The sequence below is a fragment of the Salmo trutta genome, chromosome 40 (assembly GCF_901001165.1).
Source record: "Salmo trutta chromosome 40, fSalTru1.1, whole genome shotgun sequence".
NCBI classification, from domain to species: domain Eukaryota; kingdom Metazoa; phylum Chordata; class Actinopteri; order Salmoniformes; family Salmonidae; genus Salmo; species Salmo trutta.
The window spans coordinates 65,681-137,769 of record NC_042996.1 but is presented as its reverse complement, the minus strand read 5'-3'; the positions used below and the strand labels follow the sequence as shown (position 1 = coordinate 137,769).

General features: G+C 43.0%; 4 protein-coding genes and 1 pseudogene across 6 annotated transcripts in view; all 5 read right to left on the bottom strand.

Moving 5' to 3' along the window:
- The window catches only part of LOC115180388 (zinc finger protein OZF-like), a 10,258-nt gene extending 2,598 nt beyond the window's left edge, over positions 1–7,660 (bottom strand). For both annotated transcript variants that reach the window (XM_029742441.1, XM_029742442.1), the window contains exons 1-2: positions 7,413–7,660; positions 1–330 (exon numbers count right to left, since the gene is read on the bottom strand). The exon at positions 1–330 is cut by the window's left edge. In XM_029742441.1, coding sequence (XP_029598301.1) covers positions 1–330; positions 7,413–7,578 — 496 coding nt within the window. In that variant the 5' untranslated portion in view covers positions 7,579–7,660. The remainder of the gene's footprint in view (positions 331–7,412) is intronic.
- A 7,752-nt stretch (positions 7,661–15,412) lies between these two features.
- Positions 15,413–23,956, bottom strand: LOC115180348 (gastrula zinc finger protein XlCGF57.1-like). Of its 2 annotated transcripts, XM_029742368.1 has the most exons (3): positions 22,609–23,956; positions 16,161–17,420; positions 15,413–15,992 (listed from the first exon to the last, which is right to left on the bottom strand). In XM_029742368.1, the coding sequence occupies exons 1-3, from the start codon at positions 22,772–22,774 to the stop codon at positions 15,883–15,885; spliced, it is 1,536 nt and encodes a 511-aa protein (XP_029598228.1). In that variant the 5' UTR covers positions 22,775–23,956; the 3' UTR covers positions 15,413–15,882. The 2 variants fall into 2 exon arrangements, with proteins under 2 accessions (XP_029598228.1, XP_029598227.1); XM_029742367.1 differs by having other exon boundaries at positions 15,413–17,420.
- Positions 23,957–28,496: 4,540 nt separating this feature from the next.
- LOC115180472 (zinc finger protein 771-like) lies at positions 28,497–31,681 on the bottom strand. The gene is made up of 2 exons (XM_029742574.1): positions 31,291–31,681; positions 28,497–30,132 (listed from the first exon to the last, which is right to left on the bottom strand). Exons 1-2 carry the CDS (start codon positions 31,454–31,456, stop codon positions 28,928–28,930), a joined length of 1,371 nt encoding a protein of 456 aa, XP_029598434.1. The 5' UTR covers positions 31,457–31,681; the 3' UTR covers positions 28,497–28,927.
- A 5,217-nt stretch (positions 31,682–36,898) lies between these two features.
- LOC115180102 (prolactin-like) lies at positions 36,899–48,656 on the bottom strand (annotated as a pseudogene).
- An 877-nt stretch (positions 48,657–49,533) lies between these two features.
- Positions 49,534–61,429, bottom strand: LOC115180378 (prolactin-like; the record flags this gene model as incomplete). Its single annotated transcript, XM_029742428.1, has 4 exons — positions 49,534–49,801; positions 52,246–52,425; positions 53,446–53,553; positions 61,232–61,429. Coding segments are annotated over 4 exons (687 nt in total), but the record flags the coding sequence as incomplete, so codon positions are not given.
- Between the last annotated feature and the right edge of the window lie 10,660 nt (positions 61,430–72,089).

Sequence of the window (72,089 nt, the reverse complement as noted above, 5' to 3'; positions counted from 1 at the left end):
CCTTAAGGTGGGTCACAGTAACAAAAGGTGTGAGATCCACTTGTTTAGGGTCACTCTCTCTGTTCTCCACAGCCTGGGTTTGGGGAGAAGTGAAGGGCTGAAGTGGGTCCTCCTGATCACATTCACTTTTCACACAGGAAGGAGTGAATTTGATATCAGCCTCCAGACCTTGAAGCTGCTCTTCCTCCTGACTGGTCCCGAGTTCCTCCTGTTCCTCTTTAATCTGTGGAAGCTCTGGGTTCTCCTGCCCCAGACTGGGGCTCCACTCCTGCTCACAGTGCTGCTGCTCAGGGAGAAGCTCCTCTTCAGAGACAGAGAGCTGCAGGGAGTCTGGAGGAAAGGAGAGAGGAGCAGAGGTTATCTATAGAGCATTTAGACAGTCGTCACTAGCTGGCACAGCCACAGTCATAAACCCTGCCCATTTCTAAAATGCATCTTCTTAAAGCAGAACTGAACTCAAGAATCAATTTCTCTCGTTGGAAATGGCATTTGTGACATCGATATGTCAGAAAAATGTATTCCAGTGTCAAAATGGTTGGTACATTTTGGTCATAAAATATCTTCCAAAACGGAGTTGTGAGATTTGGGTTTAGATTTCCACAATACCCTTTGAGTCGTGATGGGGACAACTGTAGCATTTTAGCTAACCCTAACCCAATTATCTTAACCTTTGTTGTTAGTTCTCCTAACCCCCAATGTAAATTCTCCCCATAATTCTCTTTTGTTGGTATGATGCAACAAGCAACCTGGTCTCAGAGAAAGACGTATAATACTATAGCTCCTCAAATACTAATGATAAGTTAGCACAACTAATTCGTATGCTATTGTACGACCAGGTAAGACGTATGATACTATAAGGTTATGTAATTCATATGATATTGTACGAAGGCTATGACATTTATAATGTAACCGAATGCAATACATCATGCTAATGTTGGGAACAGATTTACATACCAAATGACACTGGTGCTTCGAGGCTTGTGTAACATTTTCAAAGCAGTCTGATCCTTTACAAAAGTACAGCTGATGCTTGTATAAAATGTAAATTACCCCGTAATCAATGATGTCCGAAGCTTTATTTGATCACATGCTTTTTAGAAAAGTATGTTGCAAAATGTGAGATTACACCGTTTTTTGTTTTTTTTCAAAGTTACAATTGAACAGTAGTTCAGCAGGTAGTGTTGGGAACCATGGAACCCACGATAAGACAGGGTCTGCTGCACCACAGAGTTTTGATATCATTTTTTTTCAAATCAATTATCTGAAGTAGGGATGCATGATATATCGTAAGCATATCAGAATCGGCTGATATTAGCTAAAAATGACAACATCGGCATCGACCCGATGTCTAGTTTAAGGCCGATGTGCAAAACCGATGTCAAAGCTGACGTGCATACCTATATAACGTAGGTAGATGACGTAATGACGCCACGAAAAATACATCGCTACACGTGCACCACAGCATTCCTAACCTAGCCCACAATGTCTACTGTGTGGATCTATTTGAAGTTTCAAAGGAAGATCGCAAAAAAGCCATATGCAACGTTTGTGCTGCTATTATTTCCTGAGAGGAGAAAGTGAAATCTTTCAATACCACAAACCTAATTGCTAATTTGAAAGTGCATCACCCCCAGACGTTCAGCAACTTCTTAAAACAAAAGCTGAAAAAAAACACACTTCCAACAACTAAACAAGTTGAAGTCCAGCAGTCATTTGAAAGAGAAAGACAATTTCAACGAGACGTCGCAAAAGGTTAAATCCATTAACCTCTCTAGGGTAGGTGGCACCAAATCGTCCCACCTACGTAACAGCCAGTGGAATCCTGTGGCGCGATATTCAAATACCTTAGAAATGCTATTACTTCAATTTCTCAAACATATGACTATTTTACAGCATTTTAAAAGACAAGACTCTCGTTAATCTAACCACACTGTCCGATTTCAAAAAGGCTTTACAACGAAAGCAAAACATTAGATTATGTCAGCAGAGTACCCAGCCAGAAATAATCAGACACCCATTTTTCAAGCTAGCATATAATGTCACAAAAACCCAGAAGACAGCTAAATGCAGCACTAACCTTTGATGATCTTCATCAGATGACACACCTAGGACATTATGTTATACAATACATGCATGTTTTGTTCAATCAAGTTCATATTTATTTCAAAAACCAGTTTTTTACATTAGCATGTGACGTTCAGAACTAGCATACCCCTGCAAACTTCCGGCGAATTTACTAACAATTGACTAAATTACTCACGATAAACGTTCACAAAAAGCATAACAATTATTTTAAGAATTATAGATACAGAACTCCTCTATGCACTCGATATGTCCAATTTTAAAATAGCTTTTTGGTGAAAGCACATTTTGCAATATTCTAAGTAGATAGCCCGGCATCACAGGGCTAGCTATTTAGACACCCAGCAAGTTTAGCCTTCACCAAACTCCGATTTACTATTAGAAAAGTTTGATTACCTTTGGTGTTCTTCGTCAGAATGCACTCCCAGGACTTCTACTTCAATAACAAATGTTGGTTTGGTCCAAAATAATCCAAAGTTATGTTCCAACAGCAGCGTTTTGTTCGTGCGTTCAAGACACTATCCGAATGGTAAATAAGGGTCACGCGCACGGCGCATTTCGTGACAAAAAAAAAATCGAAATATTTCATTACCGTACTTCGAAGCATGTCAACCGCTGTTTAAAATCAATTTTTATGCCATTTTTCTTGTAAAAAAGCGATAATATTCCGACCGGGAATCTGCAATTAGGTAAACAGACGAAAGAAAATAAAGCATGGGGTCGACTCGGGCACGCGCCTAAGCCTATTGTCCTCTGATCGGCCACTTGGCAAAGGCGATAATGTGTTTCAGCCAGAGGCTGCCTCGATATCGTTCAGCTTTTTCCCGGGCTCTGAGAGCCTATGGGAGCCGTAGGAAGTGTCACGTTATAGCAAAGATCCTCAGTCTTCAATAAACAGAGCCAAGATGAAACACAACTTGTCAGACAGGCCACTTCCTGCATGGAATCTTCTCAGGTTTTGGCCTGCCATATGAGTTCTGTTATACTCACAGACACCATTCAAACAGTTTTAGAAACTTTAGGGTGTTTTCTATCCAAAGCCAATAATTATATGCATATTCTAGTTACTGGGCAGGAGTAGTAACCAGATTAAATCGGGTACGTTTTTTATCCGGCCGTGTCAATACTGCCCCCTAGCCCTAACAGGTTAAAGTCAAGATAACGGAGTTCATTGCCCTTGGCAATCAACCGTTCTCTGTCGTGGATGACGAGGGCTTTTGCCGACTGGTCGAGCACCGGTACACACTACCAAGTAGGCGACATTGTTTATGTTTCCCTTACAGAGTTACACAGTAATGTTGAAACACACATCCATGGGTGTCACTGCTTCACAATGACATTTGGACCAGCGATGTAAGCCCCATTAGCATGCCACAGTGGGTCGACGAGGATTTCGTACTGAGGAAAGCCGTATTGCATGCTCAAGAATGTGCTGGTTTTCATACCACTGCTGCCATTTCAATGGCATTTGAGAACATGTTTGAAACATGAACACTCTCCTAGCACCATTCGAACAACTGACTGGAGAAATAAGCTCATCAACTTCGTCTGCAGCAGACGTGATACCCTCTGTCAAGGCATTGAAGCGCCTGCTCAACAAAACTGCCCACACAGACCGTGGGGTTAAAACTTACAAAAGTACTCAAGGCTGTGAACAAGTGATTCTGTGGCATTCTCTCTGAGCCTCTTTACTGCCACCGTGCTCGATACTAGGTACTGTTAGGGTTAAACTGGCTATTTTGTTTGCATAACCTATATAATATACCGGGAAAGCTATGCTACAATATTAAGTATATAAACTACGGATAAGTCAACTGCTGAAGACAAGAACTACAACCGGCGACAGGAAGTGCGTCACGAGGCTGGGACCAGCCTGCACGCCGACGATAGGATGAGCAAGTTTAAACCACGCTCCTCCTCCCTCTGACAGGCCAGCATTGAGCGGGAACTATCTCTGTCAGAGTATATAAGAGAGAACAATAGGATGTGACGTTCTCTTCTCTGTCTGCCCTGCGTGGTGTCACAGCGAGACCGTATATATATACGAACAACTTATTTACCAGACACGTGTTTGCAATAATTAAAGAACAAAGAAAACTTGAGTTACTCTTTGCCAAATAATTTGTTCTAATACCAGATTTGAATTTACGCGACTTTACAGTACAAGGACCGCTACTATGATGCAGAACAGAAAAACGGGGTTTACGTGAAATGTTACATACACAGCTGGACAAGATGGAAACGGACACAGTGACAGTGCGCACCGAGGAAGAGAAGCCACGGACAGATAGAGCTGAAACTTCACTGCTTGACATGTATGATGAAATCCTGGTTGAGAATGAACCGATAACGGGGACATATGTAAATGGTAACTGGTAATGGGGACATACGTAAATGGTAACGGGGACATACGTAAATGGTAACTGGTAACGGGGACATACGTAAATGGTAACTGGTAACGGGGACATACGTAAATGGTAACGGGGACATACGTAAATGGTAACTGGGACATACGTAAATGGTAACTGGTAACGGGGACATACGTAACTGGTAACGGGGACATACGTAAATGGTAACTGGTAACGGGGACATACGTAAATGGTAACTGGTAACGGGGACATACGTAAATGGTAACTGGTAACGGGGACATACGTAAATGGTAACTGGTAACGGGGACATACGTAAATGGTAACGGGGACATACGTAAATGGTAACGGGGACATACCTAAATGGTAACGGGGACATACGTAAATGGTAACTGGTAACGGGGACATACGTAAATGGTAACTGGTAACGGGGACATATGTAAATGGTAACTGGGACATACGTAAATGGTAACTGGTAACGGGGACATATGTAAATGGTAACTGGGACATACGTAAATGGTAACGGGGACATACGTAAATGCCAATAAAATAACTGTTTGGTCAGTGTGTGTGTTTCAACTATTTAACTGTACTAGAATGCTTAAAAGCCATATATCGGTTATCAGGTTGGATATTGGATATAGGCCCAAAACGTCGTATCGGTGCAGCTCTAATCTGAACATCAAATGCTGCTGCTTATTGCTGATCAGCACGTCACTAATGTGCATTGTTTAAAGTCTGTGGCTGCGGATCAGATGTTTTATGGACCTTTTTCCCCCCAAACTAAAAGGTCCAGAAGCTTCTGTGGATCACGTTCTGCGCATGTGTTCATCTACCTCACGCAGTCTCTGCTCTACTCGTAAAGAACAGGTTACTCTGGCGAATGGTGCTAATTTAATAAAGTTATATCAAAGCTGAATCAATGTCTGCTAGATATTATAGATGATAGTATTCTACATAACAGAACAGAAGACAGCATAACGTTACTGTAAGACAGAAACATCCCCGCATTTCTCTCTAATGTGGCCAAGACTCAACAAGGTGCCAATAGGCAAAATACACAGGTAGGCTATGCTACAGTTTGATAGCACCATCTGCTCTAAACTTCACTGTGCATCATTCAAAACAACACTGTAGGCTACTCCAAACACTGTATAACTCAAGAAGATCTAAACGTATATTCCCATGAAACAGATTAACATCAAATTAGGGCCGGGATGATACCAGTATCACGATACTCGTTAGTATCATGGCAAGCAAACAAAACATGAAAAGGTTTGAACTTCTTTAGGAAAACAGCCCTAATGTTGAAAACAAACATCATTATGTTGTCATTCAGAGTCACATTTATTTCCCAGGCTATAGTACACAATATTTTACAAACAGCAGGTTTTTAAAGAACCAAAGAGTTTGATCAGCTTGGTGTTTTCATTGGAAAGAATATTGTGATATTGGTATTGTCCCGGCCCTAGATCAAATGGTTGGTATGCAGATGCTGCATGGACGTTACACCAGTAAACATTTCAAATGTGTCATTCACGACTGACAGTGAGAAATGTGAAGGGAAGTAGACCACAAAAATGTGTTTGTAAAGAAACACAAGCGCAGAACGTTTTCAACACGTGGGACCTTAAATTTGTGAAAAAAATGCAGGTGAAAAGTTGAATCCGCAGCCACACTTTTGTTTTAAACGCTACAAGTAATGAACCGGTTCTCCGCTACAGAGCTATAAAATGAACTGGAGACAGTGTCGAAGAATGACGACCGTTGTTTCTAACATAATCCACTCACATTTCTTGGACGCTGACATCTTTCTAGATCTGGTTTAACTGGGAAGACTACAACTACACCTGCGTACTAGCACCGTGCACACTGGACAGACCGCAGTATCGTACGAACATGCTCCACCACCGGGAACTCTGCCAGAACACGTGGACAGTTAAAGGTCCTGAACAGTCAAAAATCATGTTTTTCATGAAACTTGAAGGAAACCAGATCAAAGTGTGATGACAAAATACGACAAATGACTGTTGCTTCTTCATTGATAAAGTTTGATCACAAAGTTACTGTCCCCCATGTCAAAAACTTAGATTCATTAATAAGGGGATAAGGTTATTATTAAAGGAATCACCTTAATTTTAATCAAATCAAATTTTATTAGTAATGTAGGTGGAGTTATTAAAGCGACTGTTAAGTTTGCTGAAAATAAACACAGTTGACAGTGAGAGGTCATCTCTTTTTTTAAATGAGTTTATAATGTTAATATCTTCAAATGTAATTGTTAGAAAATAATTCAATGTATGTTTTGGGCACAAAGGTGGCAGTGGGGTTATGGTATGAGTAGGCATAAGCTACAGACAACAAACACAATTGCATTTTATCAACGGCAATTTGAATGCACAGAGACACCGTGATGAAATCCTGAGGCCCATTGTCATGCCATACATGAGCTGCCATCACCTCCTGTTTCAGCATGATAATGCACAGCCCCATGTTGCATGGATCTGTACACAATTCCTGGAAGCTGAAAATTTCCCAGTTCTTCCAGGGTCTGCATACTCACCAGACATGTCACACATTGAGCATGTTTGGGACGCTCAGGATCGACATGTAGGACAGTTCCAGACAATATCCAGAAACTTCGCACAGCCACTGAAGAGGAGTGGGACAAACTTCAACACGCCACAATCAACAGCCTGATCAACTCTATGTGAAGGAGATGTCCCACTGCATGAGACAAATGGTGGTCACACCAGATAGTGTCTGGTTTTCTGATCAACCCCCCTACCTTTGAAGGTTTCTGTGACCAAGATGCATATCTCTATTCCCAGTAATGTGAAATCCATGGATTAGGGCCTAATGATTTTATTTCAATTTCCCTATATGAACTGTAACTGTTTGAAATTTTGCATGTTGCGTTTATATTTTTGTTCAGTGACACTATTTGTAGATCTACATACGAACCTATCCTACATAGTTGTATTTCCGGTGTGATCCGCAGCAGTCTCCGTAGTCGATCATTCTCCTCGTGGTACTCTGCTACCGTTTCTTCAACTGCCCTGAAAATCTCCACAGCTGCCGCAGTTAAACGCTCATTTAAAAACACACGAAACGACTGTAGTTTAGACATGTTTCAGTGGACTGAGAGTTGGGTATTGCGCTAGTATGGCTTCGTCCTCAATGGAAAAGTTGTGGTCAGTTTTACTTCCGTCTTGTTTTGTTCTGTTTTTATCAGCGGGTAACGAGCCCAGAAACAAATCACAGCGTCCCCATGGTGATGGGGTTTTACTACACGCTACAGACTAATGATACTGGGAATAGATACTGAAGCTCAGGGATTCTTGAAAGACGGGACAAACTCTACTTTCTTCACACAAATATTTTTCTTCATATAAAACATTTGAAATATACATTTTGATGGACCAAATAACCTCCTAATTCTTACATTTATTTCTGAAAATGCAACCAACTACATTTATGGCAACCTCACTAGACACAATAAAGGGCATTTCATTTTTACATAGTCCAACAAGTGTTTGCAGGCCTTGATTATTTCATTCTAACATTAAATTATTCAAATACGTAATACAAATCTCCAAATATTTAGTTTTATATTATAGCGTTATATCAGAGATGGGCAACTTGTGACCCGGCCTGTTGAAGGCCCTCTGATCAATTTATGTAAAAAGTAAATCATTATTTTTGTTTAATCAGTTGGGGTCTCCACCTATTGTTGAGAGTTATAATATCAAATGTAATGTAGTAAAATACACAAGGTGCAATATTGAAATGTGGTTGTGTATCAGCAGTTATTCTCTTGTTATTGCAGCCACTTACAGTCACTCAATTAGCCCATGTCAGCTAATATTTTTAGACAAGGAAATGAGTTTAGCAGCCAGCTATCTAAACTTAGTAATCATGGTCAAATAACCGGATGGCGGGACCTCTTTGATTTGGTCTCACTCAGATTATATATTAAAAACTGCAAACATTTCCCTTCACCCTATGGCAAAATGGGTAGAATTGCAGCAAACTTCCTCTAAAACGGCAACATTTTCTCTATGCCTCTTGGCTCATAGAATTGCACGAAATTAGCTCTAAAACTTAATGAGTTCATACCTCTTGTGGCCCCCACCGCCATCAAAGTTGTCCATCCCTGCACTATATAATGCTCTAGGGCTAATTTTGTTTGCATTTTAGCATATCTTTCTAGATTTGGAGCATAAAACAACATTTATAAAGTTAAACATTATCCCTTTGATCACTGGAGGCTGCTGGGGTGAACACGGCTCAAAATAATACATATATTTTTTAATTTAATCTTTATTTAACTTGGCAAGTCAGTTAAGAACAAATTCTCAAGTCAGTTCTTATTTATAATGACAGCCAACCCCAACCAAACCTGGATGATGCTGAGACAATTGTGCACTGTCCTATGGTACTCCCATTCATGGCTGGATGTGATGCAGCCTGGATTTGAACCAGGGACTACAGTGATGACTCTTGCACTGAGATGCAGTGCCTTAGACCACTGCACCACTTGGGAGCCCAACATAAATAATGTCTACAATGGAGTCAACAGAATGGCATCAAACACAAAGATGTGTTTCCATGTGGTTGATACCACTCCATTGACTCCATTCCAGACATTATTATGAGCCGTCCTCCCCTCAGCAGCCTCCACTGCCTTAGATCTAGCACCCCAAAATACATCAATAGTTTAAGCATTTGTTTCAGAACAGTGATTCAAATACATTTTCTCAATATTGACCAAAAGAAAAATCTATCTTAAGTTGACCACAAATACTAAAAACAGACTTATTTGTGCCACAAAAAATAAGTCCATACAAATATTTGTACAATACAGAAAATTCTTCATTTGAAAATCAAGAATAAAAACAGATCTTTCAACACTCTGACAGAGTTGACGTCAGACAAAATCTGATGTTTTACAGAGTTGACAAAAATGTTGATTCTTCATTCAAGTGGTATGTAAAGTAGCAATTTTCTTTTTCCTCAGTTGCTTCAACATGTTTAAACCAAATATAATATCCTCTCAGGGAGATGGAGTTTATGGTCACAACCATAAACTATGGTGATTTCAATATTGTTTGGTTAAATCTATCAAAAGTTTATAACATAACACACTGGTCTTGTTGCACTACATGTCATGAGGAGATGAAGAAGGGGTCCTTGCTCATTCCTGATTCATTTATTACATTTTAGACAATTCTGAATCTCCGGATACAATTTATTTTCAGATAAATATTATTTAAAGTCAGACAGGATTATTGCAAGGATCTACATATTACACTTTTTCATTTAACATTTATTATTCAAATTTTAAAAACACAATCAGGGTTTGAAATTGGGATCCTTTGCTCCAGACAAGGGCAAAGAGCAGACATGGAAATGAATAATATTACAAATATTATAAAATTCCCCTACATTGTTTAACTCAAATAATGTAATTAAATCTATTTTTTTTTCAACTACAAAAATAAAGTTTCCTGCTGGACAAGAATTGTTCCGACTTTCAAGAATCCCTGAGCTGTCCACCTTGGTTTTGGCTAGATTTATCACGCATCTGTGCGTTCCAAAGGGGATTTATTCACTTTACCTTCCAAAAGGAACCCAACTTTGCCCCCAAGACCGTCACACTCACGGACAGGACGGGCTAGCGTGCAAGTGAGCGAGAGAGAGACTGAGCGAGAGAGAGAATACTGTTACCAGAACACTGACTTCCGTTTCACTCTACAGGATACTAGGAGATCTAGTAGAGAGAGAAACAGGAGAGTGTTGTGACTATCTCTCTATAATGTCCTGTTGTGCTGTTGTGCGAATGTCTGACAACATATTGTCATCATTACTTTACCTACAACTTCACATTTCAGTCACTAGATGGAAGCACTTCACTGTGTTCCACTCAGACAGAATTCATATGTCTTGGAAACAGGGCTTTACACTGTTGAGTCCAACTGTTGACACTCAAACAGTTTGTGTCATGAGGAAATGTACTAACTACGACTGTGATATGTGGTTGTCTCACCTAGCCATCTTAAGATGAATGCACTAATTGTTGCTCTGGATAAGAGTGTCTAGTAAATGACAAAAATGTATATACACAGCTGGCTGGACACATACACACAAACACAGTCCGTCCTCATGCATGTATACCTACAGTGTGCCCATCCTGAGAGTTCTAGGCCTGTAACCTACTGCTATTCTAGCCAGTGGTCCTGTGGTGACCAAACACTGGGGTTTGTCACTGGGGTGACTGGGGAACAAATGGCATGCTTAAAGGTAACCTTTATCCATTAAACCAATGAAAACAAAGTTGAGTCATGTCTTGTCGGTCTGGCTGAGAGTGAGAGACACACAGACAGGGAAGGAAAGAGAAGAATGAAATATACAATAGACATTCTCACTTCTCATGTTGTTGTAGCCTACTGGAAGGATCCTTGTTAGTGTAATAGATCCACCTCATTGGCCAGCTAGCCGATTTCCTTTTGCTGTAGTAGGATGTCATGCAGACACCTCTTAATCAGAGGGACACTGAGGAGCAAACATGTGTTTAGTTGTATTTCAACATTCATTAGTCTAGAAGCCTGTATGTATAGAATGAAAGATGTCCTCCTTTTGGGAACATTTAAGCAGATACCCAGTCTACACCTCTTTCTATTGTAGTAGACTAATGCATACAGTTAAAGTCCCACTCCTCCACATTGTTGTCACGACTTCTGCCGAAGTCGATGCCTCTCCTTGTTCGGGCGGTGTTCGGTAGTCGACGTCGCCGGTGTTCTAAGCCATTGCCGATCCATTTTTCATTTTCCATTTGTTTTGTCTCGTTTTCCCACACACCTGGTTCTCATTTCCCTCATTATGTGTTGTGTATTTAACCCTCTGTTTCCCCCATGTCTTTGTGTGGTATTGTTTATTCTGTGTTTATGTATGAGCACATTAGACTGGTTGCGCTGGGTTACGTTCCACCCGTATTTTGTATTTCGTGTTCGTTTGTGCCGTGTGCTTTAGGTTCGCCAAATAAAAGGCTCCGTATTACTACCAACTATCTGCTCTCCTGCGCTTGACTTCCAACAGCCCTTCACACATACCTTGACAATTATGGTCAATATGGATAACACACACCTGTTTACTTTGACTCTCCTGGTGTTGTGAACCTAATCCTGATTTACAGTCACCTCTGACCCCACAGTACACAACATCTATAACATCTTCCCTCATTCCCATGGTCAGTCCAGTCCAGGTCAGCCATGTCTGGTTCAGTTTAGCATGGTCCTGTTTGGCTGTAATACAGTGTGTGTGTTTTAATGTGTTGAGGAATTGGTAAGAGTCAGGGGCATCATGCACCCATTATTTTAGACGGGGCACGCAGTACGTGAGGTTCGAAGGGGCGTGGTTCAGAGAATGTAGCGTGTTTCAAACACCTGAAACTGCTTTTTCCTGCAAGCTAGAGTTGTCGTGTCTTTGGCTATGCCGGATTAAGTGATATGACATGTTATTCTATGAAATAATTTCTCTGTAATTAATATTACCTGATTAAGCTAATCATGTAAATGTAATTAACTATAAAGTCGGGGCACCACGAAATAATGTTTATAGAGCTGTTATCTTCCGAATAAACTCTTAAAGACCTGGTAATCTTTTACCTCAATAGCAGTCAATATTTAATCGTCGCCTTATTCAGTCTCATCTGAAAGTTGTAAATTCTTGGTTATCTTCACGAACCCTGGCTAACAAGTTGAATCAGCAATACAAAATTTGGTTTAATTATTTATTTACAAAATACCTAAATAATCACACAGAATTACATCTACACAGAATGGATCATACATTGATTACAAATTATGTCATATGTCACAGATATGACGGCTGGTTACACAAAGAAAGGGGGTTGGGTTTTGAATGAAAGAGCGGGAAGACTGAGGAACAAAAAGATTTTGTGTCTATCGAGCCGTAGGCAACTATGCTATCGTAAATACAGTATCTTATGCATTCTAAATAACCGCCCAATTGAAAAAGGAAAATGCAATAAAATATTTACTCTGAGCTGCGCTTCGGTAGATTGGTCGTAGATAGAAGGCTGGGTTGTCCAGCATGGATCTCTTGTCCTCTGAAGAATGTCTAGTGGTGAACTGGAGCGTGGTAGAATGGATACTCTGTCCGTCCTCTCCTAGCCCACGTTTACAGTGGAATGACGTGTCTCCTGTCTCTGGGCGAAGAACAGCAGGAGATTTTGTGAGTGGTCAGGCTGGGAACAGTGAAACTGGAGATGCGTGTCCATGAGAATTCTCAATTTGTTCCTTTCAGCCTTTGAATGAATACAACGTCGCCCGGTTGGAATATTATCGCTATTTTACAAGAAAAATAGCATAAAAATTGATTTTAAACAGCGTTTGACATGCTTCGAAGTACGGTATGGGAATATTTTGATTTTTTTTGTCACGAAATGCGCTCGCCCTTCACGAAATGCGCTCACCCTTCAGATAGTGTCCTGAACGCACAAACAAAACGGAGGTTTTTGAATATAACTATGGGTTATTTGGAACCAAAACAACATTTGTTGTTGAAGTAGATGTCCTGGGAGTGCATTCTGACGAAGAACAGCAAAGGTAATCCAATTTTTCTTATAGTAAATCTGAGTTTGGTGAGGGCCAAACTTGGTGGGTGTCAAATTAGCTAGCTGTGATGGCCGGGCTATCTACTCAGAATATTGCAAAATGTGCTTTCGCCGAAAAGCTATTTTAAAATCTGACACCGCGATTGCATAAAGGAGTTCTGTATCTATAATTCTTAAAATAATTGTTATGTATTTTGTGAACGTCAATCATGAGTAATTTAGTAAATTCACCGGAAGTTTGCGGTGGGTATGCTAGTTCTGAACATCACATGCTAATGTAAAAAGCTGGTTTTTGATATAAATATGAACTTGATTGAACAAAACATGCATGTATTGTATAACATAATGTCCTAGGAGTGTCATCTGATGAAGATCATCAAAGGTTAGTGCTGCATTTAGCTGTGGTTTCGGGTTTTGTGACATATATGCTTGCTTTGAATATGGCTGTGTGATTATTTTTGGCAGGGTACTCTCCTGACATAATCTAATGTTTTGCTTTCGCTGTAAAGCCTTTTTGAAATCAGACAATGTGGTTAGATTCACGAGAGTCTTGTCTTTAAAATGGTGTAAAATAGTCATATGTTTGAGAAATTGAAGTTATAGCATTTTTGAGGTATTTGTATTTCGCGCCACGCGATTCCACTGGCTGTTGACTAGGTGGGACGTTTCCCAGGGAAGTTAAGAACAAATCTTAGCCATGGTATATTGGCCATATACAGTGAGGGAAAAAAGTATTTGATCCCCTGCTGATTGTGTACGTTTGCCCACTGACAAAGAAATGATCAGTCTATAATTTTAATGGTAGGTTTATTTGAACAGTGAGAGACAGAATAACATCAAAAAAATCAAGAAAAACACATGTCAAAAATGTTAGAAATTGATTTGCATTTTCATGAGGGAAATAAGTATTTGACCCCTCTGCAAAACATGACTTAGTACTTGGTGGCAAAACCCTTGTTGGAAATCACACAGGTCAGACGTTTCTTGTAGTTGGCCACCAGGTACTTTTTTCCCTCACTGTAACACTTCCCCTCGGGTTTTATTGCTTAAATAACCCAATAATTAAAGCTATTTTAGTAATTTCTAAAGTCTAGCAACCTTGCTAGCCGCCATGCTGAACAAAAATATAAACGCAACATGCAACAATTTCAACAATTTTACTGAGTGACAGTTCATATAAGGAATTCAATCAATAGAAATAAATTCATTAGGCCATATACTATGGATTTCACATGACTGGCCATGGGTGGGCCTTTGAGGGCATAGGCCAACCCCCTTGGCAGACAGGCCCACCCACTGGGGAGCCAGTCCCAGCCAATTAGTAGTTTTTCCACACAAAAGTGCTTTATCACAGACAGAAATACTCCTCAGCAGCCCCCCCCCATCTTATTATTATGTTATCTGGTGGTTATTATGTTATCCGGTGGTTATTATGTTATCCGGTGGTTATTATGTTTTCTGGTGGTTATTATGTGATCAGGTCAGAAGCAACTTTTTTAATGAATAACATGACTTCCCTGTAAACAATAATGAGTTGTTTGGATCTCCTGGGACGTCACAAAATGGTTGCCTAAAGTAGTCAGGATGTTCTGTCATGGTCCCCTTGAGGTGTTTGTCTAGTTCCCGGTTGGTCCCGAGGACGTTTATATGACTTTCTTGGGATGCTGTGCCATGGTCCCTGAAGGTTCTTGGAACGTTAGGTCATGGTCCCCTGGAGGTTTTTGTCTAGTTCCTGGGGACGTCGCCTGATGTGCAGAAAGAAACACCCCCCCAGGGCACGCGCACCCTAGTTGTATTACACATCACCCCTTGTTAATGTTGCCAAACCATCAAGGTCCTGACTGGGTGAACCACTGATCCAGTCACAGCTCTCTGTCTTTTGGCAACACTAGGGACAGACACCCCCCCACACAAACAGTGCTTTTAACAGTGTTTTACACCCACATATTTGAGAATGTCCTCTTGGACGGCTTCCACCCGGTTACCTGACCCTGAACCTTAGAGGCTGCTGCCCTATATACATAGACTTGAATTCACTGGCCATTTTCATAATGGAACACGAGTTACTTTAATAATGTTTACATATTTTTGCTTTACTCATCTCATATGTATATAAAGTACTCTATTCTACTGTATTTTTGTCCATGCCACATTGCTCATCTTTATATATTCCTAAATTCCATTATTTTACTTTTAAGTTTGTGTGTATTATTGTGAATTGTTAGATACTACTGCACTGTTGGAGCTAGAAACACAAGCATTTCGCTACACCTGCAATAACATCTGCTAAACACGTGTATGTGACCAATAACATCTGCAATACATGTGTATGTGACCAATACAATTGTATTTTATTTGGGACCATGTATTCTGTTAAGGTTAGTGATACACAGTTTAGCAAAAATGGTGTAAAAAAAAAAAAAAAAGGTCATCAATGACAATATGATTACATTTGACATGATCACTCAGTGGACTTTTCAATATGACCCAACCTGGGATTTAAACTCACAACCTCTGGATTTGGGGTATGCAGAACTTTCTGCTGCGCCACAAAATCTGTAGAATTTCATAAGTCCTCTACACATTTATTACCCATAATACATCTCTGCACTTAACAAAATAGTGCCATCTGCACTGCTATTTTAGTCATCAGTTAATCTGACTAATCTCTCATTGACTCAATTTACTTATTCCAGCTATTTGGGTCTATGAGCGTGTACTCAGAATATTGTCCACATCCTAACTTTTTATTTTCATCTTCTGACTAAATAGATCTTTGTCCTAATTTTCTTTCTTTCAGTTTTCATCCTGTTTTCCTCCTTTGTGGATTTTTTTTACATGCGTCAGTAAATTAGACTTCTGATTGAATCTTTTCCCACAGTCATCACAGCTAAATGGTTTCTCTCCTGTGTGAGTCAGTGTATGTTTCTTTAGGGACCCCTTGTGACTGAAGCTTTTCCCACAGTCATCACAGCTAAATGGTTTCTCTCCTGTATGAGTCACCATGTGTATGGTTAAGTGTTCCTTGCGATTGAATCTTTTCCCACAGTCACCACAGCTAAATGGTTTCTTTCCTGTGTGAGTTAGTGTATGCTTCTTTAGGGACCCCTTGTGACTGAAGCTTTTCCCACAGTCATCACAGCTAAATGGTTTCTCTCCTGTATGAGTCACCATGTGTATGGTTAAGTGTTCCTTGCGATTGAATCTTTTCCCACAGTCACCACAGCTAAATGGTTTCTTTCCTGTGTGAGTTAGTGTATGCTTCTTTAGGGACCCCTTGTGACTGAAGCTTTTCCCACAATCGTCACAGATATATGGTTTCTCTCCTGTATGAGTCACCATGTGTATGGTTAAGTGTTCTTTGCGATTGAATCTTTTCCCACAGTCACCACAGCTAAATAATTTCTCTCCTGTGTGAGTCAGTGTATGCTTCTTTAGGGACCCTTTCTGACCGAAGCTTTTCCCACAAGCATCACAGCTAAATGGTTTCTCTCCTGTGTGACTAACCATGTGCACTGTTAAGTGTTCCTTACGATTGAACATTTTCCCACAGTCGCCACACTTAAATTGTTTCTCCCCTGTGTGAATCCTTATGTGCTTGGACAGATCTCCTTTGAGTTTGAAGGTCTTGCCACAAACAGGGCAGGTGCAGAGTTTTCCACTTTGACAGAAGCGGACATGGGCCTTCAGTTTACAGGTGGAGTTGAAGCGTTTTCTGCAGAAGCGACATTCACTGAGTCTCTTCTTGTAGAGAGTCAAATGCCTCTGGAGGTCAACTTTCAGAGCAAACATTTCACCACAGTCACGGCAGCGGTGAGTTTTTCTAAGCGTGGTGCTGGGTTTAAAACGGTGTTGTCCCATTGATGGGTTTGGATTCAATGATGAGCTGGGATCCAATGGCGGGTTGCTGTTAAGTCCTACTGAGTCGCTGCTTACGGCTGAGCTTTGGCTGGAGGCACCGTTGTGATTATCTGGACGGTCACAGGGAATGTGGAGACCCTTAAGGTGGGTCACAGTAACAAAAGGTGTGAGATCCACTTGTTTAGTTTCACTCTCTCTGTTCTCCACAGTCTGGGTTTGGGGAGAAGTGAAGGGCTGAAGTGGGTCCTCCTGATCACATTCACTTTTCACACAGGAAGGAGTGAATTTGAAATCAGCCTCCAGCCCTTGAAGCTGCTCTTCCTCCTGACTGGTCCTGAGTTCCTCCTGTTCCTCTTTAATCTGTGGAAGCTCTGGGTTCTCCTGCCCCAGACTGGGGCTCCACTCCTGCTCACAGTGCTGCTGCTCAGGGGTAACCTCCTCTTCAGAGACAGAGAGAGAGAGCTGCAGGGAATCTGGAGGAAAGGAGAGATGAGCAGAGGTTATCTTTTCAAACTTCCTGGTTGTTAGCCATGAGAGAAAAAGTACATTTTCATAATGACAGTTCAGGACCTTTAAACAAACCAACTACACTTCCCCCTGGCCGGCTGGCTCATGGCATCAGATCATGAAAATAAACTCGGCAAAAAAAGAATATCTTCACAGATCTTAATTGTAAAGTGTTTAACCTGTTTGGTATAGGGGGCAGTATTGAGAATTTTGGAAAAAATATGTTCCCATTTTTAACGGCCTCCTACACCAACTCAGAAGCTAGAATATGCATATTATTGTTCAGGTTTGGATAGAAAACACTCTGAATTTTCTAAAACTGTTTGAATGGTGTCTGTGAGTATAACAGAACTCCTATGGCAGGCAAAAACCTGACAAGGTTTCAAGCAGGAAGTACCCTGTCTGACAAGGAGTCGTGCGTCTTACCTCTTTTTATTGAAAAGTAAGGATCTTAGCTGTAACGTGACAATTCCCAGGGCTCCAATAGGCTCTCAGAGCCCGCGAAATAACTGAAGGTTTACGAGGGAACCTCAGGTTGAAATATATTATCGCCTTTTGTAAGTGGATGCTCGGAGGACCTTTCAATGATGCGCGTGCATGAGTCGCTTCTGAGGAGAAATTTTATTCGGCTGTTTAGGCTCAATGCATACTCCCGGTCGGAATATTAACACTTCTCTATGACATAAATGGCATAAAAATTGGTTTTAAACAGCGGTTGACATGCTTCGAAGTACGGTAATGGAATATTTAGACATTTTTGACACGCCAATGCGCCATGCGCGACACCGCGAAAAAGCATTCTAGAACTCACGAACAAAACGTCGCTGTTGGAACATAACGATGGATTATTTGGGACCAAACCAACATTTGTTATTGAAGTAGAAGTCCTGGCAGTGTATTCTGATGAAGAACAAGCAAGGTAAGAACATTTTTCTTATAGGAAATGTGATTTTGGTGGAGGCTGAACTGGGTGGGTATCTAAATAGCTAGCCCTGTAACGCCGGGCTATGTACTTACATTATTGCAAAATGTGCTTCATCCGAAAAGCTATTTTAAAATCGGACATATCGAGTGCATAGAGGGGTAATGTATCTATAATTCTTAAAATAATTGTTATGCTTTTTGTGAACGTTTATCGTGAGTAATTTAGCAAACTGTTAGTAAATTCACCGGAAGTTTGCGGTGGTTATGCTTTTTCTGAACGTCACATGCTAATGTAAAAAGCTGGTTTTTGATATAAATATGAACTTGATTGAACAGACATGCATGTATTGTATAACACAATGTCCTAGGTGTGTCATCTGATGAAGATTATAAAAGGTTAGTGCTGCATTTAGCTGTGGTTTGGGTTTATGTGACATGATATGCTAGCTTGAAAAATGGCTGTGTGATTATTTCTGGCTGGGTACTCTGCTAACATAATCTAATGTTTTGCTTTTGTTGTAAAGCCTTTTTGAAATCGGACAGTGGGGTTAGATTAACGAGATTCTTGTCTTTAAATAGCTGTGAAATAGTCATATGTTTGAGAAATTGAAGTTATAGCATTTCTAACGATTCAAAAATCGCGCCACTGGATTTCAGTAGCTGTTACGTAGGTGGGACGAGTTCGTCCCACATGTACTAGAGAGGTTAAACACTGTTTCCCATGCTTGTTCAATGAACCATAAACAATGAATGAATATGCACCTGTGGAAAGGTCTTTAACCTCTATGGGCTATGTGGGACGCAGGCGTCCCACCCCTGGTACACCCTATCAACAACGCCAAATTTGAAAACAATTAAATGTCATAATTCAAATTTCTCAAACATACAACTATCTTACACCCTTTGAAAGATAAACATCTCCTTAATCTAACCACGTTGTCCGATTTCAGAAAGGCTTTACGGCAAAAGCATAAAGTTAGATTATGTTAGGACAGTACATTGAAAATAGCTGTGTGTAATGTTTTGTCAATGCAAAGACACGCGTCACCAAAAGCAGAAAACCAGCTAAAATGATGCACTAACCTTTGACAATCTCCATCAGATGACACTCCTAGGACATTATGTTAGACAATACATGCATTTTTTGTTCTATCAAGTTCATATTTATATCCAAAAACAGCGTTTTACTATGGTGTTGATGTTGAGGAAATCTTTTCCCTCCAATACCGCCAGTCAAATCAGCACAACAAATTAAATAATTACTGTTCGAAAACATTGGTAAAATATTATATTGTCATTCAAAGAATTATAGATTTACATCTCTTGAACGCAACCGGCTTGCCAGATTTAAAAATAACCTTACTGGGAATCACACTTTGCAATAATCTGAGCACTGCGCCCAGAAAAATACGCTTTGCGATACAGACTAACCGCCATGTTGGAGAGATCTAAAATCGAAAATACTATGTAAATAATCCATTACCTTTGATTCTCTTAATCAGATGTCACTTCCAGGAATCCCAGGTCCATAACAAATGTAGTTTTGTTCGAAAAAAGCTCATAATTTATGTCCAAAAAGCTCCGTGTTGTTAGCACATGATCTATGCCCGCCGGACTTGTCTTCATGAACGAGGGGAAAAAAAATATTTACGTTCGTTCAAACATGTCAAACGTTGTATAGCATAAATCATTAGTGCCTTTTTCAACCAGAACATGAATAATATTCAAGGCGGACGATTGCATTCTCTTTTAAAACGTATTGCAACGAGAGTACCCAACATGAACTCGCGCGCCAGAGTCTAATCGGCCACCACCGTTCCAAGGCTCTTGTTCGGTCAGATCTCACAGTAGCAGATTCAAAACACTTTGTAAAGACTGGTGACATCTAGTGGAAGCCATAGGAAGTGCTCAACGATTAATAAGCCCCTGTGTGTTTCAATGGCATAGGCTTAAAGGTAATTCAACACATCAGGTATCCACTTCCTGTCAGAATTTGTCTCAGGGTTTTGACTGCCATATGAGTTCTGTTATACTTACAGACACCATTCAAACAGTTTTAGATACTTACAGAGTGTTTTCTATCCAAACCTGAACAATAATATGCATATTCTAGCTTCTGAGTTGGTGTAGGAGGCAGTTAAAAATGGGCACATATTTTTTTCAAAATTCTCAATACTGCCCCCTAGCCCCAACAGGTTTTAAGACACTAGCAGCTTACAGACGGTAGGCAATTAAGGTCACAGTTATGAAAACTTAGGACACTAAAGAGGCCTTTCTACTGACTCTGAAAAACACCAAAAGAAAGATGCCCAGCGTCCTTGCTCATATATGTGAACATGCCTTAGGCATGCTGCAAGGAGGCATGCAGAGGTGGCCAGGGTAATAAATTGCAATGTCCGTACTGTGAGACGCCTAAGACAGCGCTACAGGGAGACAGGACAGATGGCTGATCGTCCTCGCAGTGGCAGACCACGTGTAAAAACACCTGCACAGGATCGGTACATCCGAACATCACACCTGCAGGACAGGTACAGGATGGCAACAACAACAACTGCCCGAGTTACACCAGGAACACACAATCCCTCCATCAGTGCTCAGACTGTCCTCAATAGGCTGAGAGAGGCTGGACTGAGGGCTTGTAGGCCTGTTGTAAGGCAGGTCCTCACCAGACATCACCGACAACAACGTCAAACTATGGGCACAAACCCACCTTCGCTGGACCAGACAGGACTGGCAAAAAGTGCTCTTCACTTACGAGTCGCGGTTTTCTCTCACCAGGGGTGATGGTCGGATTGGAGCTTATCGCTGAAGGAATGAGCGTTACACCGAGGCCTGTACTCTGGAGCGGGATCGATTCGGAGGTGGAGGGTCCGTCATGGTCTGGGGCGGTGTGTCACAGCATCATCAGACCGAGCTTGTTGTCATTGCAGGCAATCTCAACGCTGTGCGTTACAGGGAAGACATCCTCCTCCCTCATGTGGTACCCTTCCTGCAGGCTCATCCTGACATGACCCTCCAGCATGACAATGCCACCAGTCATACTGCTCATTCTGTGAGTGATTTCCTGCAAGACAGGAATGTCAGTGTTCTGCCATGGGCAGCAAAGAGCCTGGATCTCAATCCCGTTGAGCACGTCTGGGACCTGTTGGATCGGAGGGTGAGGGCTAGGGCCATTCCCTCCAGAAATGTCCGGGAACTTGCAGATGCCTTGGTGGAAGAGTGGGGTAACATCTCACAGCAAGAACTGGCAAATCTGGTGCAGTCCATGAGGAAGAGATGCACTGCAGTACTTAATGCAGCTGGTGGCCACACCAGATACTGACTGTTACTTTTCATTTTGACCCCCCTTTGTTCAGGGACACATTATTCCATTTCTGTTAGTCACGAGTCTGTGGAACTTGTTCAGTTTATGTCTCAGTTGTTGCATCTTGTTACGTTCATACAAATATTTACATGTTAAGTTTGCTGAAAATATACACAGTTGACAGTGAGAGGACGTTTCTTTTTTTGCTGAGTTTATAATGTTAATATATTCAGATGTAATTGTTAGAAAATAATTCAATGTATGTTTTGGGCACAAAGGTGGCAGTGGGGTTATGGTATGAGTAGGCATAAGCTACAGACAACAAACACAATTGCATTTTATCAACGGCAATTTGAATGCACAGAGACACCGTGATGAAATCCTGAGGCCCATTGTCATGCCATACATGAGCTGCCATCACCTCCTGTTTCAGCATGACAATGCACAGCCCCATGTTGCATGGATCTGTACACAATTCCTGGAAGCTGAAAATTTCCCAGTTCTTCCAGGGTCTGCATACTCACCAGACATGTCACCCATTGAGCATGTTTGGGACGCTCAGGATCGACATGTAGGACAGTTCCAGACAATATCCAGCAACTTCGCACAGCCATTGAAGAGGAGTGGGACAACCTTCAACACGCCACAATCAACAGCCTGATCAACTCTATGTGAAGGAGATGTCCCACTGCATGAGACAAATGGTGGTCACACCAGATAGTGACTGGTTTTCTGATCCACCCCCCTACCTTTGAAGGTTTCTGTGACCAAGATGCATATCTCTATTCCCAGTAATGTGAAATCCATGGATTAGGGCCTAATGATTTTATTTCAATTTCCCTATATGAACTGTAACTGTTTGAAATTGTTGCATGTTGCGTTTATATTTTTGTTCAGTGTAGCTATCAGTAGATCGAGATACGAACCTATTCTACATAGTTGTATCTCCGGTGTGATCCGCAGCAGTCTCCGTAGTCGATCATTCTCCTCGTGGTACTCTGCTACCGTTTCTTCAACTGCCCCGAAAATCTCCACAGCTGCCGCCGTTAAACGCTCATGTAAAAACACACGAAACGACTGTAGTTTAGACATGGTTTAGTTGACTGAATGTTGGGTATTCTGCTAGTATGTATACATCCACATGGAAAGAATGGTGGACACAAACAAAAACAAACTCGCTGTCAGAATTACTTCCCTTTTGTTCTGTTTTTATCAGCAGGTAACGAGCCCATTATCAAATCACAGCGCCCCCATGGAAATTGGGTTTTACTACGCTCTACAGACCAATTATAATTTATCTCAAGGATTCTTGAAAGACGGGACAAAGTTTTTTCCACAAATAGTTTTCTTAATATTAACCAAATAATCTCCTAATTCTTAAATATTTTCTGAAAATGCAACTAACTGGATTGATGTCAACTCCTTCAGACACCATAAAAGGCATTTCATTTTTACACGTATTGTCCAAGAAGGGTTTAAAAGTCATCATTGTTTCATTCTAACATTAAATTATGTAATACAAATCCCAACGTTTTATTTTATTTTATAGCGCTATATCAGGGATGGTTAACTGGTGACCCCGCCTGCGGCATCCATTTTGAAAGCTCTCAGATCAATTTCCGTAAAAAGTTTTTTTTTTGTTTAATCAGTTGGGGTTTTCACTAATTGTTGAGAGTTATAATATCTAATGTAATGAAACACACAAGGTGCAATATTGAAATGTGGTTGTGTATCAGCAGTTTTTCTCTTGTTATTGCAGCCACTGACAATCACTCAATTAGCCCATGTCAGCTAACATCTTTCAGACTGGTAAATTAGTTTAGGGCCCAGCTATCTAAATTTAGTAATCATGGTCGAATTACTGGACAGCGGGCCCCCATTGAATTTGTCTTACTCAGATGATATGTTAAAAACTGCAAACATTTCTCTTCACCCTATGGCAAAATGTGTATAATTGCAGGAAATGTATTAACTTTTTACAGAAATTGATCTGAGGGCCTTAAAAAGGCCTGGTCACCAGTTGCCCATCCCTGATGTAAGTTAGCACTATAAATAAAACAAAAAGTTTGGAGATTTGTATTACATATTTGAGTAATCTAATGTTATCATTGGTCTGTAACTTGAAGTAAAACCCCATCCACATGGGGCCGCTGTGATCTGTTTATGGTCTTGCCACCCGCTGACAAAAACAGAACAAACCAATAAGGAAGTAAAACTAAGGGAGGCTTTGTTTTGTTTGTGGGTGCGGTAGAGCAATGAACGAAGACTCGTTGGGAACAGCGTTTTCAAAGTGACGTTGTGTGAACAGTTAGAATTAGCGGAACAACAAACAATCAAGCTTTACTGGGTGTGGCGGCGGTTCAGCACAGCTGTGCTGTGACTGAGTTAGAGATGGTAGGAGATAGTGATGGAGAAGAAAGTGAAGCAAGTATGGAGCATAGTGGTACAAATAAGGAGGGAGTAAGAAAGAGGAAAAAGAAAGCGGGAGAGAAAGGGAGTAACGTTATGGGTTTGAAGGGGAGCGAGAGGTCTATGGAGGTAGAGAGGAGGCAGAAAAGGAAGTTTGAGGAGAGCAACAGTTTTTAACGCTAGAGGCAGTTCGGAGGTAGAAAGTGCCCCAACATAAGACGCGAGGGGGGCATGGAGGTGAGGAGGAAAAGTGATTCTGAAGTTCAGGGAGGAGGGGGGAATAGGGGCGATGAGTCCGATAAGGTTGATGGCTGTGATTGTTAAGAGAATTATGTTCTCAATGTTAACTTCAATTAAAATACTCAGTCTGCAACCCGGAATTGGTAAGATTCAGGTTGAATGAAACAGACAGAGTCCCAGCTTACAAGAGGCAGAATGTTTATTCACGAAAACGTTCTGAAGTCCATTGTACAGAGACATCATTTTTATAGGTCACTCCTTACTTACGCACACACATTCACACAAACATTAAGGCCCCAGATCTCTTAACACTGTAGATCATTACCCAGCCGACAGTTTCATTCCTCTGAGATTAGGGAAACCTTGAGGGGATCTTCCTCTCATATCTTAAACCCTTAGAGTTCAAGCTAGGTCAGGTCAACCACAGTTTAACAGTTCTTGGTGTTTACTTAAACACAGACACACATTCTTCTCTTTCCCAGTCCAACCTCGTTAGATATATGCTTAAGATTTTAGTTACTCATTCTACATGCTATATAGACCATATCCCTAATAGTTAAGTTTCAGGGTAGAATTATTTAATCATTACATTCAAACATATAAATCCCTTAACAGTGATAAAAGAGCTGACTGGGGAAGTTGTCAATGGTAAAGTGTGGGAGTTTGCTGGACATCGTTCGTCAGGACTTCCAACAGCCGAAGCTAAGTAGTAACATTAACATGATGCCTTCTAATTGCAGTCGTTGTACTTATAATATACAGGAGAACGATCGCCTTACGGCGAGGATAGCTGTGCTGCAAGCCCAGCTTCAGACGCAATCGTTAGGCAAGGGTAATTTCAGTGTAGGAAAGGATGAAACAGCGTCTGTGCCACCAGTAAGTACAGATAGTAACGTTAGTATAAATCCCCTCGCACGGTCCCCGCAGCCAGACAACTTTCTCATGGCTTCTGGAGGGAAACGCTGTAGGAATGCTCAACCGGTGTCGCTTATTCAGCCGACAGAAACTTTCAACCGGTTCTCCCTATTAAGCGAGTCGGAGTCGGAGGCCGAGCCTTCTCTGGTCTCTCCTCCTCTCGTTACGGGGTCTGAGACGCCGAAGCTTCCCACCATTAGCTCTGACAAATTGAAAACCCTAGTCATTGGCGACTCCATTACCCGCAATATTAGACTTAAAACGAATCATCCAACGATCAAACACTTTACCAGGGGGCAGGGCTACCGACGTTAAGGCTAATCTAAAGATGGTGCTGGCTAAAGCTAAAACTGGCGACTGTAGAGAGAATAGAGATATTGTTATCCAGGTCGGCACCAATGATGTTAGGATGAAACAGTCAGAGGTCACCAAGCGCAACATAGCTTCAGCGTGTAAATAAGCTAGAAAGATGTGTCGGCATCGAGTAATTGTCTCTGGCTTCCTCCCAGTTAGGGGGAGGGATGAGTTCTACAGCAGAGAGTCTCTGGCCTCCTCCCAGTTAGGGGGAGTGATGACCTCTACAGCAGAGTCTCACAACTCAATCGCTGGTTGAAAACTGTTTTCTGCCCCTCCCAAAAGATAGAATTTGTAGATAATTGGCCCTCTTTCTGGGACTCACCCACGAACAGGACCAAGCCTGGCCTGTTGAGGAGTGACGGACTCCATCCTAGCTGGAGGGGTGCTCTCATCTTATCTACGAACATAGACAGGGCTCTAACTCCCCTAGCTCCACAATGAAATAGGGTGCAGGCCAGGCAGCAGGCTGTTAGCCAGCCTGCCAGCTTAGTGGAGTCTGCCACTAGCACAGTCAGTGTAGTCAGCTCAGCTATCCCCATTGAGACCATGTCTGTGCCTCGACCTAGGTTGGGCAAACTAAACATGGCGGTGTTCGCCTTAACATTCTCACTAGAATAAAGACCTCCTCCATTCCTGCCATTATTGAAAGAGATCGTGATACCTCACATCTCAAAATAGGGCTACTTAATGTTAGATCCCTCACTTCAAAGGCAATGAACTAATCACTGATCATAATCTTCATGTGATTGGTCTGATTGAAACATGGCTTAAGCCTGATGAATTTACTGTGTTAAATGAGGCCTCACCTCCTGGTTACACTAGTGACCATATCCCCCGTGCATCCCGGAGGTGTTGCTAACATTTACGATAGCAAATTTCAATTTACAAAAAAAACCAGACGTTTTCGTCTTTTGAGCTTCTAGTCATGAAATCTACGCAGCCTACTCAATCACTTTTTATAGCTACTGTTTACAGGCCTCCTGGGCCATATACAGTGTTCCTCACTGAGTTCCCTGAATTCCTATCGGACATTGCAGTCACAGCAGATAATATTCTAATTTTTGGTGACTTTAATATTCACATGGAAAAGTCCACAGACCCACTCCAAAAGGCTTTCGGAGCCATCATCGACTCAATGGGTTTTGTCCAACATGTCTCTGGACCTACTCACTGCCACAGTCATACTCTGGGCCTAGTTTTGTCCCGTGGAATAAATGTGGTGGATCTTAATGTTTTTCCTCATAATCCTGGACTATCGGACCACCATTTTATTACGTTTGCAATCGCAACAAATAATCTGCTCAGACCCCAACCAAGGAGCATTAAAAGTCGTGCTATAAATTCTCAGACAACCCAAAGATTCCTTGATGCCCTTCCAGACTCCCTCTGCCTACCCAAGGACGTCAGAGGACAAAAATCAGTTAACCACCTAACCGAGGAACTCAATTTAACCTTGCGCAATACCCTAGATGCAGTTGCACCCCTAAAAACTAAAAACATTTCTCATAAGAAACTAGCTCCCTGGTATACAGAAAAAACACGAGCTCTGAAGCAAGCTTCCAGAAAATTGGAACGGAAATGGCGCCACACCAAACTGGAAGTCTTCCGACTAGCTTGGAAAGACAGTACCGTGCAGTATCGAAGAGCCCTCACTGCTGCTCGATCATCCTATTTTTCCAACTTAATTGAGGAAAATAAGAACAATCCGAAATGTATTTTTATACTGTCGCAAAGCTAACTAAAAAGCAGCATTCCCCAAGAGAGGGTGGCTTTCACTTCAGCAGTCATAAACTCATGAACTTCTTTGAGGAAGAGATCATGATCATTAGAAAACAAATTATGGACTCCTCTTTAAATCTGCGTATTCCTCCAAATTGCCGTTGTCCTGAGTCTGCACAACTCTGCCAGGACCTAGGATCAAGGGAGACACTAAAGTGTTTTAGTATTATATCTCTTGACACAATGATGAAAATAATCATGGCCTCTAAACCTTCAAGCTGCATACTGGACCCTATTCCAACTAAACTACTGAAAGAGCTGCTTCCTGTGCTTGGCCTTCCTATGTTGAACATAATAAACGGCTCTCTATCCACCGGATGTGTACCAAACTCACTAAAAGTGGCAGTAATAAAGCCTCTCTTGAAAAAGCCAAATCTTGACCCAGAAAATATAAAACTATCGGCCTATATCGAATCTTCCATTCCTCTCAAAAAAAATTTAAAAAGCTGTTGCGCAGCAACTCACTGCCTTCCTGAAGACAAACAATGTATACGAAACGCTTCAGTCTGGTTTTAGACCCCATCATAGCACTGAGACTGCACTTGTGAAGGTGGTAAATTACCTTTTAATGGCGTCAGACCAAGGCTCTGCATCTGTCCTCGTGCTCCTAGATCTTAGTGCTGCTTTTGATACCATCACCATTCTTTTGGAGAGATTGGAAACCCAAATTGGTCTACATGGACAAGTTCTGGCCTGGTGTAGATCTTATCTGTCGGAAAGATATCAGTTTGTCTCTGTGGATGGTTTGTCCTCTGACAAATCAACTGTAAATTTCGGTGTTCCTCAAGGTTCCGTTTTAGGACCACTATTGTTTTCACTATATATTTTACCTCTTGGGGATGTCATTCGAAAACATAATGTTAAATTTCACTGCTATGCGGATGACACACAGCTGTACATTTCAATGAAACATGGTGAAGCCCCAAAATTGCGCTAGAAGCCTGTGTTTCAGACATAAGGAAGTGGATGGCTGCAAACTTTCTACTTTTAAACTCAGACAAAACAGAGATGCTTGTTCTAGGTCCCAAGAAACAAAGAGATCTTCTGTTGAATCTGACAATTAATCTTGCTCATATTTATCAAGGATGTCAATCATTTCAGACTCCACTGTATATGCCATTTAGCAGAAGCTTTTATCCAAAGGGCATACATTTAACAAACGGGTTAGCAGTGCCACTGTTAGAGGATGGCAGTTGTCACATGACCTGAAAAGGTAGTCTTTTCCTCTAAAGCCTTGGAGAGTGTTGAGACTAGAAACCTCATTCTGTGACCTCTATCTCCCTCCAGACAGTTGTAAAGTAGCTCGGCCCTCCATGTAGACCAGAGAGTAGCAGAGAGCACTGTGGAGAGAAACAGCAGGTTATCAATAGAATAGATCAGAGACCAGAGGAACTTTAATCCTGAAGCATGGAGAGCAGATCCCTAGGAGAGGTATCATCGTATCGTCCTCCAACAACCAATAGATGTGAGTCTATGAGCGTGTACTCAGAGTATTGTCCACATCCTGCCTTTTTATTCTCATCTTCTGACTGAATAGTTCTTCTTTCAAATGTCATCCTGTTTTCCTCCTTTGTGGATGTTTTTAACATGTGTCAGTAAGTTAGACTTGTGATTGAAGCTTTTCCCACAGTCACCACAGCTAAATGGTTTATCTTCTGTGTGAGTCAGTTCATGCTTCTTTAGGTTCCCCTTCAAATTGAAGCTTTTCCCACAGTCACCACAGATAAAAAGTTTCTCTCCTGTGTGAGTCCGTATATGCCTACTTAGGTCCCCTTTCTGATAGAAGCTTTTCCCACAGTCTCCACAGATAAATGGTTTCTCTCCTGTGTGAGTCAGTCTATGCTTCCGTAGGGTCCCCTTCTGACTGAATTTTTTCCCACAGTCAGCACAGCTAAATGCTTTCTCCCCTGTGTGAATAGGAATATGATCAGTAAGGTTCCCCTTGCGATTGAAGCGCTTCCCACAGTAACCACAACTAAATGATTTCTCCCCTGTGTGAATCCTCATGTGCTTGGACAGATCTGCTTTGAGTTTGAAGGTCTTGCTACAAACAGGGCTGGTGCAGGGTTTCCTACCGTGACAGAGTCGGGCATGGGCCTTCTGTTTACAGGTGGAGTTGTAGCGTTTTTTGCAGAAGCGGCATTCACTGGGTCTCTGCATGGCAAGAGTCACATGCCTCTTCAGGTCAGCTTTCAGAGCAAACATTTCACCACAGTCACGGCAGTGGTGAGTTTTTCTAAGGGTGGTGCTGGGTTTGGAACAGTGTTCACCTATTGATGGGTTTGGATCCAATGATGGGCTGGGAACCAATGGTGGGCTGCTGTCAAGTCCTACTGGGTCACTGCTTACAGCTGACCTGTGGCTGGAGGCATTGTTCTGATTATCTGGAGGGTCACAGGGAATGTGGAGACCCTTAAGGTGGGTCACAGTAATAAAAGGTGTGAGATCCACTTGTTTAGGGTCACTCTCTCTGTTCTCCACAGTCTGGGTTTGGGGAGAAGTGAAGGGCTGAAGTCGGTCCTCCTGATCACATTCACTTTTCACACAGGAAGGAGTGAATTTGAACTCTATGATATCAGCCTCCAGCCCTTGAGGCTGCTCTTCCTCCTGACTGGTCCTGAGTTCCTCCTGTTCCTCTTTAATCTGTGGAAGCTCTGGGTTCTCCTGCCCCAGACTGGGGCTCCACTCCTGCTCACAGTGCTGCTGCTCATGGAGAAGCTCCTCTTCAGAGACAGAGAGCTGCAGGGAGTCTGGAGGAAAGGAGACAGGAGCAGAGGTTATCTATAGAGCCTTTAGACATCAGGGTTGGGGTCAATTAGAAGTTAAAGCTAGAATCATTAGTTGCTACATAACTGTTTTGACTTATAAATGATTGTTGAAGAATAGAATGTATAAATGCCTCCTGAGCTCAGTTCAACTGTCGTCCCCCATCAGAACACATAGTTGTAGTTTTTGTGGCTATATTTACATTGTTTACAAACATTGGAGTTAAACAAGCTTATATTTTAATGTTGATATCATAGATGGTCAGTCCTTGCATCCATATCTCAGTCTATGAATTTGAGAGTGGTTACATTTCTCCAGGCTCATTCCTCACCTTTTTACAAAAATAGAGGCAGGGTGACCCCACTTTATTATTGTTTCAATTAAGGCCTCTGGGGAAGTAGATTCAAGTAAACAAAAATTCCAATTAAATAATTGATCAACTAGAATCTACTTTCAATTACTTATAAATAAACGTTAGATAATAAGATATTTATTTCTAATGTAAAAAATAATACAAGTTCAATTATAAATTCGAATGACTTACTGGTTTTAATGAGAATATGTTTTAGCACTGGTATTAGAAAAAGATTGTTAGGTAGGAAGATATGTAGAAACTGATTCTCCAATAGAAATCCCAGATCACGCCTGTAGGGCAACGTTAGCTAGCTAATCTAATTCGCAGAAACGCTTCATCGGGTTCAAGCGAATTTAACACACCCCCAGGTGAGAATGTCAACGTTCGTCTCCCGCCGAACTGCGCATGTGCAAACTCTTACGCACTCCTTAGATAAAGTCGTTTTTGACGAAAATCAAAACGTGTCAGTTTGTCACTTTCATAAGGTTGTAGTAATGAACATGTTCACCTACTTAAACATTCGTTTGAATCTAGGTTGTGCCTTTAGAAATCGAGAAGATGAACAACTAAGGAGGAATATTTCACTTCTCTCATTGACTTCTCAAACCCCGGTCTGGTCTGCCGAGTGTTGCTTCGCAAACGTTCTCGGAAGTCTGACGACGTTGGGCCTCAGGGTTTAAAACTGTGGTAACAGTTAATAGAGCATATTGAAATGGTTATCACTGAACTCCTAAACAGTTTATTTATTGAGCAGATCTGCTAGCTATCAGTAGATCTATATACGAACCGATTCTGCATCGTTTTATCTCCGGTGTGATCCGCAGCAGTCTCCGTAGCCGATCATTCTCCTCCTGGTACTCCACTACCGTTTGCTCAACTGCCCCGAAAATCTCCACAGCTGCCGCGGTTAAACGCTCATTTAAGAACACACGAAACGACTGTAGTTTAGACATGTTTCAGGGACTCAGAGTTGGGTATTCAGCTAGTATGTATACATCCACGAGGAAAGAATGGTGGGCAAGAACAAAACAACCCGCTCGAAGTTTTACTTCCGCGTTGTCTTTTCCTGTTTTTGTCAGCGGGTGGCGAGCCCATAAAAACACAACAGCATCACCTTGTGGATGGGTTCTTTACTACAAACCAATGATAATCAGTGGAGGCTGGTGGGAGGAGGTACGGTATCAAACACATCCGTCCATTCCATTCCAGCCATTACAATCACCCTGTCCTCCTATAGCTCCTCCCACCAGCTTCATTTTACATTTACATTTTAGCAGACGCTCTTATCCAGAGCGACTTACAGTAGTGAATGCATACATTTCATACATTTTTTCCGTACTGGGGAATCGAACCCACAACCCTGGCGTTGCAAACACCATGCTCTACCAACTGAGCCACATGGGACTTCCACTGATGGAAATATATAACTACAGCCGTGGCCAAAAGTTTTGAGAATGACACAAATATTAATTTTCACAAAGTCTGCTGCTTCAGTGTCTTTAGATATTTTTGTCAGATGTTACTATCGAATACTGAAGTATAATTACAAGCATTTCATAAGTGTCAAAGGCTTTTATTGACAATTACATGAAGTTGATGCAGAGAGTCAATATTTGCAGTGTTGACCCTTCTTTTTCAAGACCTCTGCAATCCGCCCTGGCATGCTGTCAATTAACTTCTGGGCCACATCCTGACTGATGGCAGCCCATTCTTGCATAATCATTGCTTGGAGTTTTTCAGAATTTGTGGGTTTTTGTTTTTCCACCAGCCTCTTGAGAATTGACCACAAGTTCTCAATGGGATTAAGGTCTGGGGAGTTTCCTGGCCATGGACCCAAAATATCGATGTTTTGTTCCCCGAGCCACTTAGTTATCACTTTTGCCTTATGGCAAGGTGCTCCATCATGCAGGAAAGGCATTGTTTGTCACCAAACTGTTCCTGGATGGTTGGGAGAAGTTGCTCTCGGCAGATGTGTTGGTACCATTCTTTATTCATGGCTGTGTTCTTAGGCAAAATTGTGAATGAGCCCACTCCCTTGGCCGAGAAGCAACCCCACACATGAATGGTCTCAGGATGCTTTACTGTTGGCATGACACAGGACTGATGGTAGCGCTCACCTTGTCTTCTCCGGACAAGCTTTTTTCCGGATGCCCCAAACAATTGGAAAGGGGATTCATCAGAGATAATGACTTTACCCTAGTCCTCAGCAGTCCAATCCCTGTACCTTTTGCAGAATATCAGTCTGTCCCTGTCATTTTTCCTGGAGAGAAGTGGCTTTTTTGCTGCCCTTCTTGACACCAGGCCATCCTCCAAAAGTCTTCGCATCACTGTGCGTGCAGATGCACTCACACCTGCCTGCTGCCATTCCTGAGCAAGCTCTGTACTGGTGGTGCCCCAATCCCGCATCTGAATCAACTTTAGGAGACGGTCCTGGCACTTGCTGGACTTTCTTGAGCGCCCTGAAGCCTTCTTCACAACAATTGAACCGCTCTCCTTGATGTTCTTGATGATCCAATAAATGGTTGATTTAGGTGCAATCTTGCCTGTGAATCTTGCCTATCCTTGCCTGTGAAGCCCTTTTTGTGCAAAGCAATGATGATGGCACGTGTTTCCTTGCAGGTAACCATGGTTTACAGAGGAAGAACAATGATTCCAAGCACCACCCTCCTTTTGAAGCTTCCAGTCTGTTATTCAAACTCAATCAGCATGACAGAGTGATCTCCAGCCTTGTCCTCGTCAACACTCACACCTGTGTTAACGAGAGAATCACTGACATGATGTTAGCTGGTCCTTTTGTGGCAGGGCTGAAATGCAGTGGAAATGTTTTTTGGGGATTCAGTTCATTTGCATGGCAAAGAGGGACTTTGCAATTAATTGCAATTCATCTGATCACTCTTCATAACATTCTGGAGTATATGCAAATTGCCATCATACAAACTGAGGCAGCAGACTTTGTGAAAATTAATATTTGTGTAATTCTCAAAACTTTTGGCCACGACTGTATGTGGGGAAACATGAAACGGTTATATTAAGTAATAGGGTAATCTAGGATGATAATTTCTTGCATGAACTAAATGAACAGATCTGCTATGTCTTGGAACTGATGGACCAGCATGCACTAAACCAGAGACTGCAGTTATCAAGAGCAATTATAAAGAATGCTTTTGAAATGAGGCTGAAAAACACTATTTTCTGGAAAATATGCATTTGATCATTACATCACCACTTAAATCAAACTTTACTTACAAAGAATGTAAAAATAAATCTAAAATGATAATGTACCTGAAACCTGACTGGTGGTATTTAGAATAGCTGTGACTTCCATGGACGGCCCAGGTTTTTGTTTTTTGCTTTCAAATAAGCTCTATACAGCCAGGTTTGGGGCGTTCCTTACTAATTAGTGACCTTAATGCATCGCTCAAGTACAAGTGAGGAGCGGCCCTCCATGGAATGAGTTTGGCATGTGCCATAGAAGGATAGGTGTTTGTGTCTGTGTAACAACAAGCTCTCACAGTTGCAGGTCAGAATTAGACGTTCATCCATGTGTCTCAAGTGTGAAATTTAGAAGTGTTTAAGGTTAAGTTTAGGCATAAACTCTGAATTCTTAAGGTTAGACATTAAGTCTGAATGGTTAAGGTAAGGGTTAAGGTTTGGGATAGTTTTGTTTTAAGCTTATCAAAAACGACTTTCTATCGCTGTATTCGAACATGCAACAGCAATAGCGGAGTCGTGCAGAGGCCAAACTGATCTCCGTACGGCATCGCCGTGCACCGCCACAAATTTTGTAACAATGCGGAGGGCTCCGTATGACTCCACATTGACATGATTGGTTGACGGTAGGTGGACGCGGGAGGTCCTGTATAAACACAAACTCACTTCCTAGACAACAGCTCTGTTCTGCTAAGTGAAGAGCAAGAAGTATGAATGCCCTGACTTCTGCATAGGCCATATCACAGTAAATGCTGTATGGCCACTGCAGAGGTCAGATTGACCATGCAGAGCCTTTTACCCTAAGCACTCTGTTACCTTGTGCCAGATATCATGCATTTCAATGGGAATGTCCACAACGGAGTGAAAACGCAATGCCCCCTTGTGGTTGAAGGCTCCATTGCGAGACGGACAGCGCATACTTTGAAATTTTCAAAACTTTGCGTTTGCGTTGTCTTCAGTCCAGCTAGAGTCCGTTGAGGAGTTAGTTACCAAACCACAGAAGAAGATGGCTTTATGGGATAGCTAGCAACTTGTAAACAATTACCCATTCCTATAAGTGAGTACTATTTGAATAGTAATGTTAAATAATACACGTCGGCAGTTAATTATATTATATGCCTTTTGCCTCTTGTTAATGTGATGGTAATTGTTTTTGATGAAAATTATTAGGTGGAGATTGCTAGCTACAATGGTATATTCAACCTAGACTTTAGCTAGCTAGCTCTTCTGCAGTGCATGACTTGCTATAAAGTCAAAAACAAGTTGAGGAAAAAGTAACAAAAAAATATGTTTTATTTTTCACCTGAAACAATATATTGATACCGTCTTGAAAATGTCATATTTTGCAGTCTCCCAAAATAAATGTGATCTATGACTAGAGACAGGCTCTGCCCCATCATTTTAATTTTATTAACAACAAATCAATACAAAAAAGTACATGGGGGAACACAAGTGTGTATATATAAAGAACATCCAAAGGACATTTGGGCTAGGGGCGGGGCTAGGGGCGGGGCTAGGGGGTACAATATCACATTACACAAGGGACATACACACAGTTGGAATATTAACAGCTTTTTTGGGGGGAGAATATTAAATTGTCTTAAAATATAGTTCAATTTATTTTTGTAAGGTAAGAAAATGTGTTTTGTTTGTAAATTTACATTTGTGAATATGAAATTTGGCCAAAAGAATAATTAAATTAATTACATAAAATTGTTTCAACTTATTTCTATCGAAGGTAAAGAATCCAAGCAGTACATCTCTCCACAATAGTGTTAAATGTTCATAAATGTGTTTAATTATAAATCTACTGATGTCTTGCCACAGTTTTCTTACATGAATACAATGCCAAAAAAGATGCAACACTGTTTCTGGGTGGTAATTACAAAAGGTACAATTTGAATGAGTATTTTTCTTAAACTTCTTCATGTAGTGGTTGGCAGGATAATATTTATGAATCATTTTAAAATAAACTTCATTTTGTTAATAATTAGGTATGTGTGGCAACATCTAAATGTTTTTTTTCTCCAGATAATCAATGAAACCGTTCCAATAAGCCATGACATAAAGTATAGATACAACATCCAGCTGAAACAAGGCTCTTATACTGTAGCTCTATTGTTGTGGAATGGACCAAGAGAAAATACAATCTTTCCTACTGATGAGTCAACAGGGTCAATGGAAGGTAGGCTCTGAGGGTCTTGACACGTTCCTGAATAATAAAGCAACACCTGAGGGAATGGTATCTAAAACAATTGCAAAATATTATGGTGTCACAGGGATCTTGTAAAGTGATAAGAATTCCTTATAATTAAGTGAAAGACCCTCTGCATTTACAAGTTGACTCACCAATAGGATATTATTTTGGAACCAATATTCTAAAAACAGAGTATTTTTTATACAATATGTTCTGATTATTCCATATATAATATCTGTGTGGATAAAAATTATGCTCATAAATCAAGGACCATGACAAGAAAACCTGCTGATGAAAAGCAGAGTTTCACTGGAACTTTGTCAATATTATAATTGCAAACCAACATGAAGTTAAGGCCACTGAAAGCAGAGAAGACATGATGAGGAATAAAGTTCCACATACAAGTGGGTCTTCTTAGGAACTGTTTCATCCAATTGATCTTAAAAGTATTATTTAAAGTAGTACAGTCCAGAGAATTCCAGCCCACCATACTCAGGAGTGTTCATTACAACAGTTTTCCTAATGTAATGGCTACGGTTTCTCCACAGAAAGTTTAAAAGCATCTGGTCTCTGCTTATTTTACCATCAAGGTATAAAGATAGAGCGACATATGTTAGCCTAGAGATACCCTCAGCCTTGGTTATTAGGACTCTTCCTTTTAAAGATGTCATTACCATCACAATAAACTTAAATGGAAGGCAACAGTCATATAATTGTCTATTATTTAACATTACTATTAAAATAGTACTCACTTAAAGAAATGGGAATTAAGTTTACAAGTTGCTAGCTGCCTTATTCTTCTTTGGTATTATGACGGTCCGCAAACATATATTATAGGTGTATGCTGGCACCTACTGTATTGGCTGTGTATCAGCCTACTATTCTGTAGGATGAAATCATAACCCTTTGTGAAAAAATTGCCCTACCAACTAACCCTGCAACAATTAAAAACCTCACTACTATTCCACTACTTTGGCCCTATCTGATCCTACTCCAGGCCAGGAGCCTGAGAGGACGGGACACGATCATTAAAAACATCTTGTAACTCTTCTGCAGTAAAATCTTGTACACCCAAGTACTTCTCTGCAGCTGCCACCACAACATCTATCCTCTGCGATGTACGTTACATTCCTGTAGTACAATTGACGACCATGGCCACGAATGCCAAAAAAACAATCTTATTGAAGCACATGTTATTCCTATCACGCTCTATTGGGCTTGCCCTACTCACAGGGATCCTCTTAGGATCCCTCACCCTGGACCCATCTTCCTCTACTACTGCCTCACCATACAACACCTTCTGCACTACTCTGATCCTGGCAACCTCAGCCTGCTTTTCTCTCACCGGACACCTCTGTACTCCAGCACCATGGGTACCCCTACAGTTTATGCAACGATTTCCACCGATACTACACATTCCTTTGTCTCATGTCCTCCTGCACACTTCTCATGTCTAGGAATCTCGCTCCTACACACTGCTGCCACATGACCATAAGCTTGACAACTAAAACCCGGAATGGATTTGGGACAAAAGCTCTCACAGGGTAACTGACACATCCTAACTTGACTTTATCTGGTAAAGACTGCATCAAAGCTCAATAGTACAGACAGTGTCTTCTCAGTTTCACCACTGTCCACTGGGTCTACTTCGCACCAAATGGCGGGCATCACAGACACCGGGCATTTTCAACTTGCAGGCAATCTCAACGCTGTGCGTTACAAGGAAGACATCCTCCTCCCTCATGTGGTACCCTTCTTGCAGGCTCATCCTGACATCACCCTCCAGCATGACAATGCCACCAGCCATACTGCTCGTTCTGTGCGTGATTTCCTGCAAAACAGGAATGTCAGTGTTCTGCCATGGCCAGCGAAGAGCCCGGATCTCAATCCCATTGAGCCCGTCTGGGAAGTGTTGGATCGGAGGGTGAGAGCTTGGGCCATTCCCCCCAGAAATGTCCGGGAACTTGCAGGTGCCTTGGTGTAAGAATGGGCTAATCAATCAATCAATCAAATGTATTTATAAAGCCCTTCTTACATCAGCTGATGTCACAAAGTGCTCTACAGAAACCCAGCCTAAAACCCCAAACAGCAAGCAATTCAGATGTAGAAGCATGGTGGCTAGGAAAAACTCCCTAGAAAGGCCAGAACCTAGGAAGAAACCTAGAGAGGAACCAGGCTATGAGGGGTGGCCAGTCCTCTTCTGGCTGTGCCGGGTGAAGATTATAACAGAACATGGCCAAGATGTTAAAATTTTCATAGATGACCAGCAGGGTCAAATAATAATAATCACAGTGGTAGTAGAGGGTGCAACAGGTCAGCACCTCAGGAGTAAGTGTCAGTTGGCTTCAGAGTATCTCTGCCGCTCCTGCTGTCTCTAGAGAGTCGAAAACAGCAGGTCTGGGACAGGTAGCACGTCCCAGACCTGTCCGGTGAACAGGTCAGGGTTCCGTAGCCGCAGGCAGAACAGTTGAAACTGCAGCAGCAGCACGACCAGGTGGACTGGGGACAGCAAGGAGTCATATGGCCAGGTAGTCCTGAGGCATGGTCCTAGGGCTCAGGTCCTCCGAGAGAAAGAAAGGAAGAAAGAAAGAAAGAAAGAGAAAGAAACAAAGAAAGAGAGAATTAGAGAGAGCATACTTAAATTCACACAAGACACCAGATAAGGCAGTAGAAATACTTCAGATATAACACACTGACCTAAGCCACCCGACACAAACTATTGCGGCATAAATACTGTAGGCTGAGACAGGAGGGGTCGGGAGACACTGTGTCGGGAGACACCACCAACTTACTATCCTGAGACAAGGCTGAGTATATCCCACAAAGATCTCCCCCACGGCACAAACCAAGGGGGGGCGCCAACCCGGACAGGAAGATCACATCAGTGACTCAACCCACTCAATTGAGTGGGATGGCATGGAAGAGCACCAGTAAGCAAGTGACTCAGCCCCTGAAATAGGGTTTGAGGCAAAGAATCCCAGTGGAGAGAGGGGAACCGGCCAGGCAGAGACAGCAAGGGCAGTTTGTTGCTCCAGTGACCTTCCGTTCACCTTCACACTCCTGGGCCAGACTACACTCAATCATAGGATCTACTGAAGAGATGAGTCTTCAATAAAGACTTAAAGGTTGAGACCGAGTCTGCGTCTCTCACATGGATAGGCAGACCATTCCATAAAAATGTAGCTCTATAGGAGAAAGCCCTGCCTCCAGCTGTTTGCTTAGATATTCTAGGGACAATTTGGAGGCCTGCGTCTTGTGACCGTAGCGTACGTGTAGGTATGTGTAGGTATGTACGGCAGGACCAAATTGGAAAGATAGGTAGGAGCTAGCCCATGTAATGCTTTGTAGGTTAACAGTAAAACCTTGAAACCCGCCCTTGCCTTAACAGGAAGCCAGTGTAGCGAGGCTAGCACTGGAGTAATATGATCACATTTTGGGGTTCTATTCAAGATTCTAGCAGCCTTGTTTAGCACTAACTGAAGTTTATTTATTGCTTTATCTGTGTAGTCGGAAAGTAGAGCATTGCAGTAGTCTAACCTAGAAGTGACAAAAGCATGGATACATTTTTCTGCATCATTTTTGGAGAGAAAATGTCTGATTTTTGCAATGTTACGTAGATGGAAAAAAGCTGTCGTTGAAACAGTCTTGATATGTTCGTCTAAAGAGAGATCAGGGTCCAGAGTAACGCGGGGGGCCTTCACAGTTTTATTTGAGATGACTGTACAGGTTAATTGTCAGATCCAACAGAAGATCTCTTTGTTTCTTGGGACCTAGAACTAGCGTCTCTGTTTTGTCTGAGTTTAAAAGTAGAACATTCGCCGCCATCCACTTCCTTATGTCTGAAACACAGGCTTCCAGGGAGGGCAATTTTGGGGCTTCACCATGTTTCATCGAAATGTACAGCTGTGTGTCATCCGCATAGCAGTGAAAGTTAACATTATGTTTCCGAATGACATCATCAAGAGGTAAAATATATAGTGAAAACAACAGCTAAAACGAAGCCTTGAGTAACTCCGAAATGTACAGTTGATTTGTCAGAGGACAAACCATCCACAGAGACAAACTGATATCTTGCCGACAGATAAGATCTAAACCAGGCCAGAACTTGTCCGTGTAGACCAATTTGGGTTTCCAATCTCTCCAAAAGAATGTGCTGATCGATGGTATCAAAAGCAGCATTAAGGTTTAGGAGCACGAGGACAGATGCAGAGCCTCGGTCTGATATCATTAAAAGGTAATTTACCACCATCACGGGTGCAGTCTCAGTGCTATGATGGGGTCTAAAACCAGACTGAAGCGTTTCGTATACATTGTTTGTCTTCAGTAAGGCAGTGAGTTGCTGCGCAACAGCTTTTTCTAACATTTTTGAGGGGAATGGAAGATTCGATATAGGCCGATAGTTTTTTATAATTTCTGGGTCAAGGTTTGGCTTTTTCAAGAGAGGCTTTATTACTGCCACTTTTAGTGAGTTTGGTACACATCCGGTGGATAGAGAGCAGTTTATTATGTTCAACATAGGAGGGCCAAGCACAGGAAGTAGTTCTTTCAGTAGTTTAGTTGGAATAGGGTCCAGTATGCAGCTTGAAGGTTTAGAGGCCATGATTATTTTCATCATTGTATCAAGAGATATAGTACTAAAACCCTTGAGTGTCTCCCTTGATCCTAGGTCCTGGCAGAGTTGTGCAGTCTCAGGACAACGGAGCTTTGGAGGAATACGCAGATTTAAAGAGGAGTCCATAATTTGTTTTCTAATGATCATGATCTCTTCCTCAAAGAAGTTCATGAATTTATCACTGCTGAAGTGAAAACCATTCTCTCTTGGGGAATGCTGCTTTTTGAGTTAGCTTTGCAACAGTATCAAAAATCAATTTTCGATTGTTCTCATTTTCCCCAGTTAAGTTGGAAAAATAGGAAAAATAGTAACATCTCACAGCAAGACCTGGCACATCTGGTGCAGTCCATGAGGAGGAGATGCACTGCAGTACATAATGCAGCTGGTGGCCACACCAGATACTGACTGTTACTTTTGATTTTGACCCCCCCTTTGTTCAGGGACACATTATTCCATTTCTGTTAGTCACATGTCTGTGGAACTTGTTCAGTTTATATCTCAGATGTTGCATCTTGTTATGTTCATACAAATATTTACACATGTTAAGTTTGCTGAAAATAAACGCAGTTGACAGTGAGAGGACGTTTCTTTTTTTGCTGAGTTCATGTCAAGGGGTACTCAAGGAAGCAGGAGGGGTGAAGTCAGGCGCAGGAGACAAATGTCCGTGAACACACGTTTAATTGGTACAATCCTCAAACAGACAAAAAACAGGCAAGGCAGGGCAACAATACAAAATAGACAGAATGAGCCCGAAAACAAAGTAGGGGCGCAGCCCAAAACTCGCAGCCTTACTGATACACAGGCAGAGGGAAAACACCTAACCCCAGCCTAACCAACCTGACGAAAACAATCACGCACACACAAAACCCTACACAGAAAGACTAAATAACCCCCCCACTAATGAACTAACACAACACAGGTGCAAACCTAAACTAGACCTAACAAAAAGAAAATGAACAGAGGATCGGTGACAGCTAGTAGGCCGGCGACAACGAGCGCCGAGCGCCACCCGAACGGGGAGAGGCGCCACCTTCAGTCGACGTTGTGACAGTTCAGGATATGGTAGAAAGAGTATGTGGCCTTTTCTGTAGACTACAGGCTGGAGAGAAAATGTATGACAATGTAATGAGACGGACACTTTTTACATCATGCAGGTTTCTCCGATCAAATAGCCTAACCTAAATGGAAACCAATCAGCTGTCAAATGGCGGGTGAAAAAAAATAAAAAATGCATGAAATGTATGCATTCACTACTGTAAGTCGCTCTGGATAGGAGCGTCTGCTAAATGACTAAAATGTAAATGTAAATGTAAATGAGCTGTCATGTTAACAAACAACATATCCTAAAAACAGGACAGGTCAAAGTAAAATGGACAATATGGAATGGACAAATAGAAAGTAAAATGGACAATATGGAATGGACAATCGTGGGAGTGTCATTCCATTGTGGGAGTTTTATCCCATTGTCATGATCAGTGGTTTCAAGTTTGTATCTGTACATTTTTGACAAGATATCTGTATCTGTAAAAAAAATTCAGAGCGAAAAAGAAAATACTTCTGCATTTCCCGCTGTGTAAACACCTTGCAAAATGGCTGGTGATAACTCCTGATCAAGTTGGGTAGTTGATATTCAGAGCTTAAATAGCCATTTTGATTAGTCACAGGAATCAGGACTAATAAAACCAATGCAATGGCCTGACGTTGGTGACCATACTCAATCTGATATCTTGAAGTAGTTGTTTCCTTTGCTCTGCGTGGGTCGTGGGTTTTGTGGAGGTAAAGATGCTTCGTGGGAGGCAGTTATTGATGTGTTTAGAGGGTCCCTGGTTCGAGCCCAGGTTAGGGTGAAGGACGGAAGCAACACTGATACACACGCGTGTGTGTGTGTGACTGTCCAGCCAGCAGTGTAGCAGGACGCTAACCTTTTGAGTGTCAACAGCAGGACACAAGTCTGCATTCCTAGTTTCCATAACTTATGTACCAGGGTTATCATCTACAGTGTTCAGTCCTGTTTCCATGATTTATGTACTAGGGTTATCATCCACAGTGTTCAGTCCTGTTTCCATGATTTATGTACCAGGGTTATCATCCACAGTGTTCAGTCCTGTTTCCATGATTTATGTACCAGGGTTATCATCCACAGTGTTTCCATGATTTATGTACTAGGGTTATCATCCACAGTGTTTCCATGATTTATGTACCAGGGTTATCATCCACAGTGTTTCCATGGTTTATGTACCAGGGTTATCATCCACAGAGGTGTAAAGAGGAGCTAAGACAGAACAAGGAAAACACAATGATGACGTGAGTCACAACAGAAAAGTGCATCATAGTGGGAGGACTGCAAGGGCAACGAAACCACATCATTATATAATTACATTACATTCCTCCATGGATATTTTTGTTTGTTTAAAGGTAGTATTTGCTGTGGCGCAGCTGTCTAAGAAACTGTATCTCAGTGCTTGAGGTGTCACTACAGACACCCTGGTTCGAATCCAGGCTGTATCACAACCGGCCATGATTGGGAGTCCTGTAAGGCGGCGCCAATTGGCCCAGCGTCGTCCGTGTTTGGCCGGTGTAGGCCGTCATTGTAAAGCATTTTCAAGTCTCCTTGCAGTCTGAGTTGAAGTGCTGTGTGAAGTTCTGCTATCTAAAAGCAGACGTGTGAATTTGGCATCAGGTCTCAGAAAGGGAGGAGAGAAAGAGTGAGAGGGAGAGACAGAGAAGGTTAGTGAAAGATAAGACACTGTTCTACTCTCTGTCGTCACCACTTGGGTCGTTTGTTCAGTTGTAAAGTATTGATGACAATATGTTGCCAGACAGTCACACAACAGGACAGTCACAACAGACCCCCCTCAGCATTCAGTTGTGCCCTCTTTCTCTGTCTTGCTCTCGCTCTCTCTCTGTCTCTCTGTGTGTGTCTCTCCCTGTGACTTTGTGTGTGTGTGTGTGTGTGTGTGTGTATCTCTCTCTCTCTCCCTCTGTCTCTCTCTCTCTCTCTCTCCTAGATGTATCCTGTCCTAACCTGTGTGTGTGTATGACTATCTTGAGGGCATAGTAAATGGTCTGTTTTGTAAAGTTAAGACATCATTCAATTAGTTTACTTGGGTGACCAAAGAACATATGGCATTCTTAGAGGGGAAAACAATGTCATGAGTCATGCCACACACACACACACACACACACACACACACACACACACACACACACACACACACACACACACACACACACACACACACACACACACACACACACACACACATGTTTGTTTTACTATCCTTGTGGGGACCAAACAATTGATTCTCATTCAAAATCCTATTTCCCTTAAAGCTTACCCTAACATTAACCCCTAACTCAAAAAACCTAACCCCTAACCCTAATTGTAACCCTAAACCTAACCCCTTTTTCTTTGTGGGGACCGACAAAATGTCCCCACTTGTCTGAATTTTCCTTGTTTTTCTATCCTTGTGAGGACTTCTGGTCCCCACAGGGAAGCTGAAACCAAACACACACACACACACACAGCTCTTTGTAATGATGACCTGTTTGGATGAGTCTGTTGTACGCTTTTCAATTATCATGTTCCGACGGCATTCCAATGGCAATTTAGGTCATTACTGATTCTAATGTCTTTATTTTGTCTTGGCTAATGAATGTGAAGAGCGACTGACGCAATATGAGCTTATATTAGCTCATTTTGCATCTGTCATTGCTTTGCATTGAGATCATAGCTCAGACCCAAATTAGACTGACACAGGAAGTGCCTGAGTGTTTAAGAAACAGTGTGTGGCAGTGTCATCCTGTCCCCCGTTTCCCATCTTTCTGTGGGTCCTCAAACAACCCCTTTCCCCCTGTCCCATCCGATCCCCCATCCGCCTCTCCGCTATCCGACCCCCAGCGCGTCGTCCCTCGTTCCCTTCCATCGTGTTTCTATGGGTCCTGTCCCTCTGTCTTCTTTGCTCCCTGAGTCCCCTGGGAAACATATGTTAAAGTAAAAGCCTGGCAGCCTGAGCCAATGACTCCCGACTGAAGTATGAGAAGTCGCCTTTGATCAGTGGAGCCGCCAGTCAGTAGGCAGCTGAACTGTAGCTGAGCGTCATACCCACTGCTTTATTCTCCTTCTGCATGGCACACACTGGAGCCCCGGGCGTGTCTAGGAGACGTCTGACGCAGACACAGCGCTGCCAGAGTGGAGCTAGCTCCTAGGAAGGATATGGATTCATTTGTTTCAGCAGCATGACGGTTTTCAGTGTAAGGGTGTGTAATGTTACCATCAGTGCTCTCACAGAGTTTGAGTCACTCGCAGCTGCATGTATAGCCTCTGCACGTGCAAGCTTCGAGCTTAAATGCGTTGATCATGAAATTGTGTCATTCCGAACTTCATCCGCAACGCCAAATTCCATTCCGTTGGACTCCAGCGATACTTCTCCCTGTAGCCCTGTAACCTTTTCAGCGTGCGCAAGCCCTGGCTAGACGGAGAGGTTTCGCTCAAGTCCAACAGAACGGAACATAACGTTACTGATAAAGTTTGGAATGACACAATATCATGTGAACAACATAAAGACCTGCATCACTACAAGTATTTGGGTGTTTTTGGAGCCTTTGTTCATGTTTTATCTGTGCCCCTCCAACTGCAGAACAAGCATGAGGAAGTCTATCACTGTTTCGATACGTTTCTCAAAGTGAAAAAGTGTCTGGACAATACTATAACATGCCATCCAAAATACAGATTTGGTTCAAAAAAGTGAACTTGTCCTTTAATGCTTTTTTTGCCTCTGCCAGGTGGTGTTCAATCTGATCCACAGAAGCCAACGCGTTAGTACATCTGATTCAACTGTTTAACTAATCATAGTCTTCAATCAACATTTCATTCGTTAGATTGAGTTTGTTGCAGCATCGGCTGGAATAAAAGCCTGCATCCATGACACTTTGCAGATACCTTTGGCCAGTGGTTCTCAACTCCAGTCCTCCATTACCCTCAAATACGCTACATTTCCTGCAACAGGGTGATCAGATTAAGATCTTACATCTGTGCTATATTTCTCTGTGTCATGAAATATATACAGTACATAGAAGACATTAAGACATTGTCGCTGGTGGAAGTTATTGTTGGACTTGTCTTACATAAAGCCATAGGTAATATTCAACGTAATCATCCAAACAACAAATAGTAATGATGGATTTAAGTGATGATTGTTTTCTAGAATTGAGCTGCAGTCAGTAGAAATGTTCATTGTATAATTATGAGCTCCTAAAGAGATTAATATGACTTACTTGGTGGGTAATATAATAATACATTAGTTATCAGATACACTATATATACAAAGTATATGGGCACCCCTTCAAATTAGTGGATTCGGCTATTTCAGCCACACCGTTGCTGACAGGTGTATAAAGTCAAGCACACAGCCATGCAATCTCCATAGATAAACATTGGCAGTAGATTGGCCTTACTGGCGAGCTCAGTGACTTTCAACGTGGCACCGTAACAGGATGCCACCTTTCCAACATGTCAGTTGGTCAAATTTCTGCCCTGCTAGAGCTGCCGCGGTCAACTGTAAGTGCTGTTGTTGTGAAGTGGGAACATCTCTGAGCAACAATGGCTCAGCCGCAAAGTGATAGACCACACAAGCTCACAGAAATGGGCCGCTGAGTTCTGAAGCACGTAACGTGTAAAAGTAATCTGTCTTCGGTTGCAACACTCAGTATCGAGTTCAAAACTGCCTCTGGAAGCAACGTCAGCGCAAGAACTGTTCTTTGGGAGCTTCATGAAATGGGTTTCCATGGGCGGGTTTGGCGGATGCCAGGAGAACGCTACCTGCCCGAATATATAGTGCCTACTGTGAAGTTTGGTGGAGGAGGAATAATGGCCTGGGGCTGTTTTTCTTCATTCGGGCTCCTTAGTCCCATTTAAGGGAAATCTTAAAAGTGAGGTCCATACAGAAATGGTTTGTCGAGATCGGTGTGGAAGAACTTGACTGGCCTGCACAGAACCCTGACCTAAACTCCATCGAACACCCTTGGGATGAATTGGAATGCTGACTGCGAGCCAGGCCTAATCGCCCAATATCGGTGCCCGACATCACTAATGCTCTTGTGGCTGAATGGAAGCAAGTCCCCGCAGCAATGTTCCAACATCTAGTGGAAAACCTTCCCAGAAGAGTGGAGGCTGTTATAACAGCAAAGGGGGAACCAACTCCATATAAATGCCCATGATTTTGGAATGAGATGTTGGACGAGCAGGTGTCCACATACTAATGGTCATGTATTGTAATAGATGCGCGCACACACACACACACACACACACACACACACACACACACACACACACACACACACACACACACACACACACACACACACACACACACACACACACACACACACACACACACACACAGCCCACCCAACCCTTTTCTCCCCACACACCCATCTTCCTATCAGCCGTCCACCCCATCTTCCTCTTACCCTATCAGCCACCTTCTCCCCCCGTCTTCCTCTTACCCTATCAGCCACCTTCTCCCCCATCTTCCTCTTACTGTCACTCCCTGATCTGTTTCACCTGTCTTTGTGATTGTCTCCACCCCTCCAGGTGTCGCCCATCTTCCCCGTTATCACCTGTGTATTTATACCTGTGTTCTCTGTTTGTCTGTTGCCAGTTCGTCTTGTTTGTCAAGTCAACCAGCGTTTTTTGTCTCAGCTCCTGCTTTTCTCTAGTCTCTCTTTTCTCTCACCCTCCTGGTTTTGACCCTTGCCTGTCCTCTCTTACCCTATCAGCCACGTTCTCCCCCGTCTTCCTCTCACCCTATCAGCCACGTTCTCCCCCGTCTTCCTCTTTTACTATCAGCCACCTTCTCCCCCGTCTTCCTCTTTTAATATCAGCCACGTTCTCCCCCATCTTCCTCTTACCCTATCAGCCACCTTCTTCCCCATCTTCCTCTTACCCTATCAGCCACCTTCTCCCCCTGTCTTCCTCTTACCCTATCAGCCACCTTCTCCCCCCGTCTTCCTCTTACCCTATCAGCCACCTTCTCCCCCGTCTTCCTCTTACCCTATCAGCCACCTTCTCCCCCCGTCTTCCTCTTACCCTATCAGCCACCTTCTCCCCCGTCTTCCTCTTACCCTATCAGCCACCTTCTACTGCTGTCTTCCTCTTACCCTATCAGCCACCTTCTCCCCTGTCTTCCTCTTACCCTATCAGCCACGTTCTCCCCGTCTTCCTCTTACCCTATCAGCCACCTTCTCCTCCCGTCTTCCTCTTACCCTATCAGCCACCTTCTCCCCCCGTCTTCCTCTTGCCCTATCAGCCACCTTCTCCCCCGTCTTCCTCTTACCCTATCAGCCACCTTCTCCCCCCGTCTTCCTATTACCCTATCAGCCACCTTCTCCCCCGTCTTCCTCTTACCCTATCAGCCACCTTCTCGACTCCCTTGCGGAGCTCGTGCACCATGTAGCTCATCTCCAGTGCTTTGTTGGATCTGAAGTTGTTGAAGTCATCCTGGTGAACCATGTTCTGGTGGAACTGCCACAGAGGATCCTTCCATGCTACCAACAGCTTCAGAATCACCTTTGTTAACTCTTCTCTCTGAGGAGAGACAGGGGGATTTCCTTGAGCATATTAGAGAACGATAATGGGACTTACGAATTCAGAGTGCAGGTCGCTGGAGATGCTGTGCATCCTGGCACTGTGCTGGATGACCCCGTCAAAGAGGTCTGCCAGGGAGAGGAAGTGGAACCCCGCCTGAACGTGGGCACAGATGGGCGCTGTGTTTGCCCTACCCCTGTCCCTGCAGCTGTACACACACCAACACCAGGAGCAGAGCCCACACAGGAAGAGAGAGAGAGAGAGAGAGAGAGAGAGAGAGAAAGAGAGAGAGAGAGAGAGAGAGAGAGAGAGAGAGAGAGAGAGAGAGAGACAGAAGACAAGCCATGGAAGAACTAACACTGGCCTATGTATATCTAATGTAACAAGATGACATGTACGTAGGTTCATGACTCCATACCATTCAAACCGTATAGCCTAGAAACTAGCACATACTGTGTAACAATGTCATATATGACATCAAGCATACCATCTACTCTATTTAAACCACAGTGGTCTTCTTGGTACGTCAAACCCAGTAAACCTCATGTGCGCGCACACACACACACACACACACACACACACACACACACACACACACACACACACACACACACACACACACACACACACACACACACACACACACACACACACACCACACACACACACACACACACACACACACAATAGAGTTCTGAGTTCTGATTTTGTCACGATTTATTTCTTTTAAAGAACATTTCATGTCTAGTTGGTCTTAGAAATAAAAATAAACACATATTTGCTAATTTCCATCAATTTCTTTCTGAGTTACAGCCCTTCTCCCTCTTGAAAATGTACATTTAAAACATGAAATGGATTCATTATATGAAACATGCATGTACTCTAAACCTAAAGGTGATATGGTCATGGAGGTATTTATGATATTCTACTCCAGTGGCTCTGCCCCCCAAACTCTGAGAGAAAATTCAAGTTTTCATCATCAAGATAAGTTACATACAGGTGTAGGATTTAATTTGAGCCAGTTTTCTACAGCAGGAAAATAATCCTGCAGCAAAAGGAAATGTGAATTATTACGTGGATTATAATTAATGATAATTTTTGTAGGGATTGACACATTTTTCGTAAGGGAAAATCAAGTATGAAATTTCAAAGTGGAAATTAAGAACTTCAGAAGCCATTTTGAAATCTCAAATACACTACATGTTTAAAATTGACTGCATTGCAGGAAAATTCTCCTGCAACAGGGTGATCAGATTAAGATTTCACATCTGTGCTATATTTCTCTGTGTCATGAAATATATACAGTACATAGAAGACATTAAGACATTGTCGCTGGTGGAAGTTATTGTTGGACTTGTCAGGAGGAGGAAAGAGCCACAGTCCCAGTCTCTTCTCTCGGTCTTATCATCATGTCTATTCATGATGTGTCCCATTTCCTTGATTGACACGGTAGCTTGTGAAAGTCACGCCTCTTGTCTTGTCTCAACATCTCAGCATCCGTTCTCAGGTACGATCCTGCATTTGAGGATCTTCAGGTAGTTCTGGACCTTGTTGGAGTCCCTTCTGAAGCAGTAGAGTAGGTCGTGGTCGCTCATGGCCTGGGATTCTCCGCTGGTGTCTGACGAGGGGTCCAAGGCCTCAGGGGAGGACAGGCCACTCAGGGAGTTACTGATCATCCCCAGGTTCTGCATCTGAGAGAGAGGGACACAGACAGTGGATTGTCAGAGACAAGGAATTTTACTTTCTGTACATATTGCAAAATGAGGTGTGTGCGTGTGTGTGTGTGTGTGTGTGTGTGTGTGTGTGTGTGTGTGTGTGTGTGTGTGTGTGTGTGTGTGTGTGTGTGTGTGTGTGTGTGTGTGTGTGTGTGTGTGTGTGCCTTCTCTCGTGAGTCACATGCCAACCCAGTAGCAGAGCGAGGATTGTCTAGTGACATCCTGGTTGGCATCTGCATTCGTCACTGACTCAGTGATGGTGTCAACATCAGTCTACACAATGTCACTATGGATCAAGCTGCTATAGGACTTTCTTTTCACTATAGTATGCTCAAGGCTAACTCTGTCTTATTTGCTTTAATTTGCTTTCTCTCTCCAACTATCTATATCTTTCTTTAATTCTCTCTCTCACACTCACTCACTGTCACTATAGTATGTATGCTCAAGGCTAACTCTGCCTTATTTGCTCTCTCTCTCTCTCTCTCTCTCTCTCTCTCTTTCTCTCTCTCTCTCTGTCTCTCTCTCTGTCTCTCTGTTTTTCTCCCCCATCTCTGTGATTCAATCAGTGACATACACACTTCGTCATCTGTGAGACATTTCACATTATAACTCTTACATAAAGCCATAGGTAATATTCAACGTAATCATCCAAACAACAAATAGTAATGATGGATTTAAGTGATGATTGTTTTCTAGAATTGAGCTGCAGAGTCAAGTAGAAATGTTTATGTAGAAGGATCCGACCCTTTTTTTCAGTTTTCGGCTAAAATGACATACTGCCGGTAGCTCAAGACCTGAAGCACGGACATTCATATTCTTGATACCATTTGAAAGGAAACACTTTGAAGTTAGTGGAAATGTGAAATGAATGTAGGATGATATAACACATTAGATCTGGTAAAAGATAATACAAAGAAAAAAAACATGCGTTTTTTTGTGGTTTTTTGTACCATTATCTTTGAAATGCAAGAGAAATGCCATAATGTATTTTTCCAGTCCAGGCGCTATTTAGATGTTGCCCACTAGCTGGCAGCAGTGTTTGTGCAAAGCTTTAGAGTGATCCAATGAACCATTGCGTTTCTGTTCAAAATGTTGTATCAAGACTGCCCAAATGTGCTTAATTGGTTTATTAATAACTTTTCAAGTTCATAACTGTGTATTTTCCTCAAACAATAGCATGGTATTCTTTCACTGTAATAGCTACTGTAAATTGGACAGAGCAGTTAGATTAACAAGAATTTAAGCTTTCTGCCAATATCAGATATGTCTATGCCCTGTGAAATTTTCTTGATATTTACAACCTCATGCTAATAGCATTAGCCTATGCTAGCTCAACCGTCCCGTACCCTATCAGCCACCTTCTCCCCCCATCTTCCTCTTACCCTATCAGCCACCTTTCTCCCCCCATCTTCCTCTTGCCCTGTCAGCCACCTTCTCCCTACATCTTTCTCTTAACCTATCAGCCACGTTCTCCCCCGTCTTCCTCTTACCCTATCAGCCACCTTCTCCCCCATCTTCCTCTTGCCCTGTCAGCCACCTTCTCCCTACATCTTTCTCTTAACCTATCAGCCACGTTCTCCCCCGTCTTCCTCTTACCCTATCAGCCACGTTCTCCCCCGTCTTCCTCTTAACCTATCAGCCACCTTCTCCCCCCCATCTTCCTCATACCCTATCAGCCACCTTCTCCCCCGTCTTCCTCTTACCCTATCAGCCACCTTCTCCCCCGTCTTCCTCTCACCCTATCAGCCACCTTCTCCCCCCGTCTTCCTCTTACCCTATCAGCCACCTTCTCCCCCCCATCTTCCTCTTACCCTATCAGCCACCTTCTCCCCCGTTTTCCTCTTACCCTATCAGCCACCTTCTCCCCCCGTCTTCCTCTTACCCTATCAGCCACCTTCTCCCCCCGTCTTCCTCTTACCCTATCAGCCACCTTCTCCCCCGTCTTCCTCTTAACCTATCAGCCACCTTCTCCCCCCGTCTTCCTCTTACCCTATCAGCCACTTCTCCCCCCGTCTTCCTCTTACCCTATCAGCCACCTTCTCCCCCCGTCTTCCTCTTAACCTATCAGCCACCTTCTCCCCCCGTCTTCCTCTTAACCTATCAGCCACCTTCTCCCCCCGTCTTCCTCTTACCCTGTCAGCCACCTTCTCCCCCCGTCTTCCTCTTACCCTATCAGCCACCTTCTCCCCCGTCTTCCTCTTACCCTATCAGCCACCTTCTCCCCCCCGTCTTCCTCTTACCCTATCAGCCACCTTCTCCCCCCGTCTTCCTCTTACCCTATCAGCCACCTTCTCTCCCCGTCTCCCTCTTACCCTATCAGCCACCTTCTCCCCCCGTCTCCCTCTTACCCTATCAGCCACCTTCTCCCCCCGTCTTCCTATTACCCTATCAGCCACGTTCTCCCCCCGTCTTCCTCTTACCCTATCAGCCACCTTCTCGACTCCCTTGCGGAGCTCGTGCACCATGTAGCTCATCTCCAGTGCTTTGTTGGAGCTGAAGTTGTTGAAGTCATCCTGGTGAACCATGTTCTGGTGGAACTGCCACAGAGGATCCTTCCATGCTACCAACAGCTTCAGAATCACCTCTGTTAACTCCTCTCTCTGAGGAGAGAGAGAGTAGAATTGTATGTTCTTGTAGAGTTGGTTATTGAGTGTTGAAAGATAGAAGACAGACACAAGCAAAGACATAGAAGCAGTCTACATCTGGAGACAAACATGGGTACTACAGGAAGTACCATCAGGGAACAGACAAGGTCATTAAAGGAAGCAGAGAGGGGTAGTACCATCAGGGAACAGACATGGTTATTACAGGAAGCAGAGAGGGGTAGTACCATCAGGGAACAGACAAGGTCATTACAGGAAGCAGAGAGGGGTAGTACCATCAGGGAACAGACAAGGTTATTACAGGAAGCAGAGAGGGGTAGTACCATCAGGGAACAGACATGGTTATTACAGGAAGCAGAGAGGGGTAGTACCATCAGGGAACAGACATGGTTATTACAGGAAGCAGAGAGGGGTAGTACCATCAGGTAACAGACAAGGTTATTACAGGAAGCAGAGAGGGGTAGTACCATCAGGGAACAGACAAGGTCATTACAGGAAGCAGAGAGGGGTAGTACCATCAGGGAACAGACAAGGGACAAGGTTATTACAGGAAGCAGAGAGGAGTAGTACCATCAGTGAACAGACATGGTTATTACAGGAAGCAGAGAGGGGTAGTACCATCAGGGAACAGACAAGGTCATTACAGGAAGCAGAGAGGGGTAGTACCATCAGGGAACAGACAAGGGACAAGGTTATTACAGGAAGCAGAGAGGAGTAGTACCATCAGTGAACAGACATGGTTATTACAGGAAGCAGAGAGGGGTAGTACCATCAGGGAACAGACAAGGTCATTACAGGAAGCAGAGAGGGGTAGTACCATCAGGGAACAGACAAGGGACATGGTTATTACAGGAAGCAGAGAGGGGTAGTACCATCAGGGAACAGACAAGGTCATTACAGGAAGCAGAGAGGGGTAGTACCATCAGGGAACAGACAAGGGACAAGGTTATTACAGGAAGCAGAGAGGAGTAGTACTATGGTAAACAATAGTTGATTAAACAGAGTTGTAAGACTCACAGCCAGTCTCTGCGCATTCTCTTTTCCATTAGGGGTTAGTATGGTGGCTGTATGGCAGTGGCGGTTTATCCTGCCAATATGATTTCTGCTTGGCAGAACATATTGCTCCTGAAGGAGGGAAGAAGAAAGGAGAGAAAGAGGAATTGAGTTGACAGGGAAGACGTAGGTAGAAAGCAAAAGGTCAGAGAGTCAAAGGAGCTGCATCTCTGAAGAGCAAAGCCTTCGAAAGCAAAGAAACAAAAAGCTTGTAGAACCTTTAAAGGGATAGTTCACCCAAATGATAAAATTACAATAGACTGTTGTCTTACCTTGACAATAGACTGCTGTCTTACCTTGACAATAGACTGCTTACAGGGTAAGGAAACCAATATGTTATTTTGGCATTTGGGTGAACTATCACTTTAAACATGCAATTTCCTCTTACTAAATTGAAACCAGTAAAAAGAAGGGCGCTGGAAGAAATGGCAGCAGTTTTACGGTCTCCTAACCAATTGTACTATTATGTGTTTTTTCGCGATATTTGTAACTTATTTTGTACATAATGTTTCTGCAACCGTATCTTACTGCAGAAAAGAGCTTCTGGATATCAGGACAGAGATCACTCACCTCGGATTAGACAAAGATTTTTTCTTCAATAAGCAGGACGCACAAGACATTCTCCCAACACCCGACAGGGCCAACATCCCCGTTATTTGCAAGAGGAAGAAACGCAGGTACAGGGGACACTGAGCGGGATGCCTCGTGGGGACCCGCAGAAGGCGAGTGGGAAAGCTGCCGTTACCGCCAATATTACTCGCCACCGTGCAATCATTGGACAATAAATTAGACGAGGTACGATCACGAATATCCTACCAACGGGACATCAAAAACTGTAATATCCTATGTTTCACGGAATCGTGGCTGAATGACGACATGGATATTCAGCTAGCGGGATATACGCTGCACCGGCTAGATAGAACAGCACACTCCGGTAAGACGAGGGGGGCGGTCTGTGCATATTTGTAAAGAACAGCTGGTGCACGAAATCTGAGGAAGTCTCTAGATTTTGTTCGCCTGAAGTAAAGTATATTGTGATAAATTGCAGGCCACACTACTTGCCTAGAGAGTTTTCAGATATACTTTTCGTGGCTGTTTGTTTACCACCACAGACAGATGCTGGCACTAAGACCGCACTCAGTCAGCTGTATAAGGAAATAAGAAAACAGGAAACCACTCACCCAGAGGCAGCGCTCCTAGTGGCCGGAGACTTTAAAGCAGGGAAACTTAAATCAGTTCTACCAAATTTCTATCAACATGTTAAATGTGCAACCAGAGGGAAAAAAATTCTGGATCACCTGTACCACACACACAGAGACACGTACAAAGTTCTCCCCCGCCCTCCATTTGGTAAATCCGACCACAACTCTATCTTCCTGATTCCTGTTTACCAGCAAAAATTAAAGCAGGAAGCACCAGTGACTCGATCTATAAAAAAGTGGTCAGATGAAGCAGATGCTAAACCACAGGACTGTTTTGCTATCACAGACTGGAACATGTTCCGGGATTCTTCCGATGGCTTTGAGGAGTACACCACATCAGTCACTGGCTTTATCAATAAGTGCATCGAGGACGTCGTCCCCACAGTGACTGTACGTACATACCCCAACCAGAAGCCATACCCCAAACAGGCAACATTCGCACTGAGCTAAAGGGCAGAGCTGCTGCTTTCAAGGTGCGGGACTCTAACCCGGAAGCTTACAAGAAATCCTATTATGCCCTGCGACGAACCATCAAACAGGCAAAGCGTCAATACAGGGCTAAGATTGAATCATACTACACCGACTCCGATGCTCGTCTTATGTGGCAGGGCTTGCAAACTATTACAGACTACAAAGGGAAGCACAGCCGCGAGCTGCCCAGTGACACGAGCCTACCAGACGAGCTAAATCCCTTCTATGCTCGCTTCGAGGCAAGCAACATTGAGGTATGCATGATAGCATCAGCTGTTCCTGACGACTGTGTGATCCCGCTCTCCGTAGCTGACGTGAGTAAGACCTTTAAACAGGTCAACATACACCTGGCTGTGGGGCCAGACAGATTACCAGGACGTGTGCTCCGGGCATGTGCCGACCAACTGGCAGGTGTCTTCACTGTCATTTTCAACCTGTCCCTGATAGTGGGTTCTGTCGTTAGTGACAGAGACATACAGAGAGAGAGAGAAAGAGACTAGGACTGTGTCATTAGTGACAGAGACATACAGAGAGAGAGAAAAAGAGACTAAGACTGTGTCATTAGTGACAGAGACACAGAGAGAGAGAGAGAGAGAGAGAGACTAGGACTGTGTCATTAGTGACAGAGACATACAGAGAGAGAGAAAGAGACTAGGACTGTGTCATTAGTGACAGACATACAGAGAGAGAGAAAAAGAGACTAGGACTGTGTCATTAGTGACAGAGACATACAGAGAGAGAGAGAGAAAGAGACTAGGACTGTGTCATTAGTGACAGAGACATACAGAGAGAGAGAAAAAGAGACTAGGACTGTGTCATTAGTGACAGAGACATACAGAGAGGGATAGGGAGAGACTAGGACTGTGTCATTAGTGACAGAGACATACAGAGAGAGAGAGAAAGAGACTAGGACTGTGTCATTAGTGACAGACATACAGAGAGAGAGAAAAAGAGACTAGGACTGTGTCATTAGTGACAGAGACATACAGAGAGAGAGAGAAAGAGACTAGGACTGTGTCATTAGTGACAGAGACATACAGAGAGGGATAGGGAGAGACTAGGACTGTGTCATTAGTGACAGAGACATACAGAGAGAGAGAGAAAGAGACTAGGACTGTGTCATTAGTGACAGAGACATACAGAGAGAGAGAGAAAGAGACTAGGACTGTGTCATTAGTGACAGAGACATACAGAGAGAGAGAGAAAGAGACTAGGACTGTGTCATTAGTGACAGAGACATACAGAGAGAGAGAGAGAGAGAGACTAGGACTGTGTCATTAGTGACAGAGACATACAGAGAGGGATAGGGAGAGACTAGGACTGTGTCATTAGTGACAGAGACATACAGAGAGGGATAGGGAGAGACTAGGACTGTGTCATTAGTGACAGAGACATACAGAGAGGGAGAGAGAGACTAGGACTGTGTCATTAGTGACAGACATACAGAGAGAGAGAGAGAGAGACTAGGACTGTGTCATTAGTGACAGAGACATACAGAGAGAGAGAGAAAGAGACTAGGACTGTGTCATTAGTGACAGAGACATACAGAGAGAGAGAGAAAGAGACTAGGACTGTGTCATTAGTGACAGAGACATACAGAGAGAGAGAGAAAGAGACTAGGACTGTGTCATTAGTGACAGAGACATACAGAGAGAGATAGGGAGAGACTAGGACTGTGTCATTAGTGACAGACATACAGAGAGAGAGAGAGAAAGAGACTAGGACTGTGTCATTAGTGACAGAGACATACAGAGAGAGAGAAAAAGAGACTAGGACTGTGTCATTAGTGACAGAGACATACAGAGAGGGATAGGGAGAGACTAGGACTGTGTCATTAGTGACAGAGACATACAGAGAGAGATAGGGAGAGACTAGGACTGTGTCATTAGTGACAGACATACAGAGAGAGAGAGAAAGAGACTAGGACTGTGTCATTAGTGACAGAGACATACAGAGAGAGAGAGAGAGAGACTAGGACTGTGTCATTAGTGACAGAGACATACAGAGAGGGATAGGGAGAGACTAGGACTGTGTCATTAGTGACAGAGACATACAGAGAGGGAGAGAGAGACTAGGACTGTGTCATTAGTGACAGAGACATACAGAGAGGGAGAGAGAGACTAGGACTGTGTCATTAGTGACAGAGACATACAGAGAGAGAGAGAAAGAGACTAGGACTGTGTCATTAGTGACAGAGACATACAGAGAGAGAGAGAAAGAGACTAGGACTGTGTCATTAGTGACAGAGACATACAGAGAGAGAGAGAAAGAGACTAGGACTGTGTCATTAGTGACAGAGACATACAGAGAGGGAGAGAGAGACTAGGACTGTGTCATTAGTGACAGAGACATACAGAGAGGGAGAGAGAGACTAGGACTGTGTCATTAGTGACAGAGACATACAGAGAGGGAGAGAGAGACTAGGACTGTGTCATTAGTGACAGAGACATACAGAGAGGGAGAGAGAGACTAGGACTGTGTCATTAGTGACAGAGACATACAGAGAGGGAGAGAGAGACTAGGACTGTGTCATTAGTGACAGAGACATACAGAGAGGGAGAGAGAGACTAGGACTGTGTCATTAGTGACAGAGACATACAGAGAGAGAGAGAAAGAGACTAGGACTGTGTCATTAGTGACAGAGACATACAGAGAGAGAGAGAAAGAGACTAGGACTGTGTCATTAGTGACAGAGACATACAGAGAGGGATAGGGAGAGACTAGGACTGTGTCATTAGTGACAGAGACATACAGAGAGGGATAGGGAGAGACTAGGACTGTGTCATTAGTGACAGAGACATACAGAGAGGGATAGGGAGAGACTAGGACTGTGTCATTAGTGACAGAGACATACAGAGAGAGAGAGAGAGAGACTAGGACTGTGTCATTAGTGACAGAGACATACAGAGAGGGATAGGGAGAGACTAGGACTGTGTCATTAGTGACAGAGACATACAGAGAGGGATAGGGAGAGACTAGGACTGTGTCATTAGTGACAGAGACATACAGAGAGGGATAGGGAGAGACTAGGACTGTGTCATTAGTGACAGAGACATACAGAGAGGGATAGGGAGAGACTAGGACTGTGTCATTAGTGACAGAGACATACAGAGAGGGATAGGGAGAGACTAGGACTGTGTCATTAGTGACAGAGACATACAGAGAGGGATAGGGAGAGACTAGGACTGTGTCATTAGTGACAGAGACATACAGAGAGGGAGAGGGAGAGACTAGGACTGTGTCATTAGTGACAGAGACATACAGAGAGGGATAGGGAGAGACTAGGACTGTGTCATTAGTGACAGAGACATACAGAGAGGGATAGGGAGAGACTAGGACTGTGTCATTAGTGACAGAGACATACAGAGAGGGATAGGGAGAGACTAGGACTGTGTCATTAGTGACAGAGACATACAGAGAGGGATAGAGAGAGACTAGGACTGTGTCATTAGTGACAGAGACATACAGAGAGGGATAGGGAGAGACTAGGACTGTGTCATTAGTGACAGAGACATACAGAGAGGGATAGGGAGAGACTAGGACTGTGTCATTAGTGACAGAGACATACAGAGAGGGAGAGAGAGACTAGGACTGTGTCATTAGTGACAGAGACATACAGAGAGGGATAGGGAGAGACTAGGACTGTGTCATTAGTGACAGAGACATACAGAGAGGGATAGGGAGAGACTAGGACTGTGTCATTAGTGACAGAGACATACAGAGAGGGATAGGGAGAGACTAGGACTGTGTCATTAGTGACAGAGACATACAGAGAGAGAGAGAAAGAGACTAGGACTGTGTCATTAGTGACAGAGACATACAGAGAGAGAGAGAAAGAGACTAGGACTGTGTCATTAGTGACAGAGACATACAGAGAGGGAGAGAGAGACTAGGACTGTGTCATTAGTGACAGAGACATACAGAGAGGGAGAGAGAGACTAGGACTGTGTCATTAGTGACAGAGACATACAGAGAGGGAGAGAGAGACTAGGACTGTGTCATTAGTGACAGAGACATAGAGAGAGGGAGAGAGAGACTAGGACTGTGTCATTAGTGACAGAGACATACAGAGAGGGAGAGAGAGACTAGGACTGTGTCATTAGTGACAGAGACATACAGAGAGGGAGAGAGAGACTAGGACTGTGTCATTAGTGACAGAGACATACAGAGAGAGAGAGAAAGAGACTAGGACTGTGTCATTAGTGACAGAGACATACAGAGAGAGAGAGAAAGAGACTAGGACTGTGTCATTAGTGACAGAGACATACAGAGAGGGATAGGGAGAGACTAGGACTGTGTCATTAGTGACAGAGACATACAGAGAGGGATAGGGAGAGACTAGGACTGTGTCATTAGTGACAGAGACATACAGAGAGGGATAGGGAGAGACTAGGACTGTGTCATTAGTGACAGAGACATACAGAGAGAGAGAGAGAGAGACTAGGACTGTGTCATTAGTGACAGAGACATACAGAGAGGGATAGGGAGAGACTAGGACTGTGTCATTAGTGACAGAGACATACAGAGAGGGATAGGGAGAGACTAGGACTGTGTCATTAGTGACAGAGACATACAGAGAGGGATAGGGAGAGACTAGGACTGTGTCATTAGTGACAGAGACATACAGAGAGGGATAGGGAGAGACTAGGACTGTGTCATTAGTGACAGAGACATACAGAGAGGGATAGGGAGAGACTAGGACTGTGTCATTAGTGACAGAGACATACAGAGAGGGATAGGGAGAGACTAGGACTGTGTCATTAGTGACAGAGACATACAGAGAGGGATAGGGAGAGACTAGGACTGTGTCATTAGTGACAGAGACATACAGAGAGGGATAGGGAGAGACTAGGACTGTGTCATTAGTGACAGAGACATACAGAGAGGGATAGGGAGAGACTAGGACTGTGTCATTAGTGACAGAGACATACAGAGAGGGATAGGGAGAGACTAGGACTGTGTCATTAGTGACAGAGACATACAGAGAGGGATAGGGAGAGACTAGGACTGTGTCATTAGTGACAGAGACATACAGAGAGGGATAGGGAGAGACTAGGACTGTGTCATTAGTGACAGAGACATACAGAGAGGGATAGGGAGAGACTAGGACTGTGTCATTAGTGACAGAGACATACAGAGAGGGATAGGGAGAGACAAGGACTGTGTCATTAGTGACAGAGACATACAGAGAGGGATAGGGAGAGACTAGGACTGTGTCATTAGTGACAGAGACATACAGAGAGGGATAGGGAGAGACTAGGACTGTGTCATTAGTGACAGAGACATACAGAGAGAGAGAGAGAGAGACTAGGACTGTGTCATTAGTGACAGAGACATACAGAGAGGGATAGGGAGAGACTAGGACTGTGTCATTAGTGACAGAGACATACAGAGAGGGATAGGGAGAGACTAGGACTGTGTCATTAGTGACAGAGACATACAGAGAGGGATAGGGAGAGACTAGGACTGTGTCATTAGTGACAGAGACATACAGAGAGGGATAGGGAGAGACTAGGACTGTGTCATTAGTGACAGAGACATACAGAGAGGGAGAGAGAGAGACTAGGACTGTGTCATTAGTGACAGAGACATACAGAGAGGGATAGGGAGAGACTAGGACTGTGTCATTAGTGACAGAGACATACAGAGAGGGATAGGGAGAGACTAGGACTGTGTCATTAGTGACAGAGACATACAGAGAGGGATAGGGAGAGACTAGGACTGTGTCATTAGTGACAGAGACATACAGAGAGGGATAGGGAGAGACTAGGACTGTGTCATTAGTGACAGAGACATACAGAGAGGGATAGGGAGAGACTAGGACTGTGTCATTAGTGACAGAGACATACAGAGAGGGATAGGGAGAGACTAGGACTGTGTCATTAGTGACAGAGACATACAGAGAGGGATAGGGAGAGACTAGGACTGTGTCATTAGTGACAGAGACATACAGAGAGGGATAGGGAGAGACTAGGACTGTGTCATTAGTGACAGAGACATACAGAGAGGGATAGGGAGAGAACGAGAGAAAGAAAGAGGTAACCTTGAGCATACTAGAGAAAGGTAAGGGGACTTACGAATTCAGAGTGCAGGTCACTGGAGATGCTGTGCATCCTGGCACTGTGCTGGATGACCCGGTCAAAGAGGTCTGCCAGGGAGAGGAAGTGGCACCCCGCCTGGCCGTGGACACAGATAGGCGCCGCGCTCGCCCTGCCACTGCCACACAGCTCCACACACACCAACACCAGGAGCAGAGCCCACACTGAAAGAGAGAGGGAGAGAGGGAGAAGGATGAGGATGATGAGGAGAGGAGAGAGATAGAGGGACTAGAGAAATAGAGAGGAGGTTGAAGGTGTTGAGAGAGAGGAGGGAAATAGAGGGAGAGGACAGGATCCTCTCACTAGCCAGGAGCATCACTGGCAGAGAGAGAGTGAGAAGAGGAACAGAGAGAGGTGAGGATGGGATCCTGTCTCACCCGCCAGCCAGTCAGGAGCAGCTGGCAGAGAGAGAGTGAGAAGAGGAACAGAGAGAGGTGAGGATGGGATCCTGTCTCACCAGCCAGCCAGTCAGGAGCAGCTGGCAGAGAGAGAGTGAGAAGAGGAACAGAGAGAGGTGAGGATGGGATCCTGTCTCACCCGCCAGCCAGTCAGGAGCAGCACCGGCAGAGAGAGAGTGAGAAGAGGAACAGAGAGAGGTGAGGATGGGATCCTGTCTCACAAGGCAGATGCAGCACTCAAACTGGTGGAAAGATAGAGGGAGAAGGGATGAGGACAGGAGGTAGAGGGGGACAATGAGAAGAGCAATGAGAAGGAGGAAAGGGCAGGATAGAGGGAGAGCTTTGGATCCTGTCTCACCAGCCTAGAGAAGAGGATGAAGAGAGACAACACTGACAGAGGGATAGAAGGAGAAGAGAGACAACACTGACACTGATAGAGGGATAGAAGGAGAAGAGAGACAACACTGACACTGACAGAGGGATAGAAGGAGAAGAGAGACAACACTGACACTGACAGAGGGATAGAAGGAGAAGAGACAACACTGACAGAGGGATAGAAGGAGAAGAGAGACAACACTGATAGAGGGATAGAAGGAGAAGAGAGACAACACTGACACTGACAGAGGGATAGAAGGAGAAGAGAGACAACACTGACACTGACAGAGGGATAGAAGGAGAAGAGAGACAACACTGACACTGACAGAGGGATAGAAGGAGAAGAGAGACAACACTGACACTGACAGAGGGATAGAAGGAGAAGAGACAACACTGACAGAGGGATAGAAGGAGAAGAGAGACAACACTGATAGAGGGATAGAAGGAGAAGAGAGACAACACTGACACTGACACTGACAGAGGGATAGAAGGAGAAGAGAGACAACACTGACACTGACAGAGGGATAGAAGGAGAAGAGAATGAAGAGAGACAACACTGACAGAGGGATAGAAGGAGAAGAGAGACAACACTGACACTGACAGAGGGATAGAAGGAGAAGAGAGACAACACTGACACTGACAGAGGGATAGAAGGAGAAGAGAGACAACACTGACACTGACAGAGGGATAGAAGGAGAAGAGAGACAACACTGACACTGACAGAGGGATAGAAGGAGAAGAGAGACAACACTGACACTGACAGAGGGATAGAAGGAGAAGAGAGACAACACTGACACTGACAGAGGGATAGAAGGAGAAGAGACAACACTGACAGAGGGATAGAAGGAGAAGAGAGACAACACTGACACTGACAGAGGGATAGAAGGAGAAGAGAATGAAGAGAGACAACACTGACACTGGATAGTGACTGACAGGTTGAGGGAGAAGGTTGAGGTTGAGGGAGAAGAGAAAGGGAAGAAGAGGTGGTAAACAGAGGAGAGGATCTAGTTCCACCGGCAGAGGCATGCATGTATAGCTCCTCAGTCCCTGGTCCCTGGTCCCTGGTCCCTGGTCCCTGATCCCTGATCCCTGATCCCTGGTCCCTGCTCCCTGCTCCCTGATCCCTGATCCCTGCTCTATACATGCACTGCCCTGGCTTGTTCTTAGAGGTAGCTACCTTGTTTGATGTTGTTCCTGGACATTCTGTGTTGCTTGGTGGTAGTTTTGAAGCTGGAGGATGTACAGTGACACTCAGCTATTTAAAGGGACCAGGAGTATTAAGGAAAGGGTCTCTCTCTCTGTCATCATGTGATGACCACAATCATTTAGGAGGGGAGGAGAGAGAGACAGAGGTTTGCATGAGTTTCCATTCGCCCTCAATTTTCTCTTTCTTTTTTTTCATCTGATCATGATGGAAGTCGGCTTTACAGCCCAAAGCGGTCGGGACAAATCAGGACAGATACAGGGGGAAAATGCTCATTCAGCTCACCCCCCAGCCCCTTCACCAGTCTCACTGTCATTCATTAGGCTAGTTTAGTGCATAGGCTATGCTCAGAAAAAAGGTGCTTTCTAGAACCTTAAATGGTTCTATGGCTGTCCCCATAGGAGAACCCTTTGAAGAACCCTTTCTGGTTCCAGGTAGAACACTTTTGGGTTCCATGTAGAAAACCTTTCTACAGAGGGTTCTACATGGAACCCAAAAGGGTTCTACCTGGAACCAAAGAGGGCTCTCCTATGGGGACAGTCAAAGAACCCTTTTGGAACCCTTTTTCAAAGAGTTTACAGTAGTATGGTACTGCCATTCACACTGACCAGCTCCCATGTTTCTCACATGCTGATGACTTCATCCACGTGCTAAACTCATTCCACGGAGGGCCGTGTGGATGCAGGTTCTCACTCCTCCCTTGTAATTGATTGATAAATGAAGGTCACTAATAAGTAAGGAACTCCCCTCAGCTGGTAGTCTATGTTTTAACTGAAACCAAAACCCTGCACACCCCAGCCCTCTGTGGAATGATTTTGACATCCCTGATTTAAATGATCAATGTATTGATCAGTAAGTGAAAGCAAACCTTGTTGTTGATTGTTTTCAATATAATCTCTGTCCTTGTTCTGTAGTGTTCTGTAGTGTACTGTACTGTTCTGTAGTGTGCTGTAGTGTGCTGTAGTGTGCTGTAGTGTTCTGTAGTGTGCTGTAGTGTTCTGTAGTGTTCTGTAGTGTTCTGTAGTGTACTGTAGTGTACTGTAGTGTTCTGTAGTGTTCTGTAGTGTTCTGTAGTGTACTGTAGTGTTCTGTAGTGTTCTGTAGTGTACTGTACTGTTCTGTAGTGTTCCGTAGTGTGCTGTAGTGTTCTGTAGTGTGCTGTAGTGTTCTGTAGTGTTCTGTAGTGTTCTGTAGTGTACTGTAGTGTACTGTAGTGTTCTGTAGTGTTCTGTAGTGTACTGTACTGTTCTGTAGTGTTCTGAAGTGTGCTGTAGTGTTCTGTAGTGTGCTGTAGTGTTCTGTAGTGTTCTGTAGTGTACTGTAGTGTTCTGTAGTGTACTGTACTGTTCTGTAGTGTACTGTACTGTTCTGTACTGTTCTGTAGTGTTCTGTAGTGTACTGTAGTGTTCTGTATTGTTCTGTAGTGTACTGTAGTGTTCTGTAGTGTTCTGTAGTGTACTGTAGTGTACTGTAGTGTTCTGTAGTGTTCTGTAGTGTGCTGTAGTGTTCTGTAGTGTGCTGTAGTGTTCTGTAGTGTTCTGTAGTGTTCTGTAGTGTACTGTAGTGTTCTGTAGTGTTCTGTAGTGTACTGTACTGTTCTGTAGTGTTCTGTAGTGTGCTGTAGTGTTCTGTAGTGTGCTGTAGTGTTCTGTAGTGTTCTGTAGTGTTCTGTACTGTTCTGTAGTGTACTGTACTGTTCTGTAGTGTACTGTAGTGTACTGTAGTGTTCTGTAGTGTACTGTAGTGTTCTGTAGCGTACCGTAGTGTTCTGTAGTCTTCTGTACTGTTCTGTAGAGTACTGTAGTGTTCTGTAGTGTTCTGTAGTGTACTGTTCTGTAGTGTACTGTAGTGTTCTGTAGTGTACTGTAGTGTTCTGTAGTGTTCTGTAGTGTACTGTACTGTTCTGTAGTGTACTGTACTGTTCTGTAGTGTACTGTAGTGTTCTGTAGTGTTCTGTAGTGTTCTGTAGTGTACTGTAGTGTTCTGTACTGTTCTGTACTGTTCTGTAGTGTACTGTAGTGTTCTGTAGTGTTCTGTAGTGTACTGTAGTGTTCTGTACTGTTCTGTACTGTTCTGTAGTGTACTGTAGTGTTCTGTAGTGTTCTGTACTGTTCTGTAGTGTACCGTAGTGTACCGTATTGTTCTGTAGTGTACCGTAGTGTTCTGTAGTGTTCTGTAGTGTACTGTAGTGTTCTGTAGTGTACTGTAGTGTTCTGTAGTGTACTGTACTGTTTTGTAGTGTACTGTAGTGTTCTGTAGTGTTCTGTAGTGTACTGTAGTGTTCTGTAGTGTACCGTAGTGTCTGTAGTGTACTGTACTGTTTTGTAGTGTACTGTACTGTTCTGTAGTGTTCTGTACTGTTCTGTAGTGTACAGTACTGTTCTGTAGTGTTCTGTACTGTTCTGTAGTGTACTGTACTGTTCTGTAGTGTTCTGTACTGTTCTGTAGTGTACTGTACTGTTCTGTAGTGTTCTGTACTGTTCTGTAGTGTACTGTACTGTACTGTACTGTTCTGTAGTGTTCTGTAGTGTACTGTACTGTGCTGTAGTGTTCTGTACTGTTCTGTAGTGTTCTGTACTGTTCTGTAGTGTACTGTACTGTTCTGTAGTGTTCTGTACTGTTCTGTAGTGTACTGTTCTGTAGTGTACTGTACTGTTCTGTAGTGTTCTGTACTGTTCTGTAGTGTACTGTAGTGTACCGTAGTGTACTGTACTGTTCTGTAGTGTACTGTACTGTTCTGTAGTGTTCTGTACTGTTCTGTAGTGTACTGTACTGTTATGTAGTGTACTGTACTGTTCTGTAGTGTACTGTACTGTTCTGTAGTGTTCTGTACTGTTCTGTAGTGTACTGTAGTGTTCTGTAGTGTGCTGTAGTGTACTGTAGTGTTCTGTAGTGTTCTGTAGTGTTCTGTAGTGTTCTGTACTGTACTGTACTGTTCTGTAGTGTTCTGTACTGTTCTGTAGTGTGCTGTAGTGTACTGTAGTGTACTGTAGTGTTCTGTAGTGTTCTGTACTGTACTGTTCTGTAGTGTACTGTAGTGTTCTGTGTTGTACTGTACTGTACTGTTCTGTAGTGTACTGTTCTGTAGTGTACTGTAGTGTTCTGTAGTGTACTGTAGTGTTCTGTAGTGTACCGTAGTGTTCTGTAGTGTTCTGTAGTGTTCTGTACTGTTCTGTAGTGTACTGTAGTGTTCTGTAGTGTTCTGTAGTGTACCGTAGTGTTCTGTAGTGTTCTGTAGTGTTCTGTAGTGTACTGTACTGTTCTGTAGTGTACTGTACTGTTCTGTAGTGTACTGTAGTGTACTGTAGTGTTCTGTAGTGTACCGTAGTGTTCTGGAGTGTACCGTAGTGTTTTCTTTAGTGTTCTGTAGTGTACTGTAGTGTTCTGTAGTGTACTGTAGTGTTCTGTAGTGTACTGTACTGTTTTGTAGTGTACTGTAGTGTTCTGTAGTGTTCTGTAGTGTACTGTAGTGTTCTGTAGTGTACCGTAGTGTACTGTAGTGTTCTGTAGTGTTCCGTAGTGTACTGTAGTGTTCTGTAGTGTACTGTAGTGTTCTGTAGTGTACTGTACTGTTCTGTAGTGTACTGTAGTGTTCTGTAGTGTACTGTACTGTTCTGTAGTGTACTGTAGTGTTCTGTAGTGTACCGTAGTGTTCTGTAGTGTTCTGTAGTGTACTGTAGTGTTCTGCAGTGTACTGTAGTGTTCTGTAGTGTACTGTACTGTTCTGTAGTGTACCGTAGTGTTCTGTAGTGTACTGTAGTGTTCTGTACTGTTCTGTAGTGTACTGCAGTGTACTGTAGTGTTCTGTAGTGTACTGTACTGTTCTGTAGTGTACCGTAGTGTTCTGTAGTGTACTGCAGTGTACTGTAGTGTTCTGTAGTGTACTGTACTGTTCTGTACTGTTCTGTAGTGTTCTGTAGTGTACTGTACCGTACTGTTCTGTAGTGTACTGTACTGTTCTGTAGTGTACCGTACTGTTCTGTAGTGTTCTGTAGTGTTCTGTAGTGTACTGTAGTGTACTGTAGTGTTCTGTAGTGTACTGTAGTGTACTGTAGTGTTCTGTAGTGTACCGTAGTGTACTGTATTGTTCTGTAGTGTTCTGTACTGTTCTGTAGTGTACCGTAGTGTACTGTACTGTTCTGTAGTGTACTGTAGTGTACTGTAGTGTTCTGTACTGTTCTGTAGTGTACTGTACTGTTCTGTAGTGTACTGTAGTGTACTGTAGTGTTCTGTAGTGTACTGTAGTGTTCTGTAGTGTACTGTAGTGTACTGTAGTGTTCTGTAGTGTTCTGTACTGTACTGTTCTGTAGTGTTCTGTAGTGTTCTGTATTGTACTGTACTGTACTGTTCTGTAGTGTACTGTTCTGTAGTGTACTGTAGTGTTCTGTAGTGTACTGTAGTGTTCTGTAGTGTACCGTAGTGTTCTGTAGTGTTCTGTAGTGTTCTGTAGTGTTCTGTAGTGTACTGTAGTGTTCTGTAGTGTTCTGAGATGTACCGTAGTGTTCTGTAGTGTTCTGTAGTGTTCTGTAGTGTACTGTACTGTTCTGTAGTGTACTGTACTGTTCTGTAGTGTACTGTAGTGTACTGTAGTGTTCTGTAGTGTACCGTAGTGTTCTGTAGTGTTCTGTAGTGTTCTGTAGTGTACTGTAGTGTTCTGTAGTGTACTGTAGTGTTCTGTAGTGTACTGTACTGTTTTGTAGTGTACTGTAGTGTTCTGTAGTGTTCTGTAGTGTACTGTAGTGTTCTGTAGTGTACCGTAGTGTACTGTAGTGTTCTGTAGTGTTCCGTAGTGTACTGTAGTGTTCTGTAGTGTACTGTGGTGTTCTGTAGTGTACTGTACTTTTCTGTAGTGTACTGTAGTGTTCTGTAGTGTACTGTACTGTTCTGTAGTGTACTGTAGTGTTCTGTAGTGTACCGTAGTGTTCTGTAGTGTTCTGTAGTGTACTGTAGTGTTCTGTAGTGTTCTGTAGTGTACTGCAGTGTACTGTAGTGTTCTGTAGTGTACTGTACTGTTCTGTAGTGTACCGTAGTGTTCTGTAGTGTACTGTAGTGTTCTGTACTGTTCTGTAGTGTACTGCAGTGTACTGTAGTGTTCTGTAGTGTACTGTACTGTTCTGTAGTGTACTGTAGTGTTCTGTAGTGTACTGCAGTGTACTGTTGTGTTCTGTAGTGTACTGTACTGTTCTGTACTGTTCTGTAGTGTTCTGTAGTGTACTGTACCGTACTGTTCTGTAGTGTACTGTACTGTTCTGTAGTGTACCGTACTGTTCTGTAGTGTTCTGTAGTGTTCTGTAGTGTACTGTAGTGTACTGTAGTGTTCTGTAGTGTACTGTAGTGTACTGTAGTGTTCTGTAGTGTACCGTAGTGTACTGTATTGTTCTGTAGTGTTCTGTACTGTTCTGTAGTGTACCGTAGTGTACTGTACTGTTCTGTAGTGTACTGTAGTGTTCTGTAGTGTTCTGTACTGTTCTGTAGTGTACTGTACTGTTCTGTAGTGTACTGTAGTGTTCTGTAGCGTACCGTAGTGTTCTGTAGTGTTCTGTACTGTTCTGTAGTGTACTGTAGTGTTCTGTAGTGTACTGTAGTGTTCTGTAGTGTACTGTAGTGTTATGTAGTGTACTGTTCTGTATTGTACTGTAGTGTTCTGTAGTGTGCTGTAGTGTTCTGTAGTGTTCTGTAGTGTACTGTACTGTACTGTTCTGTAGTGTTCTGTACTGTTCTGTAGTGTACTGTACTGTTCTGTACTGTTCTGTAGTGTACTGCAGTGTTCTGTAGTGTTCTGTACTGTTCTGTAGTGTACCGTAGTGTACCGTAGTGTTCTGTAGTGTTCTGTAGTGTTCTGTAGTGTACCGTAGTGTTCTGTAGTGTACTGTACTGTTTTGTAGTGTACTGTACTGTTCTGTAGTGTTCTGTACTGTTCTGTAGTGTACTGTACTGTTCTGTAGTGTTCTGTACTGTTCTGTAGTGTTCTGTACTGTTCTGTAGTGTACTGTACTGTACTGTTCTGTAGTGTTCTGTACTTTTCTGTAGTGTACTGTACTGTTCTGTAGTGTTCTGTACTGTTCTGTAGTGTACTGTAGTGTTCTGTAGTGTGCTGTAGTGTACTGTAGTGTTCTGTAGTGTTCTGTAGTGTTCTGTACTGTACTGTACTGTTCTGTAGTGTTCTGTACTGTTCTGTAGTGTGCTGTAGTGTACTGTAGTGTTCTGTACTGTTCTGTAGTGTACTGTAGTGTTCTGTAGTGTACTGTACTGTACTGTTCTGTAGTGTTCTGTGCTGTTCTGTAGTGTTCTGTAGTGTTCTGTACTGTACTGTTCTGTAGTGTTCTGTAGTGTTCTGTATTGTACTGTACTGTACTGTTCTGTAGTGTACTGTTCTGTTCTGTAGTGTTCTGTACTGTTCTGTAGTGTACTGTAGTGTTCTGTACTGTTCTGTAGTGTTCTGTAGTGTACTGTAGTGTTCTCTAGTGTACTGTAGTGTTCTGTAGTGTACCGTAGTGTTCTGTAGTGTTCTGTAGTGTTCTGTAGTGTTCTGTAGTGTACTGTACTGTTCTGTAGTGTACTGTAGTGTTCTGTAGTGTACTGTAGTGTACCGTAGTGTTCTGTAGTGTACCGTAGTGTTCTGTACTGTTCTGTAGTGTTTTGTAGTGTGCTGTAGTGTTCTGTAGTGTACTGTACTGTTCTGTAGTGTACTGTACTGTTCTGTAGTGTACTGTAGTGTTCTGTAGTGTTCTGTAGTGTACTGTACTGTTCTGTAGTGTACCGTAGTGTTCTGTACTGTTCTGTAGTGTACTGTACTGTTCTGTAGTGTACTGTAGTGTTCTGTAGTGTTCTGTAGTGTACTGTACTGTTCTGTAGTGTACTGTACTGTTCTGTAGTGTACTGTAGTGTACTGTAGTGTTCTGTAGTGTACCGTAGTGTTCTGTAGTGTACCGTAGTGTTCTGTAGTGTTCTGTAGTGTACTGTAGTGTTCTGTAGTGTACTGTAGTGTTCTGTAGTGTACTGTACTGTTTTGTAGTGTACTGTAGTGTTCTGTAGTGTTCCGTAGTGTACTGTAGTGTTCTGTAGTGTTCCGTAGTGTACTGTAGTGTTCTGTAGTGTACTGTAGTGTTCTGTAGTGTTCTGTAGTTTTCTGTAGTGTACTGTACTGTAGTGTTCTGTAGTGTTCTGTAGTGTTCTGTAGTGTACTGTAGTGTTCTGTAGTGTACTGTACTGTTTTGTAGTGTACTGTACTGTTCTGTAGTGTTCTGTACTGTTCTGTAGTGTACTGTACTGTTCTGTAGTGTTCTGTACTGTTCTGTAATGTACTGTACTTTTCTGTAGTGTACTGTACTGTTCTGTAGTGTACTGTACTGTTCTGTAGTGTTCTGTACTGTTCTGTAGTGTTCTGTAGTGTACTGTACTGTTCTGTAGTGTTCTGTACTGTTCTGTAGTGTACTGTACTGTACTGTTCTGTAGTGTTCTGTAGTGTACTGTACTGTTCTGTAGTGTTCTATACTGTTCTGTAGTGTTCTGTAGTGTTCTGTAGTGTACTGTACTGTTCTGTAGTGTTCTGTACTGTTCTGTAGTGTACTGTTCTGTAGTGTACTGTACTGTACTGTTCTGTAGTGTTCTGTACTGTTCTGTAGTGTACTGTACTGTTCTGTAGTGTTCTGTACTGTTCTGTAGTGTACTGTACTGTTCTGTAGTGTACTGTACTGTTCTGTAGTGTACTGTTCTGGAGTGTACTGTACTGTTCTGTAGTGTTCTGTACTGTTCTGTAGTGTTCTGTACTGTTCTGTAGTGTTCTGTAGTGTACTGTACTGTTCTGTAGTGTTCTGTACTGTTCTGTAGTGTTCTGTAGTGTACTGTAGTGTAGTGTACCGTACTGTTCTGTAGTGTTCTGTAGTGTACTGTAGTGTTCTGTAGTGTACTGTTCTGTAGTGTTCTGTAGTGTTCTGTAGTGTACTGTAGTGTACTGTACCGTACTGTTCTGTAGTGTACTGTAGTGTACTGTAGTGTACTGTACCGTACTGTTCTGTAGTGTACTGGAGTGTTCTGTAGTGTACTGTTCTGTAGTGTTCTGTAGTGTACTGTAGTGTTCTGTAGTGTACTGTTCTGTAGTGTTATGTAGTGTACTGTAGTGTACTGTAGTGTACTGTACCGTACTGTTCTGTAGTGTACTGGAGTGTGTGACAGTTGGGTGAGCTGTTGGTGGACTGAAATAACGCGGTATTGATCTTTAAAGGGGCAATCTGTAGGTCAAATAATAAAAAAGCCTCACCCTGCATCCCTTTTGTGTAAACAGCCTAGGGATGGGGCTGGATAAATGTAACCACTCTCAAATTCATAGACAGGTCTATGGATGCAAGGAATGTCTATCCATGCGATCAAAATGATAGTTTTAACTATATTTTGAAGTTAACAGTGTTTGATAACAGTTACATTGTTTACAAACAAATTAGTATAACACGAGCCATACATGTTATATTCTACTATACCCAATTGGTTTTTATATCATTCATTTAAAAGTAAAAAATTGACTTTAAGGATACTAACATGATTATATCTATTGGTTTTTACATGTACGTGATGATTACATTTACACTGAGGGGACAAAACATCAAGAACACCTACTCTTTCCATGACAGACCGACCAGGTAAATCCAGGTGAAAGCTATGATCCCTTATTGATGTCATTTGCTAAATTCACTTCAATCAGTGTAGATGAGACAGTTGAGACAGTTGAGACATGGATTGTGTATGTGTGCCATTCAGAGGGTGAATGGGCAAGACAAAATATTGAAGTGCCTTTTAATGAAGTATGGTAGTAGGTGCCAGCTGCACCGGTTTGGGTCAAGAACTGCAATGCTGCTGGGTTTTT

What these genes read in the sequence shown, in the direction of transcription:
- LOC115180348 (XM_029742367.1), bottom strand. Translation starts at nt 22,774, where the DNA reads ATGTCTAAACTACAGTCGTTTCGTGTGTTTTTACATGAGCGTTTAACG. An exon ending in GATACAACTATGTAGAATAG is followed by an intron (nt 17,421 to 22,608) that starts GTTCGTATCTCG and finishes CCTTTCCTCCAG; the next exon opens with ATTCCCTGCAGCTCTCTCTC.
- LOC115180472 (XM_029742574.1), bottom strand. Translation starts at nt 31,456, where the DNA reads ATGTCTAAACTACAGTCGTTTCGTGTGTTCTTAAATGAGCGTTTAACC. An exon ending in GATAAAACGATGCAGAATCG is followed by an intron (nt 30,133 to 31,290) that starts GTTCGTATATAG and finishes CCTTTCCTCCAG; the next exon opens with ACTCCCTGCAGCTCTCTGTC.